This window comes from Centruroides vittatus, unplaced genomic scaffold (assembly GCF_030686945.1).
Source record: "Centruroides vittatus isolate TY-2023 unplaced genomic scaffold, ASM3068694v2 contig_955, whole genome shotgun sequence".
NCBI classification, from domain to species: domain Eukaryota; kingdom Metazoa; phylum Arthropoda; class Arachnida; order Scorpiones; family Buthidae; genus Centruroides; species Centruroides vittatus.
In genome coordinates, this window is record NW_027122634.1 from 1,583,697 (window position 1) to 1,655,785 (window position 72,089).

At 27.4% G+C, this 72,089-nt stretch overlaps 2 protein-coding genes across 3 annotated transcripts; one reads left to right on the plus strand and one right to left on the minus strand.

Annotated features, from left to right (window-relative positions):
• The first annotated feature begins 5,367 nt into the window (after positions 1-5,367).
• On the plus strand, positions 5,368-47,495 carry LOC136985201 (methylthioribose-1-phosphate isomerase). 2 transcript variants are annotated; one of them, XR_010882302.1, is made up of 6 exons: positions 5,368-5,509; positions 7,580-7,815; positions 18,326-18,495; positions 35,538-35,936; positions 47,159-47,356; positions 47,449-47,495. XR_010882302.1 is itself a non-coding variant. In XM_067282426.1 (5 exons), the coding sequence occupies exons 1-5, from the start codon at positions 5,381-5,383 to the stop codon at positions 39,796-39,798; spliced, it is 1,074 nt and encodes a 357-aa protein (XP_067138527.1). In that variant the 5' UTR covers positions 5,368-5,380; the 3' UTR covers positions 39,799-39,918. The 2 variants fall into 2 exon arrangements, 1 of the variants encoding a protein (XP_067138527.1); XM_067282426.1 differs by lacking the exons at positions 47,159-47,356; positions 47,449-47,495 and adding an exon at positions 39,659-39,918.
• A 2,462-nt stretch (positions 47,496-49,957) lies between these two features.
• Positions 49,958-70,843, minus strand: LOC136985200 (uncharacterized). The gene is made up of 9 exons (XM_067282425.1): positions 70,593-70,843; positions 52,225-52,326; positions 52,046-52,143; positions 51,816-51,967; positions 51,440-51,594; positions 51,292-51,370; positions 51,070-51,220; positions 50,800-50,950; positions 49,958-50,724 (listed from the first exon to the last, which is right to left on the minus strand). Exons 1-9 carry the CDS (start codon positions 70,660-70,662, stop codon positions 50,600-50,602), a joined length of 1,083 nt encoding a protein of 360 aa, XP_067138526.1. The 5' UTR covers positions 70,663-70,843; the 3' UTR covers positions 49,958-50,599.
• Between the last annotated feature and the right edge of the window lie 1,246 nt (positions 70,844-72,089).

Below are 72,089 nucleotides of genomic sequence, written 5' to 3' on the forward strand. Positions count from 1 at the left end.
TATTTCAGATAACTAATATATATATACAGTATTTCTGTTCTGTATATGTATATTTTTGTGGTAAAAGTTATTTTTTCCATAAAAATATACATATATAGAACAGAAATATAAATATAACATAAATAAATAAATTAATTATAGAATAATTGAATGTGATATATATTTTTTATATATATTCATCATTGAATTGATATGAAATAAAACAATAATAGATTTTTAAAATATTTGAATTATTTGTAGACTAGAAATTAATTAATTTGTAACTTATAGTCTGGAAGAAATTTAGCAATACAATGGGTGATACGGTTAACAAACGTAATTCGTTCCAAGACCATATTCACTATCCGAATTGGTCGTTAACCAATTATCGATTTACCATAGATTTTTGTGGGAATTTGATTAATTTGTCTGGAGACCCACAAAAATAAAAAAAAAATTATATACTTTCTTACTATGTTTATTTACACGTAATGACAAACTAAAAGCAATCGCTCCATTTTTTCATGGATGGCACAACTTTGTTTCTCAGATGCTATTTTCATTATTCCTTTATCAGCTTGAATCTTTTTGATTATATCTTAGCTAAAATTTATATACTGTAGACCTGCTGAAGTCATCTGCCCACTCTCTACCTTGGCTATTATCTCTTGCTTAGTTTCTATAGTTCTTGACACTCCACTCTTTTTAGGCCCCATAATAATAATAGTTTTTTAAATAAAAAGTTTAGAAAAGCACTTACAAAAATTCAGAGAAGAGAAAATAACTAGTGCAAAAAAAGGTTATGTATATATCTGTGAAAGACTCATTCCATAAACCACATATAGATGCCATTAAAATAGTTTTACAAATCTTAAATGCAGCGTTGCTTCTTGTTTGTTCTGTGAGGTGTTCATTGTCCGAAAATAAAAATCTTTCGCAAAAGTGTTCATTGTCTGATTTGTTTGCAGTCTGAACTGTTTGTTAACCAAATGCACTGGGTGATCGGTTATTTAATCTTGTTTACTTTACAACAAACATTTTCTAATTAGAAACTAAGATAACATTACATTGAATATAATTGTTTCATAAAATGAAACAATATTGCATCAAGTAATCAATCAATTTTAGCTGTACAGATTTAAGGTTTTGTCATCAGGCTTATTCTTCTTCAGAAGCTTATGAGAACAACATTTTAAATTGAATTATTTGAAAACATTAAAAAATTTTAAGAATAGCTTATTAACACTATATTAACTTTAAAAATAAATTATTAATTTTAAAAATAAAAAAAAAATTAAACAATTAAGAGAAAATTCAAACTTTTTTAAGAAGTCAGATCTTTTGTTTGAAACATTTTCAGAACATTCATTCCATCATTGACATCTTATAGTAAAGATGCTAGTAATTAAAATATGAATAATTTTTCACATAAAACAACTCCTTAATTAAATATTATAAACTAATGTTTTGCTTTGATTTTCAAGCAACATTCACAAAAAAAAAAAAAAAATGAAAAATAAATTTACTTAATGAATATATTTCTAGCTAAAGTATTTCATACAGCTGTAGCTTTTATAAATTTAACAGATTTTTCTTTTAAATTTAAGTTGTGATGCTTTCATATCAATTCCAAATTTATTTTCTCTTAAATTTTCTATGTATAAAAATAGGTTTATAATATCAAGGTTCAAAATCATTTAATAATGAATTATTTAAAACTTAGAATTATTATTTATTTTCAAGATACGTACAATTATTTAAATAGTTACATCTATAAGTTCTTATATAATTGCTTTTTTCCATAAGTTATAAAGTTCATAATATTACTATAGGTCACCGCTGTCCAACTTATCATAGCCCGCGGGCCATATTTTCTTCACCAAACGTTTCGGGGGCCAAGAAGGTTGATAAATGAAAAGTCAGTTTTATGTTAATTAAAAAAATATTTTATTTATACTAAAAAGAAAACTTTAAAATATTCGTAATATATTAATGAGAACATTGTGGCCGTAATTTTCACATAGTAAAATAATTTTAATATTAATAATAATAATTCAGTAACATAAATTTATTCATAGTAAAATGTACTCGCGGGCCGTAAAAATAATTTGGCGGGCCGTATACGGCTCGCGGGCCGCCAGTTGGACAGCCCTGCTATAGGTAATAATAACCTAGAATATAATGTAAAAAAATGTAATGTATATATTTTTTAAAATAAAATATGCACAATTTTTCTAAAAACTTGCAATTTTTATGTTAAATTTCTATATCAGATTGGATATGCATAAATGATAATTACACACCTTAAAAACCTTAAATAACAAGTAAAAAACTTTAATATACTTAATTTTTAGACCAGAAGATGATTTAAGTAGTAGATTGAAAACATTTGTCTAAATTGACAAATGTTTTCAATCTACTACTTAAATCATCTTCTGGTCTAAAAATTAAGTATATTAAAGTTTTTTACTTGTTATTTAAGGTTTTTAAGGTGTGTAATTATCATTTATGCATATCCAATCTGATATTTTAGTTACAAATTTATTGTTTTTCAGCTATATTGTATTAATTGCTCTTTAATAGTTTTGAATATAACATCATCATATGCTTTTAGAGCCTTTTATTTATTCAGTGTAAATTTTATTGATAAATTTTGATGAGTGGGTTATTTTTCTTGAAGTTCATTTCATGGATATCAATTTTGAATAGTTCTATCATTAGCTGAATAATTAAATTTTTATTACCAACAAAAAAAATTTGTTTTGTTTTGCCTGAAGAAGACATTCTATACATGTTGAAAGCACTTGTGAGATTTTTTTTTTTGTTTATTTTTGTTCTTTACTCATAAAAACTTTATTAACACCAAAAGACAGTGATCTTATCTTAAACTTCTATCTGATAGAAATATATTGTGACAAAATAATAATTTCTCATAATATATACAGTAATCTTTATATAATATATATGTATGTATACCTAATTTTATTGTCATTTCATATTTTTTTCTATATTGCTTATTTTGCATAAATTCAAAGCATCATATTTTCATGTGCATAACCTCTGGATTATCTGTTTTAAAAGACAGTTTGAAATGGTGTATGAGTTATATGTTGATTTAAAATTGCAATTATAAACTTGCACCTATGGTACAATTATAAACTTGCACCTATGGTCCTTTTAGTGTCATATATATGTTAGGCTCAAAGACTGAAAATGCTGAATGAGCAAAAAAAATGATTACAATGCATTGTGGTATTTTTAAATCATCCACAATGCAAAATTTGCATCATGGCTTTCATGATATTTGACCACTGTGCACTGTGGTGATTAAGAAAAGTAATAATGCATTCTGAATGTTAGCTGATACAACCACGATACAATGGACAGGTTGAAATTGGTTCAAATGTTTTAGTTAGGGTGCCTGATGTTGATAGGGGATGTGCAGCTCCATGAAATGTTTTAGCTGTTATGAGCATTAATCCATCAGGTCTCTATCAGTTAGGAAACAAGGAAAGTCTTCTTGATCAACTTTATGCTCATAATGAATTTACAATTTCTGAGAGTAACTTTATTAACATTCAGGACGTACTTTCAACTTCATTAACACTTCGCTAACAAAATTATTTTCCTTAAAATTCAGTTATTCCTTTCATCTTTTTCTTGTTTCTTCTAAGAACTGTGTCCCCTACAAACCATTATGCCCCAAATCCTTCAAAACCTTCCATGCTCCCCACAGTCAGAGACTGAGTCCATTGTTCTGTCCCTGACAACATCTCATAATACTTAGAATCATTTTTTATTAGCAAATAATTTCAAGTAATATTTTTACTAGGGAATATATTCTGAAATTATTTGGAAAAATAATTTCAGATTATATTCAATATTAATTAATAATTACCACACATAATTATACCAAATGATGATAAACATTTTTCTTTTACTTTCTATCAAATTATGGAAATATAAAATACAGGATAATATAACAAAATTCAAATACTTTTAGAAAATTATGGATAAGATAAAGTGAAATGAAAATTCAATACTTCTCTTTTCTTTTGAATAATAAATATTTTTATTTTGAATACATAAATTAGAAAAAATTTTAAAAACTATGTAAGCATTTTAAAAAATTTAGATATATATATGTTATCGCTAAAGCTCGAAAGCCGTTAATGTGTACATTATTTAGCTAATCTCCAGATTAACTAAGGTGATCTGTTAAAGTTTCGAAAATTGTTCCATTTCTCAAATTATGTAGGTAATGTGCAGATGATCTAGGTAATCTGCACATTACCTACTAGGCACTCGGTAAAGTGAAAATAAGATTTTTGCCGGAACAACAGCAACGTTTCTGTACGCTTAAATTAACATAATGTTATTTATTTAATTTTTGATATCTAAAGAATCAAGTTAATACAATCAAACAATCAACAAATTAGTTGATAGAATCAGTTATCAATTAATTAAAAAACTGTGATACAAAAAATCAAGCAGTTTAAAATATTATTACAATTAAAGAAATGAATTTGCAAAACATATGATAAAATTGTGCTTACTTATTAGTGCAATCTGAAGATTGGTGACACTTTGAGTTACATAGCAATTGGTTTTTGCGACAAGCACATTTATTTGTGGTACATTTAGATTTGCAGTCACATTTTATGAAACCCTATCCAGTACCAAGGTATTGTTTTATTGCTGTTTGACATAAAGATATTTCTACAGCAGGGACATCTTCTTTCATTAAAAATCTCTCTTTACAAGCACCGAATTCAGATTTTGCATACAATTGTTTTAAAATACTTGTTTTAGTACCAAGTTTATAAAAGCCATCCTCTGTTTTACTAAGAACCACAGCTAAAATTGAGCGTGCATCAGTTTTTGCTCTGTCTTCTTCGGGGAGTAGTAGGGAAGGAAATGAGAGAAACAAACTTTTGAACTTTAACAATACAGAAGCTGTTAATGTGTAGATTACCTAGGTAAAATGTAGAAACTCTTGATTCCGCACGTTAACAGATCAATCTAGTTAATCTGGAGATTAGCTAGGTAATGTACACATTAATGGCTTTTGAGCTTTAGCAGTAACATATACACAGTGTAATAATAATAATAAAAGGTAAATAGATAGAATTTTTAAAATTTTGGTCTGATTTTTAAAAAAATTATTAAATATTTACTTATTCAAAGATGTTAGCATGTTTATATAATATTACTCTAGTATTTTGGAATTAGGATACTATTACTAACAGAATCAATATTTTTATAATGCTTAAATAATGATAAACACTTTTACAAAATATATAATTTTTGTATTTTTATATTTGTGTATATAACAAATATGTAAAGAAAGTACAGTACATTCCTGTTATAATTTACTTAAAATTTTCTTTTAGTTTGGAAAATGTTGGAAGCTATTATATATGAAAAAGGTAAATTGAAGATTTTGGATCAGCTTCAACTTCCTCACCAAACATCATATATTCCTATTTCTAATGTCAAAGATGGATGGGATGCAATTCATTATATGAAGGTATGAAAAAAATGAAGGCTATTGTAAATGTTAATTTATAAACTTTAAAATATTGAATATATTATGCTGCTTAGAAAATAAAAATTTGATTTATATTTGAGTAAAAGTGGTATTTAGATTAATTATGAAATAACTGAAATATGTATACATCTATAAGCAAGCTTATAGGTATAAATTGATATATTTATTGGACTGTTTTGATAAAAATAATATAAAAAGAGAAATCAGTAATAAAAATTATGTATTCAATCACTTTCATTATTTTTAGAAAGTATATTCTGTAATTTTAGGGATTTAAAAAATTTTATAAATATATCTTTTCTTAAAGTGCAGGATGTTTAATAAAAAGTGGACATATTCAAAATAAATAGACATGAAACTATTGTTTCATTGAGAAAATTGAACTGTATTTATTATTCATTAATGCATGATGTCCCAGAATGCATTTGGCTTATACAACAGCCCTTTTGCAGTTATGAATGGAATAGTTTTTAAAAGTTTACTATATGCCCCATCAAGTGCATATATATCAAACTGTCATTTATCATGACAAATTATGATAATTGATAATATAGAGAGTCTACATATTACTAATCTAATTTGCTATCATGATAAATCACATTACACTGGAATTATATGCAAGTTTGCAAATTTGAAAATGTTATAAACATATATATGAACAAACTAGAAACATAGGACAAATTAATTCATTATCTTCTATATTTCAGCAAAAGCAAGATTTTATCAAAACAGAATTTTTTCAACTTTATTCAATAGGTCTTTTTCAGGTTACAATCATCTAGAGAGTGTTTTAAAGTTGACCATTTCTATTTAAAGCATTGATTTAAATGTTAGAGCTTGATTTTGCAATGTAAATCCAAGACAACCAATTAGAAGTTGAATAAAATGCAAATGTCAAAAACAAAGATAAAATAAAAGAAAACAAAATGAAACTCATAGACGTAACATGAAAGCACACATATAATGTGTGAACATATGAATATGTTACCAAGATGGAGTTACAATTGTTCATAATACAGAATTTGCAACATGTTAACCAAAAATGGAAGGAATGCCTTAACAGATGAATAAGGACAATTACAAAGAACATCCATGCTGTGGAGATGGATTCAGCATCTTTGTAGTTAATACAATGTCCTGTTTTGTTGCCTTAAATACTTCTAATAGTTCAAAACCTTTCAAATCTGCCATGCTTAGTGGAGTGTAATAGTCAAGTTTCATGTAGTTTAACCTCTACCACTGCACCTGGATCTGATGTGTAGGTAGCCAATGCTGTGATGCTTTCCTTTCTCAATGGTTGGTATATTTATGTTCTTGTAATCTACTGAGTGGTAGCTACATTCTAAGTCCCTATTGAGCCTGTTGTCCATGGCCAAGATTTTACGTACTCCTGGCACTTTCATTCTTGAAACCTCTTAAATTTATCCAATTTTTGTCAATATGAATCCAAAGTGTTTACAATCAGCAGATTCCATTGTATTTTCTGAAAATGTTTAAGGGAAAAATTTTGTAATACTAAAAACAAGTAATTTAGATAAACATAAGAGATATGTGTTCTTCTTTTAAATTTAATCGATTTGTGTTTATAATAATAATTTAATTTCTTATAAATAATAGTTTTTCTGCTTAGAAATAACACTATTCCACACTATTTCTTTAAATCTTTTAAAATAACCAGATTCAGATATTTAGAAGATAAAAATTTTTAGAACAATACACTAAACAGATTGTCTTTTGGTAATATCTTTTTTTAAAACAAAAGTACAAGCAATCTGTTTAGTGTGTTATTCTTGAAGAATTTGCTTGAAGTTTAAGTAAACATTTTATTAACACACAATTTTTATTAGAAATTTTTAAATATCTTATTTAGTTTATTTTCAGCTTATGATTTTAATTCTTTAAAAATTTAATATTTTCATTTAAAACAAGAACTATTCTATAACGTTAAAAATTATAAATTATTTGATTGTTTAATGATGTAAAGTTGACAACACAAAAAGCTTATAATTTATTAAAGTAGTTAATAACTTTTATTTTTTAAAATATTAGGTCAGAGGTGCACCAGCTATTGCACTTGTTGGAGCTTTAAGCTTAGCTGTTGAATTGCAAGAAAAATCTTTTGTAAATAAGGATCAACTCCATGAACTTATAACTAAACAACTTGAATATTTGGTTACGGCTAGACCAACTGCTGTTAATATGAAAAATGCAGCAAAATATTTATGTAATTTATCAGAAACATATCTTCAACAGAATACAATTGATATTGATACTATGAAGAATAAGTGAGTATTAATTTATTTTCTCCATGTTAATGTTTGCTTTTTGGTTGACAAATATAGTTGGTTACAGCTGTTTTGATTAACAGATTTGATATCTGTTATTTGTCTATTATAAGCATTTGAAAACTGAAAACATTGTTTTGTTTAAATCTTTAAATATTTTTATAGATATAATTCAGCTGCTTGGAAAAACATAAGGGTAAGCTCCATCACTGTCTATTACTATTGCCATTGCTCTGGTGTGATCTTTTGGTTCTTACTTCAATTATGTCATTATGAAACTAGATTGATTGCAAAACACTTTCATTAAAAGATTGATTTTAGAATAAATTTACTCAGATTTATGGTTCAATCACAATTTTATTTTTGCTGTATTTTAAAATTTCCATTTCAGCATTTACCATTGTGTTCCCCCGAGCAGCTCAATTCATAACATATAAAAAATATTTTTAAATATTTAACCTTTATCATCAACTATTTTTATATACTATATATATATATTTATCTTATATATAAAATTCTCGTGTCACAATGTTAGTTACCGTACTCCTCCGAAACGGCTTTACCGATTTTTACCAAATTTGATATGCATATTCAGTAGGTCTGAGAATCGGCTACTATCTATTTTTCATACCCCTACACCATCTCCCCCTTTCAAAAATATATTTATATATAAATTAAGGCTTTTATGTCCAACAGATGGCGCTACCTTCCGACGAACTAAGTTTGCTTTTCTGTCAGGCATTATGCTTTTCTGTGAGAATGGACTGAAGCAGATCATTTTCTATCTATCTATATAAATAATATATAACGTTCGTTTGTTCTTTTCTATGTTGTTTATATTAGTTTTAGTTTACGTTGTTTAGCATCGCGCGTGAGTTCTTTTGTATTTTATTTAAATTTGAAATTGGTTATTCGGAACAGTATTCGAATGTTGTTAGCCTGACGATGGCCATGGAATGGGCCGAAAACGTTTGTTTATGATTAAAGTTAAAGGTTCTCAGCATCAAGGTGTTGTTGTCTTACAGTGTAATAGAGTCTGAGTGAGGTTAGGAGAATAACTATTAATTATTCCTATTTTATTAAAATTATTACTTAATATAAATATTAATATAAATAAAATATAACGTTCGTTTGTTCCTACCGATTCCTTTGAAATTTTGACACAACGTTGCATTCGAATACGCACGTGTTTTTATATAATATACATGTCGAAATTCCCCCCAGTGGGGGGAGATGGACGGGATTAAGGCTTACCGTGAAGAACTCGGCTTCTATTATACTATTTTACATGCGTTTTTTGCGTTTTTAATTGCGTTTTAATAGGTTACGTCAACAGAATATACACTAAAAAGGGATTTTTCGATATTCCCCAGCGGGAAAAGTGACGGGATTAAGGCTTACTGTGAAGAACTCGGCTTTTATTATACTATTTTAGATGCGTTTTTGATTGCGTTTTAATAGGGTACGTCAAGAGAATATACACTAAGAAGGAATTTTTTGAAATTTCCCCCACGGGGGAAGTGTTACACATTTATAATAGATACATTTTGAGCCACAACAACGCGTGGCCGGGTCAGCTAGTATATATATAATAAATTAATGTTATCTGATATTCAGGGAATCTGTTAAGATAAATGCTTTCAAATATAAAGTAAGTTTCTCAAGTGAAAAAAATAACAATTAAATACAATAATATAAATGTAAATATAATGTTAAACAGTTAAAGTGTAAATTTTTAAATAGGAAATCTATATTACAGTATGAAATATTAGGATGTAAATTTCATTTTGTGTAAAGTTTTGTACTAAAAATACCTGAAACTTACATGTGAAATATTTTAACAAAGTAAATGGATTCATCATTAACTCATTGATGAATTGAAATCATTATTTTAAAGTTATTCATCCCTGTAATACTGCTTTAATGCACACACAATACTGCTATATAAACAGTTCAAGTTTTTTAGCATAATGTCAAGAAACATGACCATTAAACAGTATATCCAAAAAAACAAATTAAGAATTTCATTAAATTTAAAATTTAGAGTCATTATAAAATTTAGTGAATTCCAAAAATTCTCAAGTAGACTAACTCTGATTGTAAAGCCAGCACCATCTTATGGACTGTAAAGTACTTAATTTTAGTATCTTAGGAAACCGACTATAATTACGGTCGGTGAAACTTCCGTTAACCTAACGGGTACTTTACGCGGATTCGAGATTAGTTTGCCAGGCCTGGGCTTTTAAGTGTGCACCGAAAAATTAGTAATAATAACGATAAATATCAAGTCAGATCAAAAGTTCAAATATATTTAATTAGCAACTAGAACGTACTACGTACAAATATCAATAATTCCAAACAAAATTTATTAACGAAAATCAACAAGTCAACCCGACAATAAACTCCTCTTTAGCACCTTGGATCGTCCAATTATCAATCTGGACTTCTATCAGAAAATACTTCGCTTTCGAATCTACCTCGCTCTCACAGTCGCCTCGATTTGAAATTCACCTCTCCTTCTTCGGTTAACGTACGGGTTTTATACTGTGAGGTGACATCACACTTGAGCTGGGTTACTCCCCTTATTTACATACTTAGTTGCTAACATTAACTTTCTTTTCTGGCAGCTTTAAGTTTCCGACAAAGCTTATAAACCGTTTACAAAATATTTATCATAATTTTCTGGGATGTTTAAGACGGTTTATCAAGTATTTCTCTACTAGTGATTGTGGGGACTCCCCCCTCCATTTTTTTTTCTGCGGACTGTTACTTCCGCCGGGCAGCGCAAGTGCGCAAGATTTTTCCTACGGCGCTTATTTCTCCGTGAGTTGTTTTATCTTCATTTTTCATTACTAACAAGAGAGTGGTGGAGAACCTTTGTCCTAAATAAACATAAACCCCAAACAAAAGATAATAAAACAGAAATAATAATAAAATAAAAATAACGTTCGGACTCAGTTCCTTACACCACTGTTTCCATTCAAAACAAGAAAATCCTTCTTTTACAAATCAGAAAGTAAAAATTAAGAAACTACTCATTCAAAAACTTTCTAGTTCAATACTTTTGCAGTTCTTAATTCTTCCATTCTCCATTTTCATGCTACTAAAACAACACATCTCCATTTTTGATATTAACTATCTTGGAGTTCAAACTCTTCCTTAAAATTCATAACTTTTCAGTACTTGATATTTTTTTTGTGCTCTTTTAGTTCTAACACTTTTACTACTACTTAACCCCCACATTACTTATAAAGTAGTCTCTATTAGAAATTTTTTAAAAGTCTATTTGCCCTATAAGCATTGATGATCTTTTGTCTGAGTCTTCCATGGGTTGGACTGGCCGCCAGGTGATTATCCCCAAAAATTCCTTGAGTTTTTGACCCGTACAGATGAATTCTCAGGTCTCTAGAGTGAAGGGTTGACATCTTAATCACTCAGTCATCTGGCCATCAGTCTCTAGTAGATTTTGGAAATGGATTGTAAGAGTAAAGAATTACAAAACAAGTTTTGAAACAAATTTTTTTTAGATGAGAAGAAGGATTAGATTTTTAATTTTATAAAATAATTTTCTTGTTGAAGGAAAACTACAAAATATGGTGCTAATACTAAACCAAATGATTGTCATAATTAATTCAGCTATCTTTTGCTACTATTAATAATTAGAAATTAAGTAATTTGGTATCAGAGATAGTCATTAGGTGCCATCTCTTATTGAAATTTATAATTATAATAATTTAATATATTAACATCCCAATGTATTGATACTAATTCAAAGTTTCTAATTATTTATTATATAGTAATAATAGCCCAATTAATTACAACAGTCATTTGTTTAGTATTAATACATCAGGCTTTGGGATGTTTATATATAAATATGGTGCTAACATTAAGATCAGTATTCATCTGCTTGGAAATTTGGAATTCAGTAGAATTTTAGAGCAGTTTTAAATTTAGTAAAATTCTATGTTTGTTTTTTGAATATACCATTTATTTAATGGTCTTCTGATGAAGAACTGGAAGATCTGAAGTCTTGGAATACTGTGTAGTAGTTTTCTATGTAATTTCTCTATTATAGCAGTATTTTATGAATAGTTCTTAGAGATGCCATGCATTTGAATTCAGAATTATTAATGAATTTTTTACTTGTGAATATTTCTTAAAGAAAAATATAATTGATATCATTGAAAAAATATTTTCAAGATTTTACAGTTTCTTGAATAAATATGCAATCATTTACAATGATTGCATATTTATTAAAATGAAAGTGAATTATAAGTATTCTTCAGAAAATGATGATAATTCACTTTCATTGATAATATTGTTTTTTTAATTTAACTATCTTTATCTTGTATGAAAATTTTTGGCATCATCATTTTGCTTAACAAAAATTGTAAGAATAAAAATTATTGAAACTTTCTAAATAAATTAGCAATTGATGATATGGTTCCTCAAATATTAAGTACTATCCATATATGTTTGCTTAAATAATAATCAAAATTGGAAATCTGTTGTGAAGTAGAATGATCAAAATGCAAGATGGTAAGCAAGACTATGTTGGCTAATAAAACAAAATTTCAGCACCTTAAGTATTGCAGAAGTGTTGAAGTAAAAATTTTTTGAATGAGAAGTGAAAATAGTTGCTGTTAATTTTTTGCTTTCTGATTTATAAAAGAAGAGTTTTCTTGTTTTGAATGGAAACAGTCTGGAAAATAGTGGTCTTCATTTGAATTAAGAATTAAATATAATTTGTCATCAAGGCATTAAATACTAAACCAATTTTTTTATTTTAATAAATTTGATTGGTACAGAAAAATGGTTACCTATATCTGATAGCATTTTCTATTTCAGTAATTGGCATTTTTCTTTTAATAATGCGTAATAAACAGGGTGATAAAACAATAAAATCCATCTGTTTCAAGTAAGAAGTCAAAGATAAAAGCAATTAACATATGCTACCTAACAATATTTATTTAAAAACAAAATATTCTCTGTATTTTCATGTACAATACATACATACTCTGGCAACAAAGTTATTGTTTAACCTAAATGTGTCGATAGTTGCATCTTTGTTCATTAAAAAATGAAAAGATGGCTTTATATCTTGTGCTAACATCAATAGCATAGATATGTGTTCTACAGAAGAATCACTGCATGACAATATTATAAAATTTACACATTGTGAAAACATTGTTCAAAATCAAGGCCTAATTGCAGCTGAGGGTTCTTTGTCAATTTCAGAAGTTGCAAAGGCAGTAGAAAAAAAAAATTAAGCACTGATATTTTCCAGTGTGATACAGTACGAATGATTCTCCTCCAAATTAGTTGATGATAGGGGAGTGCTTTTAAACATTAATTTTGTTTTTCCAGTGGCATATGTAAATCATCTTCTTATTGTAAAAATCTACATTTATTCAATGCATATACTGCAGAAAAGTTTGTTTCACATGCTTCTATGACTATTATCATCCTCAAAATTGTGTTCCCAGAAAGCAAACAGATTGAATAATGTTATTAAAAATGTCTTTTTTATTAACAAAATTGGCCTTGAATAATAATAATTTTGTTTAAATCTAATTGTCTTCTCAAATAAATTTATAAATAAATGTTAGTATGAATCCCATATATACATGAATATTCAAAAATAATTTTTAAACAAATGTAATAAATTTAAAAATACAGTGGACCCCCGATATAATGTGCATGTTGGCCGGGAAACAACAGCTGCATTATAAGGTGAACCGCGTTATACTGAGCGGCGTGGTGTAACGTGGTTCACCTCTTTACTTTAGCAATAATGTCAAGCTTTTCTTTTACTCATCATGCATACAATAATTAAACACTATTCAAAATACATGCAGAAACTCAATACATACACAATTACTCAATATGCAGTAACAATAAAATGCACTACTCACTAATGTCGCACAGACCTGTATAAACGTGTTTGAGCTTATCGCGTCGTGAACATCGCTCGCTCTATAACTGAATGCATGGTAAAGTGAGCAGCGCTATATAGCGCTGCTCACTATACCGTGCATTCAGTAGATGTGCTATACCGATTCACTATACCGTGCATTCAAAGATCCACTGTACCAAGAATAAATTAAAAATTTATAGTTTTGCATTAAAAAAAATTACATTGATACCACTGATTCAAACCTCACAATTATAAAACAAGCATGCCCTCACTGAGCCACCAGCCACTATATAAATAATGAAGATTCTAAACATTTTAAATGATTTGCAATTTTCAATCTAGATTTTCTCCTTTAATTTTGAGTATTGCACCTTACTGCTTGGCACATATCATGCACTATAACCTCACAGTGTTTGATCAAAATCAGTGACTCCAATGTCACGCCGTCCTCATATTAGTTAAAATGATTTTTAAATAATTAACAAATTTACATAACCACTTTATGCTTGCCAAGAAATATTTATTTACACAAACACAAATATTTTTAACCTAATTCCATAGGTTGTCATCATGTTGAAAACATTTGTTTGTATAAATAAATATTTCTTAGTCAACATAAGGTGGTTACATAAATTTTATAAATTTCTTACTACTGTGTGTAATTTTGTTTAATTTTTCTTTTTAAATATTCAACAAAAAGTTACAAATGTATAAGATGAACAAATACGTTAGGTAATGGTCAAATGACAGTGTGAAAGTGCATCATGTTATATCAGAAAGATTTTGATAGGAATTTCATTCAAAGCAAATATATTTAATGCTCTTCAGGAAGAAAGTGATAGATAATAAGTAGTAAAAAAATTGTATAACAAACGAATGAAATTAAAATTTATAAATCAATGCCAATAAAAGATGTATTGAAATTTTAAGATTATAGCCTTTGTATTTAAATTTTTAATTATAAAATGCAAAGAACAAAATTCAGTTTAGTGTTTTATTATATTAAAATTATTTCACAAACTTATGTAATTTATAACATAATTATGAGCATTTGTGTTTAATATTATAAATTATGAGAGTTTTTTTATTTTAATCTTAAAAAGTTTTTAAAATAATTTTTATTTTCGTTCAATAATCTCTTTCATAGATTTTGTTTTGTATTTTAATTTAATAAAAAAATAAGAGAGATTTAAAGCACTGATATTCACAATCTACAAAAGAGATACTTTTACACAATGTTACTACATATATAAAATATTTTAATACGTCTGTATTTTAATGTTTGATGAATAGTCACTTATATTTCTAGTTGTTGAATGTTTCCTAATCATATCAATTATATCTGTCCACTGATGTAGATGCAAATTACATATTTCTTAAAATATATCACAATACAATTTTGTGTACTTATGAGTATTCTAACCAGAAGTTCTATAGTTATTTTTAACTATTTTTCACAAATTTTTGAATATCAACTAAAGTTTATAAAATAGATTTGTATAACAAATGCAGTTCCATTCCATTCAACAGGAATGATGTAACATAAATTTAAATTATTGAAATATAATTTTATGCATACATAATCCTCCATAGCTACCATTTCAGTTGAATAAAGAAAAGTTCTCTTATTAGGTTATATTTAGAAATTTCTGTTTGATATAAAATAACCATTGAATGAATAATTTTATTTACTTTTGAATACTTTTGAAAATTAACAATAAATTGAGATTTGATGCAGATTGATGATACTTTTATTATATCTAGTCTAATAATTAGATTAATTATATTGATTATTGTCATCATTAACTCATATGTAATAATGAAAACAGTAATGCAAATAACAATAAAAATGTACTAAATGACAGGAAAGCAGCATCAAAAAATCATTGATGGACTAGAAATTAAACATAGGATCTTCTTAAAAATGAAAATAATTAAATAAGAAACCAAATAAACTAGATAAATAACAATTCAAATAATTCAAAGCAAAGATTTTGTAATATTTGTTATTTTTTATTTGTTTTTAATTTTTAATACATGTTAAATATTTATCTTCATTTTATCCTGTGCTTATATTTTATAGTTTTGTGTTGTAAATAATTTGTTATAGGACCTGAAGATGACTGAAATGTTTGCTTGTTATAAAAAACAAATTACTGCTGAATTACAAAAGTTTTTTTATGAATTATTAGTCTCACTGAAAGAAATTATGTAAAAGTTTTGACAATGAAAGCAAACAAATTTATTTTCAATCTTTAGATTTAGACCACATAGCTTCAGTATAATTTCTAAAAGTGTTTAAAAATTGATGATAAATTAATCCATAAACATTAAATACTTAAATTAAGTTTTATAAATTAAATATTTAGAAAAAATGTTAAATTAATAGAATTTTTTTGTAAATTCCAAAGCAAATAATTTTTGAATTATTATGATTAAAATTAATATTAAATGACAGGTGAAACAACATTAAAAAATTATCGACGTACTGGAGCTCAAACATAGGATCTCATCAAAAATTAAAGTAATTAATGTAGTCTCAAATAAAAATATAAATAAACTAGATAAATAACAGTTTAAATAATTCAAAACAAAACTTTTGTAATTTTTATTATTTTTTGTCTGTTGTTTAATATTAAACATAAATGAAAAATTTATCTCTGCTGTACCCTATGCTTATATTCTGCAGATTTTGTGACTTTTAAATTGCAAAATTTTATTAGTTATGTTATTAGACAACATAATTTTATGATTTTGTTATTAATGGATAATTTTAACAACTAAAAGACAGTATACATTTTTATTGCTTTAAGCTACCATATGACCAAGTAATATTATTTAATAATTATAGAAAAAATCATTCTAGCATAGAATGTGGCTAGAATTTAAAATACAAATATTAAATCATTACAGTATATAGAATTTTTATGAATAGTATAAACACAGACTTGAATGAAATTTTGAGAAGAAACAATTTTTTTTTGTTTGATTACAAGATAAATAAAATCACAATAAAGATAATCTAATTTTATAAATGTATAGATTTTTTGCATAATTTTAAATTATATATACAGGACCACAAAACTCCATATTAGTATTTGAAGTGTAGATTCTACAGTAAAAAATAAGTTTAAAATTGTCTGTAAATGTTTTTATAATTCTGCTTAGTTTTTGAAATCTGACCTGCCAAAAAATCATATCAGAAACCAGTTTTAAACCTCTTGTCAAAAGGATATTGCTGTTTGTTTTTTACTTATGTGTTACCAACATTTACAAACTGAAAGTTTTATTTTAATTGTTGAAAATTGTATTTTTGAATACATGGAAATTGAATTGTTCCAAATATCCTTGTTCTTGTCAATTATTCTGTTCAATTTTGTAAAAAAGACAAAATGTTATTCTTGTAAGATAATTGAGATTGGAGAGTTGGATATCACACTTTTCTTTTGTTTAAGCAAGAAAGGAAGAAATTATCACAAAGGTGTTAATTACATGTAATTAAAGCCTTTGTGATAATTTCTTTCTTTCCTGCTTAAAAAAATGTTATTCAAAGTAAATTTACATTGAAAAACTTTTGTTTTCCAATTATTTTTCCATTGTAAAGTGGATGGATTTGTTGTATTTTTACTGCAAAATTTTAAAACATAAGACTTTGTTTAGATTTATTATGATAAGGCCTACTTGGGTAACATTTAATTACCTCAATCCATTAACTAGTTGCTACCTTTACAAAATCACTGACCCGACAGCAGGTTTGTTCGAACAGAAGTTCCTGACACATGTGCAATGTCATTTTACAATGCAAAGAATAACGTGCATGCTGCTTCTAAATCAGTTACAGTTAGAGACTAGGGACTTGCGTAGGAGTAGTAACATACAAGCAAAATAAAAAAAAAAGGTCGAGGCAGGTTGCGTGTCACACGTCAGCATAAACAGAGTAACGTTGCAGAATGGCAGATGAGTTTCAGTAGTGTGAGGTCTTTTGTTGTTCAAATGGTGTAAATTTATAACAATATTTGCAAGAACTTTGTTTCATCATAATTTCACAATTTCTACGAAATTCCTGGTCAAAATTAATAGTTCACCTGGACAGTGAGTCAATTCCCGGACTGTCCAGGTGAAAACCGGACAGGTGGTAACACTACCATTAACAAAAATATTAAAAAATACAAAATTACTTTAAAAAGTTGACAACTCTAGTGTTAGTACTTTGAAAGGAAATTTGAAAAGTCCCTTTTTTTTGTTAGGCCAGATCTTGAAAATGAAATGGATTTTTAAAAACGTTTATAAAGAATTTTAAGCTTATTTTTGACTTTAAAATTTATGCCTAAATTATTGGAGTTTTGTTGCATTCTGTATATAAAATTAATATAAATCAAATTTGTCTTTTTGTTGATTGGTATCTAGGATTGTTATTGAGAATTATAATATTAAATGATATTTGTATTTAGTAGATAATGTTTGTTTTTTCAATCTTATAAAATAACATAATGATTTATCTAAATAATATAGTTTTTCATAATTTTTAAAGCATTCATATTTTTAATTTTTATGTTATTTTAAGATTAAGATTTGTTTATTATTTTTTTTCAGAATAATTAATGAAATAGAAAATATGTTAAATGAAGATGTAAAAGTAAATAAATTAATTGGAGATAATGGAGCAAATCATATATTGAAGTATTGCTGTAGTGATCCATTATTTATTTTAACTCATTGCAATACAGGAAGTTTAGCAACTGCAGGTTATGGTACAGCTTTAGGTAAATATAAAAACTGTGCATAGTGATGTTACATTGTATGTCACAAAAATACATAAATTTTAATACTAATAATTTTCATTTAAATTTGACTGTCTAATTTTTTAAATTAACTAAATAAAATTCTTTGTTCTGTTATGAAACATTACTATTCTACAATAATAAACAACAATCCATCACTATCTATATGTATAAAGTTGAATTTACATCTATTTGTTGTCTGTTTTTCTGTTCTAGTATCATGTGAGAACAGCTGAACTGACTTCTATGAAACATTCACGATATTCCTAGGAATTATATAGGCTACTTTTCATTTAAAAAATCATTCAATTTTATAAGCTTTGATAGAATTATGACATTGTTTGCAAGAGTAAATAGTTTATATCTGGTTCTTATCAGATCTTCTATATGAATAGGAAGTTTTACCCAGAGGCAGTGGGTATGAAGTGAACCATGAAATTCAAATAGTAAATAGGCTAATGTTGTGAACATTAATGGGCAAAAGTGGACAGTAGTGAAAGCTGATCAACCTGTTATTTTAGCAAAATGTATGCAGTACTGAATGTTATTGACAATCTAACTCAGATAAAAATAAGTCCCTAGAATTTCTTTCAATTTAAAATTATTTTTGGTCTGATCTATTATAGTAGGACCTCACTAAATGCATATAATATATTTCAAGACCTCCCCTCCTCATATAAGCAGGAAGTCACATAAAATAGCAAATCCCATTATTATTTTCTGTAGTAACATGTCTATCACACATTTTTTAAAAATAAAATAAGGTAAGTAAACACTACATTAATAATAATTGTTTTTATGATTTACAGCATTATACCAACTTCAAAACATTTTTGGAAACAGACTTTTTCTTTTCTCACTAAATCTAACTTTCAATTTTACCTCTAGAATCAAGCACTTTACAGCTTTTTAATCTGGCTTATCAGAGCTATCGGCATCACTGTCCATGTGTTTTGGAGTCATGCCTGCAAAGTAATTAGCATAAATGAAACTAAGAGACTCACTGATATCACATGAATATAATATGTTGTTACAGACTGTCGATCCAAATTCTGATGTGATAGGTTGTGCGTCTCTGAGCTCTGTGATTTTTCTTCAATTGTGGACAATTTTGTGGATACTGTCTTGTTCAGTCCAGATAGCAGTTAGTTTGGTCTATTAGATCTTAATTAGATGGAAGTAATTAATTTTAATTTTCTATATTTTGATTGGGCCTAGTGGATGGGGGGATTAATTTCTTGGGGGTGGCAATATCAATAGTATTGAAAGAATAATCGAACTATATGAAAATATGGCTGTCCTCTAATGTCTCGATGAAATGACAGAGAAGGTTGAAAGAATATTATCAGGGGAGCACAATCAAAAGCTAATTGATAAGCAAAATGAGATTCTTTCAAAAATGGGAGGTATGGGGATTGTGGGGATTAACAACAAACTTAAGAAAATCTTAGCCAAAGATGTCAATTAAGACATTGCAGAGAAACAGAAGGTCATTCTGGAAGAAATTGATCAATTAGATCACAATAAAAGTCCTGTTATTCGCCAACTCCCTTCCTAAAGTAGTGTTCTTCAGTCTGGGAAGACAGACAGCAATATTAAGACACCAAAAAGCTCAATTAACATCCTTCTGGTTTATGACCAAAAGGAACAGGACAGCGATTGCACCTATAGGCTTGTACAACAGAGCATTCGACTGTCCGATATGAAAATTGGAATAGAAAGAAGTAGAAAAATCGGTGAAGGGGGAGTAGCAATAGAAATTGAAAAGGAGGAGGATCTAGTTCCTCTCCAAAAATGCATTGAAAGAAAACTACTCGATATCCTGACAAAACTCCCAAAGAAAAGAAGGTCCCACGTTATCATTTACTTGGTCCTGAAAAAGGAGAAGCACGACAACATAATAAAAAACATATACTCACAAAACAGTCTTCTTAATGAAGAATTCTCCAAGGAACAATTCTCAGATGAGACACAAATAAGATTTACTATGGGGGAAAAAAAAGACAGTCGCTATTGCAACCCGGTGGTAGAAGTCTCTCCTCAGGTACATAAGTACTTCTTAATGCTAAACAAATTAAACATTGCCATGCAAGAATGGAAACAATCAGACTTTTGCCTGGTGCTTCAATGTTTCAGGTGCTGTTGCTTTGGCCACAGTTCAAAAAACTGTCAACAGGAGTCCAACACATGTAGCTAATGCACACATTTGGGTGCCTTATCCTTATTGGGACATTCTTTTAAGGAATGCCTGCCCCAATAAGGATAAAGCACCAAAATGTGTTAACTGCTTACACGACAAAACAGGTAAAAGTAATCATAATGCCAGAGACAGCTCCTGTGTACTTATCTCAAAGTTAAAACAAACCTAATCACTTGCACAGACTATGACTCAAACTAACAATAAAAAACTTTGTTTACTGCAAATCAACTTGGGCAGAGGCATTGCAGTCTCATCCCTCTTATGTTCTGAAATGCATAAATTTGACATTATTCTTATATAGGAACTGTAGTGTCTCAACTCACCAGCCTCCTTACCCACCTATTGCTCAATCATCAAGGGTACAAAAGACTATCCTTGGTCTATAATGGTGGTGGTACAGAAAAATATCAGTTCTTCACCACCCAGACCTTAGTAATGACTGTACTGTCTGCATTGAGCTTAATATCTTTAAATTTCTAAATTTATCATTGTGAACATTTACTGACCCTGGCCATAAAACCCAATCTGCATTTTAGGTTAGGTAACCACCTTCAGCATATTATTCATGAGTTCCCTAATGAGAAACTTATTATTGCATTATTGCAGGAGATATCAACACCCATTCTCCAGCGTGGGGAGGTGAAAGGCTGAATGGAAGAGGAGAGATGTTTGAGGAGTTCCTACTACAGAACAGGATACTCTTAAACAATGACCAAACTTGCCACCCACCTACTGCAACAGCAGGAATCATAGCCAGATCAACATTACAGTATGTTTGGAAAACTGTTTTAATCAAATCTCTGGATGGAGAGTTTGAGGAGGACTTGCTCAGCGACCACAAGTATATCTCTTTTAACATCTGCTGCCTTTCTGGCACTGATCAAATCATTAGCTGTGAGTCTCGCTATAACATTGCATGTGTGGACTGGGAAGAAATAGCAGAAACTGACTCAATCAACACTAGGCAAGAGGTCCTCCTTTATATCAATAATAGTATCAAGACCCTCAGTCAGGCCTGTGAGCTATTAATATTAATCCTGCAATCTGCATACTGTAGAAAGACCATCTCATGGTGGAACTGGACGCTTTTAGACATGCACAAAATAAATAACAATCTCTGAAGAATATTTCAAAAAAGCCATGGCACACAAAGGGAGCTCAAGCACAGGTATCTTGAATACCAATAGCTTTATAAAACTGAAATACTTAACTTGAAGAAACAATCCTGGAGGGATTTTTGTATGCAGGCTTCATGGAAGCCATGGGAATATATAACTAAAATGTGCTGTAAAAAGCTGTGTACTAACTCTATTCTTAATGTCATAAACAAAGGTAACACTTCCTCCTGATTGGCCAGCACAGTAAAGGCGCACCTTGACACTTTCTGTCCTGCAGAACCAGAAGACGACAACTGCAGCTGGCACACTGAGCTTAGGCATGACTGTTTTCTTCCAATTCAGACACCTGATGTCCCTCCTTTTTCAAGCAGAGATATTGATATGCCTTCATGGAGCTGAAGAGGGGTAAGGCCTCAAGTGTGGACAGAATTACCTCTGAAATTGCTCAGAAAATATGGAGTCTGATTCCTGAGCATCTCATCAGTATGTATAATTACTGTTTGACCTTTGGCATTTTTTCCAAACCTATGGAAAATAGCAAGAATCGTTCCCATACCAAAAGGCAACAACAGCAATGAAGTCTATCTGATTTCAGGTCCCCTACCCTCATACAAAAGATCCTAGCTCTCCTATCCCACATCTTGACATCATCCCTGGCAGCCAGGGCATCACAATTTACACTGACAGGTCTGGAATTGACAGCCAAACTGGCTGTAGTTTTGTTGTTTACGAGAACTGAAACAGTGAACAGGATATATAGGCTTGATGATTATATTAATCATAAACAAAACAATTATTTTTTTATTATGCAAGTTTATTATATTTTGTTTTAATTTGGTACACATTAATATAACAATATCAATTATTGATAATTATTGTACAATATCTTGAAGTGCAAATCTGTAATAAAAATCAATATTTAATCCATTTCTATTTTGCTTGCATAACAATGTAGCAAGTAAAAACTCAGAATACAGAAATCACCCAGTCTTTTATCCTGTAAATATTTAAAAAAATACTCCTTAAAATCTAAGTTTAGCTCATATCCAAATGCAATTTTGACTTATACTTCAATCTAACATTTTTCAATTTTGTGTTAAATTCTATTGTTTTTATGGAGCAATAGAAATCAGGAGAATTAAAAGTGAATGTAAAATTTGGGACGATGTTAAATTGAGAAACATTAAAATGGGATTTTATTGTATTTAATTCTTTCTTAGAATGTTAGTTTGTTAATTTTAAAATTCTACATAATCTGTTTATAAAAAGAGAATTATTTTATTTTTACTCAGTTTTCCATCTCAATTTTATTCACTATAAGTTAAGTATTCCCAATAAATCTAAGATATTCTTAAAATCATTATATTATAACATAATTAATATCAAATGAAATGGGATAAAAATATTGAAGTCAAAATGTAAATTTACACTTACACTTTCTTCATTTGTTTAAAGAACATCATTTCATAAGGATTTTTATAAAATCGTTAGAATTATTTCAACTAAATTGTAAATGATAGAACACTTTGAAGTGCCTGTAATACAATAATAATAGAATTTTTGTCTGTGAAAATTGAGTAAAAAGAAAGGTGATTTTCTTAAAAAAATCTCAATAGACATCATATAAATGTTTAAAAATTAATATTAACTTCTTTTGACCTAAATAAAATGAAAGTTGGTTAATGAAATAGACAATTAGTAGGTGTTTTTGAGATAGATGAGGACATGCACCTGCAAGAGAGTAAGGGAAATTCAATGTTAAGAATAATAAAAGTTTTTTTAGGTTATAGGAGGGAAATTGAATTAACATTAATTGATTTTCAATTGAAATTTTATTCCAAATATATTTTATTGAGAAATGTAATAAATAATGAAAATTCTTTCAAGGAGAATCTTCATTATCAGACATTTCTTGAGTCTCAACATTTAAAGTATCAATAAGAGAATTATTGGAAGTGTTAAAAATTTTAAAAAATGCTCAACATAAAAAATTCCAAATTATCTAGGACATTTTAGAACTTTCCAAAAATTCTCAAACTCCAAATTTTTACTTTCCTCTTGCAGTGCATTTTCTCACCTATTTCAAAAACATACACTAATTATCTTTATTTTTATTTTATTATCTAGGTTAGGAGTTCAAATAAATGTTTGAAAACTAAAAAGTTCTCCATAGACATAATGTTAGAGAGTCACTCAATTTTCAGAGTCAAAATTTTATTTTTGTACTATAGGCACTTCAAAGTGTTCTATAATTTATCACGCTTGAGTTGAAATCATTCTTATGTTATAAAAATCCTTATAAAATGATATGCTTTAAAAGATAAAATGTTTTTTGTGTTATAGAGATTAACAGCTGTCATATATTCTTTAATATTAGTGAATCTTGAGTAAAAATATAAAAAATAATAATCCTAAGTGTGCACAAAAAGCATTTTTATATTCAAATTAAATTTTAAAAACATAATGAGAATATAAATTTGGTATATGCTATTTTTAATTGAAGATCGGCCATAGTGAAAAAATTTGAAATTACTAATAAATTTAACTAATAAATCTTAAACATTATTAAAAGTTTAAAAACAAAAATATTCTTTAATTGAAAAGAATTTTTTCAAAAGATTTATAAATTATTTCTATCAATAAAAATATATAAATTGTTAATGTTTTGATGTATGTAGGCAGTTTTTTTTTCAACTTCCAATGAACCATAAAACAAAGACAAATATAAATAACAAAATGAATTTATTACCATAAGTTAGGTACAAACATGGTTACTGTTTGACGTAATCACTGTGAAGATTGAGGCATTTGTCTATCTGTGAATCTTTTCAATCCTCTCTTCATAGAATGTTGAGGCCAGTGATTGAGATGGGCCTTAATGTTGTTTTGAAGATTGTCATTAGTCTCAAACCTCTGCCCTCCTAGCCATGTTTTCAGTTGAGGAAAGAGGTGGAAGTCTTCACACATTAAAGGTGTGAAGACTTTCACCTTTCAGACTTCCACTTAGCTTGGAACTTTTTAAACACTCTGTGTACAGCCCCGATTTAGCACCAAGTGACTTCCACCTCTCTCCTGAACTAAAAACATGGCTAAGGAGGGCAGAGGTTCGAGACTAATGACGATTTTCAAAACAATGTTAAGGCCCATCTCAAGTCACTGATGGCAACATTCTATGATGATGGGATTGCAAAGCTCATCCACAGATATGACAAATGCCTCAATCTTCACGGTGATTATGTCGAAAAGTAATCATGTTTGTACCTAACTTTTAGTAATAAATTCATTTTGTTATTTACACATCTTTGTTATATGGACCATCAGAGGTTGAAAAAAATGTCCTCGTATAATACTTTTCATATTTGCTCATCATATTCTTACAAATTATTTTATATATAATACAATTTTTATTTTATGGTTTCTGATTCTAGGCAAACATTATAGTAGAATATTATTTGTATGTGTTGAAACCGTCCATGTCTTCTTTTTCTTGTTTGGTTCAATGTCACGACCGGATGCATTCATAGACACTTGGCAATTTTCATCATCAACTTTTTATTTCAGAACTTTATTTGTCGAGACGCGTTTCAGGCTTCAGCCCCTCTTTGGTCGGCTACACGATAAAACATAAATATAAATTTCTTATATTACATGATATTCTATTATGATAATTAAAGACATACCATTACATCCTGGAATGACATATATATGACAACCAAAAATACATCTAGTTCATTGTTGAATACAATCAATTATTAAAACTTTGGTAATTAAAAACATGTTACAAAAGGATTTTTTACAAATAAAACCATCCTTACATTTACGTGTTTTTGCAGGTAGACTATATCTTATTCTTACACCAGATATCTCTTAGGCACACTTTAAAAAGTTGATGATGAAAATTGCCAAGTGTCTATGAATACACCCAGTCGTGACATTGAGCCAAACAAGAATATTATTTGTTTTTAACTTGCCTATATTTCACAATGTTCTTGTTATCATTTCATAAAAGTAAATTTTAAGACATGAATAACAACTTTGTCAATATCTGTCTATATTAACATTACTTTATTGTCAGAATTGTTCTTTAATTAAAAAGTTATATATGATCTGATAATCAAAAAGATAAATTATTTTTACTCAGTTTTTATTGATAATGAAGTAACTTGGATTTTGCTAAGTCAACTTTTATCAAGATAAAGCAACACATACTTAAATTTGTCTATGTAATTTATCATCATTACAGATTTTCTTAATTTAGTGATTAACTAATGTTTAAATATTTCTAAAATCATTCATCAGAATCAGATTATTCTAATTAAATTATATTTTTTGTCTTTTACTTTTTAATATTGCTAAGATTAATATTTTCTGAATTTGTATTTGTTATGGGATAACTGATATTCAATGATAACAGAAAAATGAGCTTTGTTTATGTAAAAATTTAACAAATTTTTATATAAACAAATCTCAATAATTATTCTCAGGATATTGAGATTTGTTTGTGCAAAGATAAAGCAAAAAATTTATTTTTAATAAATTATTTTTGGATTACTACAGGTATCTAAAATCACCACTAAACACATCTTGCTGCTGAAACACATTTATTTTCTATACACTAACATTTTCAGTCTAATGCATAGGCTATTCTCAGGTGCCATACTTTTGGAATGTCAGTTACAAACTGTTCCAAAATAGAATACAATAAATATAAAATATATCTTTAACAAACTCTTTTGTTGCATCTTCAGTTTCAACCCATCCTTGTTATTATATGAACTGGTGTTAAGAAAACCAGAGAAAAGTATTCTTAGTGATTTCAAGGTTGATATTGTGATGGTTGCTATTGAGAGATTATAAGGTCCACGAACAAATATTACAAACGAAGGAATGAGTGATCAGATATAATACAAAGTATCCTTTATTTCTCTCCAACCAGGTTCTTACAGTATGGACCCCAACTATACAATATTTACAAATGGAGGACATCTCTTTGTCCTCGTACAGTTGGGAATAACCAGCGTGCACAACAACCAATGTTTGACCGATTGACTTATAACTAATACTATATCTAGCTTAAACTAAGGAAGGAAAAGGATGTAGGAAAGTAAGAAAGATGAATAGATGTAGACTGAAAATACCCGGGTTGTACTTGTATAAAAATGCTCCTTGTGTACATTTTATGTCCATTCTGTCCTTGTCAGGGATCCCTTGTCTCTCTCTGAGGAAAATTTGGTATACTCCTTTCTCTAGTTGATGTTCTCACGACTCTCTTGCTTTAGTTCTCTAGACCTCTACAGTTTCTCTGACTTCGCAGCCTTCTCTCTAAGTATCGAGTGCTGCTTCGTTCTTCTCTTGAGTCGCTCTCGAACCAAAAAAGGGTCTCCCTTCTGGACTGTTTTCCCTCAGCGCCCCTATCCTCTTTTGTTCTCCTTAAAATTCAGGAAAGAGATAATCCCTCCCCAAGGGCAAGAAGGGTTAACCTCTTAACAGTGAGGGACGATTATAATCGTCCAAGGCAATCATGTGGCAGTGGTGAGGGACGACTATACTCGCTAAATTCTTTTGGGGTTATCGCCAAAAACTAGCCAAAAACTACCACAAAAAAGAAATTCACATAAAAAATGAATTATGTAACAATAAAAAAAGACTTTTCTTTACTAGACAGAACTGTTTACAAAATCTTTTTCCAAAATGGTAATGAGAAAAAAACGCTTGAAAATATACTTTAAAAATTTCCCACATTTCTTCTCCACAACTAAGTGGGAGCCCCACACCTGACTGTTCCACTGTTAAAAGGTTAAGAAGGAAATTTTTAGAAGAAACTTAGAACAAAAGAAAGGATAGACTATACAATAAACTTAGAATGTAAGTAAAAATATGTATGACAATATGGCTGATGGCCACAATATTGTGTATTTTAAAAGATGTGTACAACTTTGGAAAATTAACAAAAGAATTAGAGTGACTTTCTTGATAAGGTTAATAACAACAAGGATGGACTGAAACTGAAGATGAAACAAAAGAGTTTGTTAAAGATATATTTTTTAGACATAAAGAACTGAAGGAACTTAGTAGAATTCAGGAAATGACCAAAGCCCTGGGATACAAAACTAGCACAATAACAGGACTGATTAGAAGTTATGAAGGAAGCAGGCCAAAGACTCAAAACAGCAGACTCAATACAATCACAAAGTTTACTCTTAACAGGAACATGAAGTACATTATGAAAGAAATGGCAGACAACAAAGACTTTAAGCTAATTTTCAAGGGAGTGCCAAATATTTACAATATATTGAGGTATGACAAAGTTAAGTTCAAGAAAGAGGAAAAAGCAGATGTGTACAAGATATGGTATGAAAACATGCAATTAGGAATAAAGAAGAATTATACTGAAGTTATTAAAAAAAAAAAAAAATTGGGAGTTAGCCTTAAAAAGCATCAATATAGTGTGAAAAAGGGCCTTTGTAGTATAGTACTATCCAGATGTTGCAAGATGAAGGCTTTCTGGTAAAATGAGATGAGGCAGAAATAGTTAAGGCTTTACGCTCTCTGACATTAGTGCTGAACACAGAAAATTGAAATATATAAGAACAGGTTGAAGGATTAAATGCATTAATGCAAGAGATGTAGATAGCTTATCATCAGCATGGAAGTTCATTGTAAAAAAAAAAAAAACTCCTTTGAAAACATTACAGTCATAATAATAATTAAAATATGAAAAAGTTAGCTGTTTCACATTTTAATTAAATATGTAAATATTATTAAATAAATATTTATTTAATATTTATAAAATAAATATGTAAAAATCAGAAAAGAAATATAAAGGAGAATATTTATGGACAAATTTTACTGTGATGAATATATTAAGTTTTAATTTTATAGAAATTAATTATTTGAGACTAACTCAAATAAATTAATTGTCTTAGATATATAATTTTTATGTTATTTGATTAAAATGTCAATAAATCAAGAAATTACATTAACATAACATTAAATTTAACAACATTAATATTATTGAGATATATGTGGCTTTCAGTTATTATTATTCAAATTTATGTTCTAACTGACACTAACTGATTCAGTGAGTGTCAGTTACGATAAGTGTGTAGCCACTTGTAATAATATGAGGTTATATCAATATTTATGTTTAATGTTTTATAGATATCTAATAACAAATAAAGCTTAATTTGATTTAATTTGAAAGACATTTTTGATTTGTCAGAATAACCATTACTGGTTATTCTGACAAATCAAGATTATTACAGAGGATTTCTGGATATGAGTTCCACTGAAAATACATCCTAATATAGTTGTATGTACTGAAAGACCAATTTGATAAAGTTTAACATTTTAATTTATTATAAATTGTTGTATATAATGATATACAATTAAAATAGTACATAATTAAAATGTATTAGAGTATAAGCAATTTCTTTTTGGTATCCATTTTTGTGTGTCAAAAATTAAGCTTGACAAATATTTTTAATTTGTCAAAATTGTTAGACAGAATATTTCTCATACCTGATCAATAAATATTTAAATATCAAAAATATTTTTTATGAATATTTGTTTGGTTTGATTTTGTAACACAAATAATGGTTTTCAAGAAGTCTGTTAATGAATAACAAAGATTTTTGTTTTTTACATCTCATGAAAAATTAGGAATTTACTTAGTACAGTGTTTCAGTTAAATTCAAATCAATATTCATTCTTTTATTACCATATATAGAAGCTACATTTAGAGAATTATAAGAATACTAGTCGTCATTAAAAGTTAAAAAACTGACGTAAAGTATATTTGTTTTCCTAATTTTATATTATTTCAGTTTAGCATAAAATTATTTAACTTCCTAAAATTATAGAGAGAAAAAATTTGTGTCTGTTTTTTCAAAGAAATGTATTTTCAAAATACAAAATACATTTCTTTAAAAACACTCATTTTCTATCGATACTATGGAGGATGTTTACACATTTTTAGAATGATATTTTTGCAATATAATTAATTTTTTAAATAAACATTTATTTTTTTTTACAAACAAGAGACAAGTCGCTCCAAAATTTGTTAGACGATCACCATTTACTCTGATGTTCCAGAACAATTTTATAGACAGCTGGACCTTCCTTTTTAGGCTACTCAACTGCCTACTCTTTAAAAAGTTCCTTTAAAAAACACAGAAAAATCAATAAAGTTAAAAAATCTTTAAAATTGGTATGGTAATCTTATGACATCTTCTTTAAGTCATCCTTATCCTGTCAGGATCTCGGCTCCTTTTATCCACTGAGAATTAGCGCTGTTTAATGTAGATTACGCCGATATATCCCTCTGGTGACGAATTTAAATTTAAATTTTTGTTTAATTTTTGTTTAATTTTTGAGTAGGCAGTTGAGTAGCCTAAAAAGGAAGGTCCAGCTGTCTATAAAATTGTTCTGGAACATCAGAGTAAATGGTGATCGTCTAACAAATTTTGGAGCGACTTGTCTCTTGTTTGTAAAAAATATATTTATCCATCCGACGGAAATTAAACAAAGATTTATTTATTAAATGTTTCTTTCCACAGTCCAGCTATGATAGGTCTATGTTTAGAAAGAGCTCTTTTTAACAATTTGAATACACAGAGTCCATTGAAGACACATCAGGAGACAAAGTAATCTTCTAATCACAAGGAAAAAAGCGATAATAAACACACCAATCTTAAATTGGCCTGCAGATAAGTGAGCTTTCCAGTATGCCTGAAGAAAGTCTTAGAAGTAGACCAAAAATGTTCAGAATGGAAAGCTCGCTTATCTGCAAAGCCAATTTAAAATTGTTGGGCTGCTTAATCTTTCCTTAATCTCAAGAATGGAGTTAGATAGAATGAAGATGAGTCCAGATATGGAAACCTTAGGAGCAAAAGGCCCTGATTAACTATATAAAACCTTCTGGTGCAAACCAGAAGTCACATTATTTCAATTCAAAAATTTTTCCTTGAAAGATGTTATCTAGATAACCAGCACAACTCTATTGTTAAAGAAAAAGTATGATGTACAGGGGCAAGCCACTACTAATTTGAGGTGGCAAGCATGTATTTTAAAATTAAATAAATTAAAAAATATGATTAAAAATTGCAGCCCAACATTGTGACCATGTTACAATAAATAATTGCTCATTGTGTTTATTTTCATATCAGGAGATTTTGAAAGAATATGGCAAAAAGGTATAGTCTTGATACATGTCTCTATTTTGTCATTTTTTCAAGATATTTAGTGGTTGAGTTGTATGCATGACTGATAATTATCATCATGATAGAGTTCAATTTTTTGAAAGCTTTGTGGTTAACAATATTTCTTCTTTAAATATAGGTGTTAAAGAAACATTATTTTTGTAATATGTAGAATTGATTTTAACATTCATCTCAACTTTGAGGAACCACGAAAACTTAATCATGAATCTTGTATGAAACTTTTTCAAACTTGGTTCCAAGCATCCAAAGTCTTTTCTCTCCTTTTGTGATTGTAACAAAAAAAGATGAATTTAGTATTATTTAAGTAGATCTATGCTTCATTAATAGTCACAACATATTTCTATCTCTCTCCAGCTAAATGATTTTCATAAAACAATCTACATCAGGGGTTTCCAAAGCGGGCACTACTGCTTCCTGGGGGATGATGAGTAAATCAAGAGGGACAAAAATAAGCACAGGAGCACTGGTGGCAGAGTTCCTGACCAAACTGTGACCAGTAGGCAAGGGTTCGGGTCACTGACAATGTTCCCCTTTCCTCTGTTAAAAGGGGTAAGAGAAAATGTGTTTAATGGTTTCCAGATATGGAGAACAATGTACTATAAAGACACAAAGTGTGAGGTTTATAGTAAAGCTTATCTAAGAATATTTCCAAGACTTTCTCATACAAAGGAAAACAGGCTGGGGGCATTGGGTATAAGTTTATAGAACCAAGGGGATGGTGGCTTGAAAAAGTTTTGGAATATGATCTACATCATGTTCTGCACTTAACAACATGCCTAGACAAAAAGCAATAAACATTGTTTCTTGGTTTTTTAAGGTTTAAATTGTTTATTATCTTGTTTACAGTTGATACAGTGGTATTTACATATTGCAATTGTTCTTTGAGTCAATGGAATATCTTTTAAGACCAGATATCTCTTTTGAAATTTTTGAAGTAGTATATACCTTGTTTGGATTTTTATTTGGTATTCTCTCAATGCTTTTTAATTACAGATATTTCTGTTCAGAAAGAGGAAAAACATAACCCTCAATCCAAAATTTACATACTCTATTTTGAAAACAGACAATAAACTACAGCAGACAATTATTTGTTTCATATTATAACATGTTGGCAGATATATTTCCTTGAATTATCTTATTGCTTTATTATTATTTTTTCAAAATTATTCTAAAAATATGTAGGCATTCTTTGTATTTTAACCACTCAAAAAAGTTTCAAATTTCAAATTTCTTAATAATAAAATAATTCATCTTATTTATTTTATTTAATGTTTGCTTTGTTAGAAAGAAATATTGTATGAAATCAATTATTAAATTTTTGAATTTTTTGTAAAATAAGTATCCACAATAATATTCAGAAAATTTAAACATTAAATGTAACCTTTATTTGTTTAATAATTTCATAAAGAATGAAAAAATTCCAAATTTCTAAAATGAGTTCTTATAAAATACCAGTAGATTTTTATGCATGGACAGCTCTAGTAAACTTGAATGTCAAGTTCATTTGTACCATAAATAACACCAATATCACAATAAACCAGCAAAGAACAAGATTTTTATGAAAAAAACAAACATTTTCTACCATTTTTAACAATTACTGTCAGGCTAAACTTTTGAAAATGGAACATATATAGAAACCTGTGTAAACTGGACTGGCACAGTACCGAATATTTTTTTTTGTTTGGTAGGTTTCCATTTTGAACAGGTTTTACTATAATAAATTTTTTAAATTAAAATACAGATATCCCTTGATTAACACATTTAATCAAATACATTATCTATGCTAAGTAAAGACAGCTGATAAAGCCACATTAATTAAAACTTCTGCCACATATATAAAAGGATTGCTGTGATTAATTTTGAATGTTAATCAAATCCCATGCTAAGCAAAACTGCATTAAGCAAGGGATACCTGTATTCTATATATACATAGAATGTTCTAACTAAAATAGTTTAAAATATTTATTATATGCTCCATTTTTTTATGTTTAGTCCGATGATGATCTTTAAAAACAGTAGAAAATGTTTGTTTTTTTTATCAAAATCTTGTTCTTTGCTGGTTTATTGGTGTTATTCATAGTACTTTCATCCAGTTTATCTTACAAATGTTGGTGTTTAGTGTACTCATTTTATATCCCCTTGGTAGGATTTGGTTGCCAAAAAAGTACTCAAACAATTGATTCTTGATGTAAGTTAGTGAATGCCAATAAAGTAAATTTATAAATGTATTTAAATTTAGTAATTCTTTCAGTTTGGTTCTTTAAGATATTAATTTGTGTTTAATGAAAATATTTGAATGATTAAAGATCTTATTTTAAACTTTCATATTTTTAGTTATTTAATAATAAAAATTTTTTATATTATATAATACTATAATGTATATTTAAAATAGTGGTTCTCCAAATTGATGGTCTTTTGAAATAAATTGAATAAATTGGAATTATTACAGGATTAAATAAATTGTATTTTACTATTTAATGTTTTAATTAATGTTGTTATATCAAAATTCATTAGAGAATTACTTTAGATTAATCCATATTTTATTGAAAAATTTAAATAGACCTGAGCAAGGGCTATTAAAAATATATCTGCTAGAATATTAACATTACTACTTATTAACTTTTTAATTATGTAATTAGTCATATTATATTAAATTTATATTAGTGTTCCATATCATAATCTTTGCATTAGATATATTACAAGGGTAATCCCAAAAGTAAGGTTTCCTATTTTTTTTTTAAGAATACAAAGAAATGTTTATTTTCAATAATGTTCATATCATTTTAAAGCTTGAACATTCATCTGTTTTTCTACATAATCACCATTTCAGTCGATGTATTTTTGTATGCCCATGTCATGTTAAACTGATTGAAATTCATTGCCAATTGACGGAAGTGTATGGCGAGTCATGCATAGATGTCAAAAACATCCTCAAGTGGTATAGGGACTTTGCAGCTGATCGTGCTGAAATTCACGACAAAGAAAGAAGCGGGAGACTGTCAATTTCCAACGAGGCAATTGTGAAGGTTGAGCAAACCGTGCGTGAAGATTGGCTAATCACTCTGGATGATCTCTGCAGTTTGGTTCTTGGGGTTTCCCAATGCACCAATCATAGGAGTTTAACAGAAAAGCTGCAATATCAAAAGGTGTGCGCAAGATGGGTCCCACGAGGTGGCGGCAAGCTGGTGTGACACGGGCATACAAAAATTGCCACAGCGCCTACAAAAATGCATTGACCGAAATGGCGATTATGTAGAAAAATAGATAAATGTTCAAGCTTTAAAATGATATAACATTACTGAAAATAAACATTTCTTTGTATTTTTAAAAAAATAGGAGACCTCACATTTGGGGTTACCCTCGTATTTACCTTTGACATTTTTCTATTATTTTTATATTTAGAAATCATTGATTAATGTATGGATTTATAAGCAGTATAATAGGACTATTTTATAAATTAAAATTAAACTGTATTGAATAATCAGGAATTACCCTTTATCTTAGGGATACAAAATAATTACAACTTACTATAACATAAAAATATTTTTTTGATAAAGTTAACAAAGCCATGCTATAACAATAGCAAAAAATCTGCTTTATTGGAGTTCACTTTAATAACAGTTTTTCAGTGAAGTCCAATAAAGCAGATTCTTTGTTGTATTTTTGAAGAACTTGGAGTTGTTTATTATTATTTAAAATCATACTATTAAATAAATTGCAAGATTTTATATTAAACATGCTTAATAAAGTGATTATTTTATTTTTATAGTAAAAAGTTTTTAAGTTGTTTTGAATTTATTTAAGAAATAATTTATATTTTAATGAACTGTAACTTCAACAAAAGTCAATAGAAATGTAATATGACAGCAAATCATGAAAATTTTCTATTCAGTTTTTGAATAAATATGCAATAGTTTTTGACAGTTTGATTAACTATTTGATTTTTTTTTTATTCAAATAAAAATGAAAGTTGATGATTTCAGTTCTTATTTTTACGATTTTGTCAAATCAAACTTGTCAAATTGTTATTGGCATGATGTGATTTATAAATATAAATTTGAACAGATATGACTTTTCAATGAAATTTATTGACTTAATATGTGACTTTCCTTTTGTCTATCAAGTAAAAATTTCTTTTCATAGTATATTTGAATAGAGGAAAAAAATTATTTTTTTTACAAACTAGTTTATGAAAACATAATAAATGTTAATGAATTCAATGCCTTTTAATTAATTATGTATATTTAAGTAATCAACTAAAAATATTCATATTAAAATAATACAACTTTTTAAAACTAATTGTTTATATATAAACTGTTTTTAAATTACAAAAAAGATACTTTAATGGAGCCTGGAGCATGGAAAATATATCAGATATTTAGTTCCATTAAGAACATTTTTGTATTTAAAATGTAGACTTTCTTTTTATTTTGAAGTTATTTAAAGAAATATGTATATTAAATCGTGTGTAATTTTTTTTTATAGGCGTTGTTCGTTCATTGGCTCATTGCAAAGACTTGCATGTATTTTTTACTGAAACTAGACCATATAATCAAGGAGCTCGTTTAACTGCCTATGAATTGATACATGATTCAATATCATCAACTCTGATTTGTGATAATATGGTTGCAGCATTAATGAAATCAAAAAAATTATCTGCTGTAATAGTTGGTGCAGATAGAGTTGTGGCAAATGGTGATACTGCCAATAAAATTGGAACATACCAAATAGCTGTCTGTGCCAAACACCACAATGTACCATTTTTTGTAGCTGCCCCCATTAGTACGATAGATATGACAATAAAAGATGGCTCAAATATTCCAATTGAGGAGAGACCACAGAAAGAAGTTACTCATATTCAAGGTCTTCAAATTGCTGCTCCAGGTAAATAAATAAATAAACAATGAAAATATAATATTTCATTTAATATAGAATAATTTGATTTATTTTATAAAACAGTAATAGTGCTTAAAAGTGAATATCTTATAACATAATAAGAGTATAAAACTTAAATTTAAATAATTATTAAGATTTATAATTTTATAATTACAGGATACATTAATTTTGTATATAGTATACAAGTTCACACATATATATCCATAATGTTTACATACATAAGCCTTAGCAAATCATTAAGCATTTTTATAGTTTACAATTATGTTTAATGAAGAATATACATAATCTTTAGTCTAATTATAAAAATTTATTTTTTAATCATTTTGAAATCGTTAAAATAGGAATTTTTGAAGCAGTTTTTATTAAATATATCTGTAGACAGAAATGTGATATCTTTGCATCTTTATGTGCAAAATATTTTCTATTTTTATTTGTAATCATTAAGCTAGGTCATCCAGGCACAAATATTACATAATTTATAATTTTTATAACTATTTTTATGATTTTTAGTGCCTAGATGTCCTAGCCTTATTAATTATGTATTTTTTTCTGTAATCATGATCCCAAAAACTTCATTTATCATTTATTATTTGAGTTTAAATTTAAATCTGTCCAGTTCCAATATGATGCTAAATTTTATAGTTAAATCCTCATTTATTCAATACTATAATCATTATCACATAAAGAAGTACAGTTTTATATGATATTTATCATCTTTTTCACAATTAAATAAATCTAAAATAATAAATTAGAAGTATAAAAGCAATGAATTTATTGAAGTAATTTTTATATTTATAAATACCTGTGAAAAGAAAAATCTCTCTCTAGCCTGTAAAATATTGATAGATACAGTATATTGTAAATTAATATACAGTAATATTAATAATTGAGTTTGACTGTGTTTGATCAATAACTGAAATTCTAACACAAATTGATTGTGTATTTTCAATTTTTATTTTGATAGTTTCAAAGGAAAAATTAAAGTTTAAAAATAATTAACCAGAAAAACACAGTTACTTTTTAATTAAATTTAAATGTTTAATTATATTGAACTCTGATTTCTTCTATTATTAGATATTTAAATGGAATAATTAATTCTTAGTGTTTACTTGCTTTCATTTCTTTTTTATCTATTGATTTATATTCTATTAAAGCTAATGGATCTGGATTTAGGGATTATGGATGGATTTATTTATAAGTCTGACATTTGACAGAATTATGTTACTGATGATAATAAGTAGAAAAGAAAAAAAATGAAGAAATAAAATCTTAAATCAAATTTATAATTATAAAATCAGAAAATAAATTTAAAAGCTTCACTAAAATATAACATGTAACAAAATTAAATTAGAAAAAATTAAGTAAAAGGAACTGAGTAAAAAACTTGCTATCACATTAATATAAATGAATACACTTGAGATTGTATTTGCAATATGTTTTTGCATGTATTAAACTTTATTAATAAAACAAACTAAACAATTCTTGTTGGAAGTACAAAAGATGAATATGATAAAAACAAAGAGATAAAAGATTCTGCTTAAAAATCAATTGCTGTCTGAAAGATTAATTGATAATTCTCACTCTACATTTCTTTTTAAGTGATATACAAAACGTGTATGTTAAAAGAATATGAATTTATCAATCAATCTTTTACTCAGAAAAAAACAGTAGCTCAACATAAATTTTTTTTAAACAGCTTTTTTGTGTTTTTGTGTGATTTTATAGAATTTTTAGAATTCTGTTCCAAAAATAAAGTTTGCACCATTTTTCAACAGATATCTGTAAATAAAGATAAATAAATAAAATTAAATTTTTCAAATATCCATAACATTTTATAAACATAAGATGAAAAAAAAAGCATCCTTATTAAATAAAATAACATTGCAAAGAAAAAATAAAGATGCTAGCTTTTCCTTAATTTAAAAAATTTTATTGAATGACTTTACTAAAGTTAATTAATAAAATGTTTTCTAAGAAGACTCCCATTGGTGTTTTGAACTAATTCCTTCAAATTTTATAATTTTATATTTAACAGAATTTTTAGTAGACATGGATTTAATAGCAACAGAATTATTCAAATTTCTTTCATAAGATGATTTATTCTTCAGAAATGACTAACAGAAAAGTTATTTAAGATATTGACATTATAATTCATATTTACTTGCTCAAATTATAAAAGAAAAAGAAAGAGAACAAGGATGGATATAATTAAAAAAGTTTGAATCACTTTTTTTGACATATGAAAATTAATTGCTATTTCGTAAGCATAAAATTAACATGATAATATTTAATATGCATGCAAAAATTCAGATATGCATTTTAATTTAGAACGTTAGTAATTAATGAATAAAAAAACTACAGAATTAACACTGAATTATAGTAGATGATGATGCAATTACAATTTTAAAATTAATTTAAATGCTTAAATATTTTTGTTGTATTTTTTTTCCCCTCCTGTCACTTATTATATTTAATTATTTAGTCAGAGTTAAATTGTCATTTACAGTTATTTTCCTAAATAAAGCATGATTTATAAAAAAAAAATCAGCAATTAATTATTATACTAAATCAGAAATATTATTTATTACTGATTCTATAAATTCAATTATGGAAAATAATTTATTATTTTCAACAGAGATTTATGTTCATTTACATTTTCTCAGTAGTAATTACCGTAGATAATATTTCAAAATAGAAAATGCAGTATAATTTCCTCAAAGAAGAATAATCTTGTTTACAAGTAAAACATAGTTCAAGTGCTAATCCAGTATTAACAAAATTATAAACTTTAATTACATCATGCTTATTACTCTGATTAACAGCTTAAAGTTATATAATTACTAGTTAAAATAGCCATTGCAGTTTTATTCTTATTACTTTTAAATAGTAGATAATGCTAAATTGAATGTACTGTACTAAATTTACTTATATGATATTGTTTAAAATGTGGTCGATGGAAAATTTTCAGTCAATTTTGAGTTTATCTATTTGAATTATACATAAATTATGAAGGATTCATTTTATTATTATTATTTTTGTAAGATGCTATAATTCGAATTAGATAAAACAAAAAATAAAAATGTATTTTTCAGTATTATGTAATCACAAAAAAGAATTAATCTACATCTTTAAAAGCATATATTATTTTTATCTAAATTGTTCGATAATTTATAAATACTAAAATCAAATTAAAAATTTAGTATTGAAGATATTTCTAAGTAAAGATAAAGGCTTCTTAAAAGCAATTTTTAGAATTTATAAAAAAATATTGATTAATAACATAATAATTTTAATAATTTTAAATTAGCAAATATTAAATTTACTTATTTTCAAGAAATTTTACATAAATAAGAGTTAATATTTTTTTTGCCAACTACACAGCCATCTGATATCATTTATAGCTCAACTACAATATTAATATTGCTTCAGATCCAGCATTAACATCATCGTAGGACGTAAGATATTCAGAAAATTGCCTTAAATGAAATTTATGGTTAGTAATACATAAAGATAAAATTTAATCATCACAAAAATTCAAAAAGGAAATTCCATTTAAAATATTTCTTGAAGTTTCAGAATAATGTAGGATCAAATTTTGAATTAATGAAGATATTGAATCAATTTTTTATATTTGATTATTATATTTTCATGTTTTTATATAACTAATAAAAAAATATTATTAATAATTCACATTATAAATATATTTAAAGGTGTTAATTGTTGGAATCCTTCATTTGATATTACACCAGCAAATCTTATCACCGGAGGAATCATCACAGAAGTTGGAGTGTTTGCTTCTGATAAGTTAAAAGAGAACATTAACTTAATTAAGAAAAATAATTTAAAATAGAATTGCTGAAATACATATTATTTATTATAATTTTTAATAATTGACTTATGTAAAAGAAAATATAATAAATATATATTTTCACAATAATTTTTTGAATTCTGAAATGTAATTTTTATATGTTAATTCACTTTAATATATATATATATGTATATATATTTGCATAGTTTAAATAATCAGGAGATTTTTGACTAAATTTTATATACATAAATGATATTTATTAGCAATGATTAGATTCCTTAAAAGACTTTAATGTCTTGCAGCATAAGGTTTATAAAATCTATTAATAAATATGGTTTGTACTTATGACATGAATACATGAATATTGGATAAACTGTTATAGTTTATATTATTATACTTTATTGTTTAAAAATAATATTTTTTAAGAGCATTATAGCAGCTCAAATTTATGGATTTTTAATGCTTTACTATTTATTAAATAATATCTTTATATATAATTTTGTCAAAATACATCTGCAGCTGTTTATATTTGATAGTTTTGTACAATTGATTTATATTTGATGTAATGATGATCAAATTTTATATGAGCATCTGGTTTGTATCGTGTAGATATAATTGTAAAATGTTTTGTCAATAAATAAAAATTGATTGATGTGTAAATTCTTAATTTTCTGTAATAACCATATTTTACTTTTGTTATCAATAAATATCTTAAATGTTAAAATTATGTAGTAATTTGTAGATAAGAAAATATCATCATTGTTTATCATATAATATGTCAGTTTGGAGAGATACTAAAGAAATCTTGTCTGAATAAAGAATTTTAATTTCTGTTATTTTTAAGATTTAAAAAATTTTTTTTTCTGTTTTAATTAATTTTTTAACATAGAATGAAAATGATTAATTATTTATTTAATTCGGTTTATAGAAACAAAAAAGTGATTAAGACATATTTAAATTTTTTATATTCAGATTACAATTATCTGAAGTTAGAATGTGTCTTTTAATTGAGATACATTAAATAATCATTTCTCTGTAATGAGTAAAATAATCTTAATTTCTAAAGTAATCTAATACTATAATATGCAATTACATTTAAATTCTACAGAAAGCCAGAAACATAATATCAGATATTTATATATGCTGTATCCATTTATATCTGTAATTTGTTAATTATTTTTTATATGCAGTTTTTGTTAGATTTTTGAAATTAAAAAATTATGTATTTATGACTTGAAGAAGAAAAATATGCTAATACTTTAAAATCTTAAATCTCAAAACTACTTAAGAAATACGTAAGAAAAAATAATGTATTTACTTAAATGTAAAAAAGGAAAAGGAATTAGTTTAGAAAGGATTTGCCTATGCTGATAGAAAACAGTTGACAGATATTATTGATTGTTTTAAAAAAACTGCTTTGAAGTATTTGCTTTAGAACTTTTCTTAAAAATAAGAAAAATTCAATTAAATAAATTGCTTTTAATCTTGAAATATTTATTTAATCAAATTTATATGAAATAAAAATTATAAGTTGATATTTTTCTCATTTGTTGATATCAAAAAATAGATATTTGACGAGACTAATTTTTTAAATCCTATTTTTTACAACTGTTCAATTTATATTTGCTATCTAATTTCAAATTTATCAAGAGATGAAATTATATAAAAAAGTTTATTTCAAATTAAACTGTGACATAGTAATCAGAATTTTTAAAATTAAGTAAATCTCAATTTTGATTTCCAGTTTTATTCTACAAATATTATTTATTGAATGAGAAGTGAGTAGGTGTAATCTATTTTATAATAAAATTATCTCTAAATGAATCTGATATTTGGTAAATGTCTGGTTTATCAAAATTGATCAAATTCTTTCTGTCAATATTTATTTTCTGATTACACTTTTGTTAATTATTATTGTTTAAGAATAAAATACATTTAATTAATTATTTTTGTCCTCTGTTAAATCAATAAATTTATTCAATTGTATTTTAATTTGAAAGAAACTTTTCAGCCATGAAGCTTATATTAAAGTAAGTGAAGGTGTTGCTATATAGTAAATATGGTAGCCTACTGTCTATAGCTTATACAGTATTCTTGATGTTATAAATATCATTATTATTAAAAGTGTTGACAGCTGAAAGAAAGTAATATTAACACACTTTATATATATATATATATATATAAATGAGGGTGTTTGTTTGTTTGTTTGCTTGCTATACACTCCTAGGCCGTTTGATCAATTGCTACGAAACTTGGCAGTTACGTTTACATACTTATAACTTAGATAATGTCGTACATCCCACTCCAAAATATATATTAGAAATTAATTAATTTACAGAAATCCATCTACATTATATTTTCTGATTTACACGTAGCGTCATCTAGTGGAAAAAGTTTAACAAGAAAATTAATTTAATATAATTCTTACCAAAAATAATATAATACTGTAATATATATGTTTTATTAACTTAATTACTGCGCCAATGATATAGCGCGGAATAGACGCGCTATATTATTACTGAAACAGGTAGCTCATAGCACTTGCCTGCGTGAAATTAAAAGTGTTACCCTGTGAAAAGTCTAAGTATTTAATTTTCCACATCTAACAACTTAGGGTTTTTTCATTTCTGAACTGTATTTTCTTAATTCTAATAAGCGCCCCCCAGTAGAGTGTATAAAATCACCGAACTCTGTAGTTAGTCGGATTCGGGCTGGCCACGTGAAGTTTTTCGTGTTTTCTTCACGTTAGTAACACTTAAAAAGGATCCAGCTTTACATAAGTCTTCCTGGAATGCATTCCCCTCGGCAGATCGCTCACGTATCACGTTGCCGGCCGTAACCAAATAAACTAAACTAATTCTCACCAGCGATTATTTATTGCGAAATGGTAGCATGCCAGGCTGCAATTTTTAGTCACAATGTTCTCAATTCTTTTAGTGGTAGTTTTCTTGTTAGCAATAGAGTCGTGTCGATCATCTATCTAACGACTTTCGGGGGGGGATTTTGAATCGAAGTAACGTGATTTCCGTTCCAAACCGGAAGTTCCTATATAGTTAATCTGGACCTCTTGCCCCTAAGCTTTCCACATCTGGTCTCCACAAATTTTTCAAATTGCATTCTAATAATTTTTCTATAAACGCAGTATTTACGAGAACATACTTAGTTTATACAATCTGTTGCCAAATTTAAACACTATTATCACGTGAAAGCAATTATTCTAGCATTTTTACAAGATTTTTTTTATTTAAAGAAGTTTTATATGAAGTCTTTCGGACGTTAAGGTTAGCAACTTCGATCACATGCGGGGCCATCACAACCTGTCTAATACGGATCACTTTTCAAATATTAATAGTATATCCAGTATTAATGAGTAGTGGTTGACCATCCTCTCTTCCAGGAGCCTACTTTGGTCGAATTACTTCGACCCGCTTTTCCGCAACACTCCTTTCTATCGGACTAGCGGTATAGTGGCATTCGAATAGGAAAGTAACATAGTACAAGATTGTCAGCCAGCACAGAATGCAATTTAAGTGGTTTTCGAGGGTTCCGAGTTTAAATATTTGGTCCATTTTTCTCAAAATTTAATTCGCTGGCAGATTACCATTTGATATTCGACTGTGAATGGAACAGTTTGTTAGCATTTTTTATAATGTTAGCTCTATCTATTTGACCAATGAAATTGTGCCATTGCGTATCATCCGAGTATCGCGATAAACGTAACAATGGTAGGCTGAAATAACCAATTATGGTTTTCTTATTGATGTTTATTATATTATAAAATTTGATTTATATAATAACAAAGGTTATCTTATGTAAGGGTTTATCTAACACATTTTAAAAATTCTTTAAACTGTATGTAGTAGAGGGATATAGAATTTTAAAAATGTGTTAGATTGGTCACTCGGTATGATAAACCTTACGTAAGATAACCTTTGTAGTTATATAAACCAAATACAATACTGTAATATAATATAATAGAAGGGTTAGAAGTACGAAAAAATCTAATAATCTTAATGTTTGTTCTCGTTTTTTGCCCGGGCAACACCGGGTTTAGCTGCTAGTAATATAATAAAATTATAAAAAGACAGCTTTAAAAGAACAATATAGATTACAGAAGGGAGTTGAAACCTTTTGCTCCATTAAATCATTTTTACTTAAAATTTAATTGTAAATTCCTGTCTTCATAAAAGTGTTTCAAAGTATAAGAATTTATTAAATGTATATTTTAAAACAAATGCGTACGATTAACAATAAGTACAGACCCTTATAACACGGTAATCAAGTTTCGAAAAAGTGGTGTGTTATGCTATACCAAACAAAAGACTAATACAGAACATAGGGTTATGTTCCAAAAGTTAACAAAAGTATACTATTTTTTTTTTAAATTAAGAGAAATACGTTTATTAAAGCAGTCAGTAATTAACTAACAATTACAATCAAAAGTATTGCACATTAATATTAATTTTTTCTTCACCGCTAAATACCATTGAACCAGGTCGTTTTCTTTTTGGCAAAATGTCGTCATCCAGCTTTCCTGTTGACCTTAATCTCAATTATCAGCAACATCTTGATTTCTCTCTACAATTTTGCATAAAATCTGATATTTTCATTTGCTTGTGTTTTCCTATCTTTAAAAATTTAATCTTTTAATGTAGTTTACCTTTGATTTAATCTATAAAAACAAAGCGCAGCGACAGTCTTTAGGGGCAATGTTTTTCAATCTTTTTCTGATTGCGTGGACCAAGTAATTATATGCTACTATGAATTATGCTTATTTATTAAGCTTATATACGCTTAATTGGAGTTAGATTAATATTTAAATGTCACCCATAATCACTGCGCCAGCTTCAGTACGATAAAATATTTTTCGGCTGTTGAAAAGCACTGCACCATCGACAGCTATAGGAAAGCTGGAATAGGAAGCTAGGAACATGAAGAAGAAATATTGTACAATCGGTTCTCATTCAAGAAAAAGCTAGCGAAAGGCACGAAACAACATTGCCCATGGATTTTAAATGTTGAAATTTTCAAATATGAAACCACTCATGCTTGCTTCAATAAAAGGAATTATATATATGTGGTGCCCGTCCCCCGCGCTAGCGACATGGTCAAGCCGAATGTCGTGCGCACCCATTCTGGCGCACGCGGGAAAAGACGAAGACGAAGCTTAAGCGCATTCTTCTCCCCCGAGGCGAAAAGAAGACGACGGTAAGAGTAGGAAAGGAAGAAGCTACGACGTGTCCGCCTCAAGACGATTTGTTAGTGTTCTTTGTGTTGTAACGTCCTCTGTATTATATTAAAGTGTACGTCCTTATATGTTATAAGAAGTTCTTCGTGTTTTCTTAAACTGAGTCCTACATGCGTCTCTTAACGCTCAGCTCAGCCATCCACAGACACCACATATATATATATCGAATGGTGATGTTTGCACTTAAAAATTGCGACAATTTATACGAAGATGTCTCCCTGTTAGAACGAAACCCTATTGTAGGAATATTGTGTTTTACGAGGGATGCTTGTATTTAATATTTATTTTAAAATGAAAATATTTTAAATGTTCAAATTGTTTTGGTTTAGAAACAAACAGATTAATCTTCTCTTAAAAAAATTCTATTTAAACTATGCATTAATTGACGATATTAGAGTGATCTGATGTTTATATATTATTATTAAAATCCATTACAGTAATTATTATTTCAAAATATACGATATCATTATAAAGCAGTTAAACATCTATAAATATTTTATTATTAAATTTTATATAATTACAATATTATATTCTACATACTAATATTTTAAAGCAGAGTAATTTGATACCATGCATTTATGTAATTGAATCTATTTTGCTGTTAAAAGCAAGTTCTAGAAAATATTAATCATCCATTTGTATTTTTAGAGTTCTAAGAAATTCAATATTTAATTAAATTTAATGTTTATATTATATTGTTAGTCAACAAATATTTCTTATGACTATTAATGTTATATCAACTAAAAACTAAATATTTAAATATAATTTTAGTACAATTTAAAATACTATGTATAATTTTAGTCATTAAACATAAGTTTATTTTGAAATGTTTACTTGATAAATTAAACTATAGTTTTCTCTTAAGAATTCAGATAATTAAGAGAATTTGAATATTCTAAGTGGATGAATTCCAATATTTTTATCTGTTTTTACTTCCATTCCATTCATTAATCAATTCCATTAAAGTTTGTCTTGCAAATTATTAGTAAACATGGATCTATCATAGTATAATTCATTGTTAAATATTTAAATTATGCATTCATCCTTATATAAGTTTAGAAAAATAAAGAAAAAAAGATTTTAAATTATAGCTAATGTTTGTATATTGTGAACTTTAAAGACATTAAAATTTAAACTTTGAATATTTAAATTCTAAATCTTTTGTATTATTTTCAAATGTATAGATATAAAGGTTGATGTCAGGATAATTCAAATAGAATATTTCTTCAGTTTTCTAATCATCTTGTATCCAGTCTCTATATTTATCAACTTCTTAGATCCATTTTAAAATTTCTTGTGTAATTTTTTTAAAACAAAATTTTAATAAAAAATACAGGGTCCACATAAATTCTTTTAATTTAAATTTTAAACACTTTAACTCAACATTTTAAGTTAAAAGAATGGATAACGTTAAAAAACAGTATTTAGATTTTCTTCTTACTTTGAGAAAATATTATTTATTCTTATAAATATTTTTCTATCTATCATAAAGATCAATAAAATTTATTTTGCATCTACTCTAATATTCAACTAACTTTATAATTTATTTAAGATATATGTTTAATATTAAATATGTATAAAAATATTTTAAAATTTAGAAAATTTATCTTCTAAATTATATAAAAAATTACATCTTAATACATAATTCACTTAGTATACATAATATAAATAAATTTTGTTTATCAGACATATTTTTTTAATGTAATGCTTATATAATATTATATAACTTGGTATGCTTTTTGTATATATCAATGATTGATATTTATAATATCCTGAAGAAAAATTAAAAATAGACACGCTTAATTTTTTGCAGCATGAGTTGTATATATATATAAAATATATTTTGAAATAGTTTTTAATAAATTTTAACTACTTGTTTCATTCTTTGACATTTTATAAATTGATATTCTTTTAGCAGTATTTAATTAGAAAGCTTTATCATTTTTAATAAATATTTAATTACATGTTTTTACTGGAATTTAATTGTTAAATATATTTAAAATATGTAAAAATTTGTTATTATTTAAAAGAATTATAGGATCTCTTTAGTATAATGTAATAAAATTTAAAGGATAAAAGAAATTTATATATATATACAGTATTTCTTTTAAGTTGTATGAATAGAATACGTTTCATAAAATATAAAAATTCCAGGAAGAAGACTAATTTAAAGAACAAGAAACATTTGCAGCCAATACCAAAGAGGATTTGTCATTCCCAGCAGGTTGATATCCTGACTAGACTGAAGGATAATAGAAAAGATAAAAGTCTGTTTCTGGTTTATGAAGTAGACAACAAGACTGGAACTGAATCCCAGAAAGGAAAATTTCCAACGATTTATTGTTAAGAAACGTAAGCTCTATATTAGATGTTTTAAAAAATGAAGTTCATATTATTATTATTATTATTATTACTATACGAATTTTACTTTGTTTCCATATCAGAAAGAGAGTAAACTTTATTTTCACTTTAGTAAAAGATGATTAGATACCATCCATCTTTTATGAACAGGATTTTTTTTTAATATTCTTTTATAACTAATTGCTGATAAACTTTTAAGGCAAGAAGAAAAAAAATTTGACTTATTAATCGATTTTAATATTTCTTTTAAAAGAACTTTCAAGCTGTCAACGTTGATTAGAAGATTACAAGTTATTGATTTTGTTAGATATACAGTATAATTATAATAATTAAGTTTTAAAAAATGAGTCGAAATTTGTCAAGAATGATAAATGAGTTAATATTCTCTAAGATATTGTTATTAGTTTAGACCTTTAATTAAAATGGTTTCTGCAACTTGAACACAAACTATATGGTGTATTTTCTCGGACACATGGCAAATTTCATCACTAAGTTTTCTTCAGTCAACTGAAGAAAACTTAGTGATGAAATTTGCCATGTGTCCGAGAAAATACACCATATAGTTTGTGTTCAAGTTGCAGAATAAGCACCGGCACGGTTTAGTTTAGACCTTTAATTAAAATGGTTTCGTTCTTTTACTAGTTTATTTCTTTTGGTTATTAAGATTGACCATTTAAGAAGTGTCATAATTAGTTTAGTTTTACTAATAAAAAAATATATTTTTTCCATTTCTAAGAAAGTTTTCCTATTTAAAAATGCATTTGGGATGAGGTTAAAAATAAAAAAAAGGAATAAGATCGAGCAATTTTCCGCTCTTCTTTCGCACGACTGAGTTGTCATGTCCTTCTGATGTCATTCAAAGAAAAGAAGATAAAACGTCAGAAGGACAGTCGGACTAAAGAAGACGGCTTTATCAACACTGTATATTATTGGAAACAAGCCAAATATTTTATAAAGTGTAGACATCATCCGCTACATTTTCAACTTTTAAAGGTTTACATTCTTTACAAAGTAGAAGTTGGAGAAAAGGCAAGAGTTGTTTGCCATCTATAAAAATGTCAACGATAAGTCTCTGTTATTAAGAAAGTGACTCTAAAATGTCCTTGGGAAATTTTGTTAAGAGAACGGCAATTGTTAAATCTATCAAGAATCATAATAGACACGAAAATTACTACGTGGATGTAACTTACGTGATTGTTTATTGTTAAGTCAGTGAAAAAGATTCAAAGTCAAGTTTATAAGAATAAATAATACAGTAATTATAAAAAATCTCTTACAAATTTGTCTTTTTGACAGTTTTCCTTTAAAATGTTTATATATATTATAATGATAATTCTGATATTAACGATTAGATCTGAAGATGAAAATATCTTCAGACAATAAAAAAATCAATATATATTTATTTATTTATTTAAGCGTCTATAAAATTATATTTAAAAGAGTTAAGTATTTTTTAATATTCTTGGCAAAATTTCGATATTTCTCTAATTCTACCATTATATTTAATATAAATTTATGCATTAGTACAGCCGCATTCCTTAATTAAATTGCTCTAATGTTTATATTATAAACATAACTTTTGTATAAAAAAAATTAACTTTTTCTGGTTGATTAGAACTTAATAAAATTCTGTAAAAATTATAAGATTATTTAGGGGAAAAAATATATTTTATTAAGAGTACTTCACAATGGGAATAATAACGTAAAATTTGATAACAAGTTCTCTTGTTTTAACTTATTAAAAATTATATATTTTAAGTCGATTAAAAGTAATCGAGTTGGAGAAATTTCTCTTTTCCAAATTCAATCAGTAAAAAGATATTCCAAGTAATGGTTTAGGGGAGAAAATGACGTGGATATAGCATTACATCAGTTATAGCGATTTGTCCTGTCCGCATTCACTGGATGGCAATGACATGTCATTTGCTATAACCATTCTCTATCTTATACATTAGCTTTTAAAATCAATGACTCGTGTATATATACGAGAGCATTTTTTATTTTTTTTAGATGTTCCTATGCATCTTTATTTTTTTTTTTACATTAGAGAAAATGTGGAATATGATTCTACATTAGTCTGAAAAAATTGATTGAAAAGATATTGTTAATTTATTAGAAGAGTTTCTCTTTGTATGAATCTGTTATCTTTGTGATATATTCTTTGTATATCTTATGATGTTCTTTCCGATAGACTATAAAATCCACCATAAAAATACCAATTTGACAACTGTCCGAAAACGACTTTTGTAGCAATTTCCGAGTAAAAGATATTGAGAGAAGTTGTGTAAGTCATCTTAGCGTTGACAGTTTTCTATTTTCGATAAAAATAACCCTAGAAAAGTGCTTATTTTCTGTTGTTTTACACTTCCATTTTTTCGATAAATTTCAAAATTATACGAAGATAACGACTCCATTTCAATACTTTCTGGCAAAATTTTTTTACATGATAATTCATAAATTCTCTTCGGCATTCTAGAAAAATAGTCGTATATATTCCCTATCTATAACGTTTAATTTTTTCAAAAATTTCAGTCGATTTATTAAGTAAAAATATTAGAAACGAAGTTTAAATAATGAGATTTTTACCCCGTTTTCTCAACCTCTTTTCAACTTTATTCTGTTAGTTTCGTAAAGTAGAAGAAGTTCAGCAATAACGCTGATCAAAATCCAGTCATAAAACTTTAACGATTTCATCATGAAAATGAAGTCTTTTAAGATTTTTTTTTTTAATGGATAAAATAGAAATGACTTTTGAAATGTGTATCAAAAGAAAAGAACCGTTTCACATCCATAAACGTAACCGGTTAATAGAAGAAAATGGCAATAATTTGAGTGAAACTGTTGATACTTTCAAATACAGGTCTTGCTGAAGATGAAATTCAATTAAATATTCATTCTATTAAACAAATTATATTAACGAAAATAATTTAATATGAGCAAATTATTTTTCTGTACAACATGTAAGTTAAATATGATTTTTTTGTATGAAACCACTCAATAATCAATATGAGAAGATAAAAAGTCTTTTATATATATATATATGTATGTATATATATGAAAGCTGCCCTTGGAGCGATGACTTTTTTTCCTTCCATTTTTTTAATAGCAGATTTATCACTTCTTTCCCACTTTTATCGAAATGTACTATGTGGTGTGGATGATTGCATACACTTTTGGTCGGATCGGCGAAAAGTTCGATATATTTTTGTGAGTTATTTTCGCCGATAAATTACGTTAGTAATTGAAAAACACCATTGTCGTCATCAGAAAGAGTAATGTGGGCGATAAAAGTCCTGCTGAATTTAGAGATTGAGTTAAATGATTGGACAGCGTGTCTTCGTATTCTCCCGACATGGAGTCTAAAAAAACCAACAAAAATTCTAAATTATTAATAATTTAGAAATTTTTTTTATTAGATTAAATATATCTCTAACCTTTTTTTAAAGTGAAATGATCTTGGTAATGTTCAACCCTTAGAAAAGCAGTCATTTCCACTTCAAACACACGATTTGGATCTTGAGGGAGTTCTGCTGGTATTTCTCTCTTTTTTCTTCCATAACCGTATTGGTTATTTCCGCAAGGCACCTAAAATAGTAGGAAGAATATCTAAACGTTATCTAAAATAGCATTTTATGTAGACATATCTAAATTTAAAATTTGTTTTCCTCTTCTTTTATATTACATATACTGTATATACGTCTAACCTCTTTGCATTTCTGCAAACACACATTGACGGTTCCTACAAAAAGTACATAATTGGAATCTGGAAACTTGAATGCTCGGAATTTTGCGAAAAGAGTGTTTCCATTATCGTTTGTTTGAAAATTTCCGAATATATAAGGATCTATCGAACATCTGCGAGAAAACATCTAGTGAATAATAATGCCGAGTAGAAGAGATGAAAAGTAAAAGAATTTTTAAGTTACCCATTCATTATAATGATTTCTTCCTGCTGAGGCGTACTATCCGTTACCTTTAAATAAGTTGTTAGCAAGCCATATATATCTGCAAACAAGATTTTTTAAATGTAAAAATATAATTAAAAAAAAAAACAATAAAAATGTATCTAATTACCTGAACTTTTCTTGTCTAAATATACAAGCATTTCTAAAGATGTTCCAGGTTGAACGTGTAGAGTCGTGTCCAGAAACTTTCCATTTTGTCTTAATGCCAAATTTAAATAAGGTACAGCAGCATACGCTTCTATGTAATCGGTTATGTTGATGTTTCTGATATAAATTTACGCACATAGTTAATAAATATAGAAAATATCAATAGTTCGTTCGTGATGCGTTATTAATAAGCCATTTTATTATTTATTTAATAAATATTTTAAATATTAAATATCTTATTTTAATTCCAAACCTCACGAACCAATGAATTACTAAGAATAAATGTAAAATATATAAAATTAAAGTGTAAAATTAATTTTATATAGCGCATCACTTACGCAGGTTCCGAGAAGTCTTCAGGCAAAGTGTTCCTTTCATTTCTTATCCTTCTCTTATTTTGATCACCAGGAATGACACATCTAACCAGAATTACTTCTTTATCTTCGTTCGAATGCTCTAAAATAATTCTATGATAATATATCTTTTGCCCCTATAAAAAAAAAGGGGAAAAATTGAAAGAAATTCGAGCGTGGAAGAATTATTTTTATAATAATTAAATTAAACTTACTGTAACTTTATTTAAAATTTTAGTCGTACCGCAACTATAAATATCGTCCAGAGAAAGAGTAAAAGTGGCACGATCGTTTTGAATTTCCGGTTTGCAACCTGAAGATATAAATTCAGTTAATAAATTATTTAACAAGTTCCAGAAGAGAAAATAAACTGCAAGAATTAATAGTTACATACCGTAATAACCTTTTAACCTTTCTAGATATATTGTCGTTTCTGTAACGTTGATGTAAATGGTGATTTTCATTACTTTGGAGGAACATGTAACATCGTAGACCGCTGGAGAATAACATAGAAAAAGAATTATTTTATGCTAGAATATTATACATTTTTATTCTTTTTATATTCTTCTACTGGTCTTTTATTTTATTTTTTTCGTTTTTAGTTTTATGTGCCAACTTAATATTTATGGAAAGGTCAGAGTTGGCCATTTGGCTCGATCGTAAACGCTTTTACAGGGTTTCAAACATAGTTCAGTTCCTTACTGAATAGAGGCTTTTGGATCTATTGGATTTACCAAAAGGCCATTTTCTCTGTATTTATTTCGAAAACATAGAAAGTGATATTGTAGCTGGAAAGTTTTTTTCAAGTTAGAAGTAAAAAAAAATGTATCTGGCAAACATTTATATTCTCGAATATCTGCACTTAGTGATATTAAGGTGAAGGAATCGATAACTGTTCAATACTTTACAACTAAGTTTCTAAGAACTTCGGCGTGTTGTTCCCTTAAGATTTAAATTTGTAATGAACTAAAATGGGCGTAAAATGTTTTGGTTAGGAATTGAAACTCATTAAATTTTCAATATTTAAATTTTTATATGAAAATTCCATATTGAAAGGTGGAAAGGTACAGTAATTTTTTGTTGTCGGTTGTATTTATAATTTCATTACTTATTATCTATTAACGTCAATTGTAAGAAGTACAGCAATAACAGCTAAGTGTATGCAGAAATTTCTTGTTTTTGAAAATTTTATGATCCTAATTCAGTATAAATTTTATATACTTTAAGAATAATATTTTCGAATTTAATATATTTGTTCTCCCTGGTATTTAAAAAATCTTGAGAAAGAAAGAAAAATTTAAAAATTTCGAGTACAGGGGTAATCAAAAATCGCCATCTATTGGTATTATTTTAAACTGATTTACACGTCGCTTTAAATACATTAATATTAAATTTATTTACGTAACTATCCAAACAATTAAATTATTATTAAAATTTACATTTATTCAGTAATAAAAACATATAATAAAATGAACAAAAACATAAATACTGTTTTAATTATAAATAATTAAAATTTTGATAAATACACAATCAACTATTAAGAGATAAACCGAATAGTTATATTAACAACTTTTTTAATACTAGAAAATTTTCTTATCCGCATCATTACGATAAAGTAATTATACAGTTTTAATAAAGAAGCTTGTTAACAAATCACTAGAGGTCCTACTAATTAGAAGGGCTTTTGTTTGACGTGTTTATTCTGATGATATTCGAGAAGCCACCATAATAACAAAGCATTTGTTGAGTGTCTTTATTATGTTCACTCTCGAGTGCCAAAGATTCTCTTAGGAGAATTCTGGAAATTAGTGAATGAGGTAAGTAAAGAAGATCCTTTCCACTGCGTTGCATTCTACTTTGATATCTCGTATAATAATACTCGATTTATAAAGATGATAATTATCTAATAATAAAAGAATTTTTGGTTAATAAAAGTTTATTTGAAGTGTCACTTAATTGAAAATTCTATTTAGCTTTTCTGATGACATTGAATTTCATTAATTATCTATTCTTCCTGTTTTATCAAGTGGAAGATATAAATTGGTTAAGCTTTAAAGTTAATAATAATAATCCAAATATAGATTATCATTATTATATTATTATTATTATTTGGGTTAAGTGAGATATACTCGGTTAACACCGGTGGCTGTGTACTATGCCGGACCAAAGTCAAGGCATAGTAACCAAAACAGAAATTAAAGAAGTGTATCAGTGTCTGTGTCTGTATTCAGGAATTTTCTCACAATATGACATGTATTCAATATAGTGGCCTTCTGTAGTGTGATGTATGTGTTTCTATTCAATTCTAATGTGCCCAGGCTTTTGTGTAGTGTGTGTGGTATGACACCTGTAGAGGAGAGAACAACAGGTACAATAAGCACCCTATCCATCCTCCACAGATGCCTTATTTCCTGGGCGAGTTCTGTGTACTTGCTAATTTTTTCAGTGCATGCGTTTTGTATATTGTGAGTGTTTGGAATGGATATGTCTATAATGTATGTGATTTTATTGTGTTTGTCAATGAGTGTGATGTCTGGTCTGTTGTGGTAAATTGTTTTATCTGTGATTATGGCTCTGTCGTAGTACATTTTGTGCGTGTTGTTTTCCAATACTGTCTGTGGAATGTATTTGTAGTATGGTTCGTGGATGTCTACTAATTTGTGTTTCTTTGCAAGCTCTTGGTGTATTATATTTGCTACTTGATTATGTCTGTGTAAATAATCTGTCTGTGCCAAGAGCTTGCAACCAGAGGTGATGTGTTGTATAGTTTCTGGCATGACGTGACATTTTCTGCATGTGTCATTTGTGAGTGTTGCATCTTTGAGTATGTGTTTTCTGTAGTTTTTAGTATTTATGACCTGATCCTGTATGGCAATCATGAATCCTTCCGTCTCCCCAAAGAGGCATCCCCGAGCTAACCAGCTGTTTGACGCAGTTTTGTCAACAAAACCCTGGGCCAGATCGTAAGGATGCCTGCCATGGAGTGCCTTTCGAGCCCACGATTGCTTAATGGTGTCTATGCTTTTTATATGTTGTGTTGTGTCCATATTATGAGAGTGTAAGTTTAATGGTGTGTTATTCGAGTCTGCTAGAGTTACTGCTTTATGTAATTGTGATGTTTCTTGTTTTTTGTAGAAAAACTCTCGCAGTGACTGTATTTGTTTGTAGTGAAGGTTAACTATGTCAATCAGGCCACGTCCGCCATCTTTACGTGGAAGGATTAATCTTTCTGTGGCGGATTTAGGATGATGTTGTTTATGCTTAGTAAGTGTAGTTCTTGTTTTCCTTTGGAGTTGCTCAAGATCAGTGTGAGTCCAATGTATAACTCCAAAAGAATATGTGAGTACTGGGATGACATATGTGTTTATTGCTTTAACTGTGTGTTTTGCATTTAATTGTGTTCTGAGAATAGCATTTAACCTACTTTGGTATTCTTTAATTAATCTTTGCTTTATTTGTGTATGTTCTGTTAGTTTGGCCTGTTGGAATCCTAAATACTTGTAGAACTCGCCCTCTTCCATGGATTCAATAATGTCTCCATTTCCAAGTGCAAAATCTTCTTTCTTCAGGATTCCTTTTTCTATGTGAACTGTTTTGCATTTATCTAGGCCAAATTCCATTTGTATGTCCTTGGTGTATGAATGTGTGATTTGTAGGAGTTGATGAAGTTGTTTTTGTGTGGATGCATAAAGTTTTATGTCATCCATGTACATGAGATGTGACAGTGTATACTGTGTTGTTTTTTCATGCCTGATATTGTAGCCATATTGTGTGTTGTTTAACATGTTGGATAATGGATTCAAGGCTAGGCAGAACCAGAGAGGACTCAAGGAATCTCCTTGAAAAATTCCTCGCCTAATAAAGATTTGGTTTGTTTGTATGGAAGTGTTATGAACCCTGAGATGTAGTGTTGTTCTCCAGTGCTGCATAGTGTTTTGGAAGAATGTAATGAGTGATGGATGTATTTTGTACATGTGTAGAATATGTAGCAGCCAACTGTGTGGAACACTGTCGAATGCTTTTCTGTAGTCTATATATGCCATGTGTATGTTTCTGTGTTGTTGCTTCCGTAGAATGAGAACTATGTACTGTTCTTGTTATTATTATTATTATTATTATTATAAGGGAATAACTTTTTATTCTCTTTATAAAGCAAAAGTTAGAATTGAAATAAATTTTAATACAGTACAGTACACTCATATATATATATATGTATAATTTATTTATATCTTACGCTAAAAATGGTTGTTTTTTTAAATCATCACCAGCAGAAAGCCTTAACATACCATATTATACTTGAGATGGTCTACTAGAAAATAGAAATAAAAAAATTTACAAATAGGCCTTTCGGAGGTGGAAAGAGGGCCTTGGCTACTTAGCCTTTTGCGATTTCAGTATATTAAAAAATATATTAAAAAATCAATCAAATTTATTATGTAAAAGATATATAAAGTTTTCAAATTAATTCAATCGAGTGAATCATTTGTGACAAATACCTTTGAGGACCTCTACGTGGCCCTGCTTTTCTTTTTGATGGGGCTTTTTACAAGTAATTCGTAAAATAAATTACTGTATGTACTTTTTAGAAATAAAAAAAATTAATAATTGATATTTTATATATTCAAATACTACTTTCTAGACATTAAAATTAAAAATAAGATGTTATTTTTCATAATTAATTATAAAAGTAATTTATATATATATATGGTACAAGCATGTATAAAAGAGCAGAATACATAAAAATTACGCGGGTGATATTTTACTTAAAAAATTAATTAAATTCTCTAATATATAATAATTTATTCCTTATATAATATATAATAAGTAGAATGAAAGTTTGATAACGAGAAATCTTAGATATGTATACTCCAATTTTTATCATCATTATTTGAGATATATCTTTCATGAATACGGAATGAGGATATTTGGATATTCGCCAAGAAAAATCTAAAATTATATTCGCGTGTTTTTATCCCCTGACATAAAAAATATCTTTTGTTTGTGGCAAACATAGTCCCTTATTTACTTTTCATGGATTTTTCAATTTATGGAGATGAAAGTTATTTTTATATTCACGAATCGAAAAGCATTTGTTATCAAGAGGAAAGAGGTGACCCGCATATACTGCATATATATATATATATATATGTTTATGTATATGTAGATAAATTCCATATACATTTTCTCTCATAGAATCTCGTCATTTAGTGATTATTTGAAGAGTAGTAAAGACAGAAACCACAATTCCAAATTTTCAATCAGTTTGGATGTAGTAGTTATAGTCAATTTAGATGAATAACGACTACAAGAGTTCATATTAAAATTTACAGTTATAATCGAGTAAACCAAGACTAAACGACCGTAATAAAAGCTACAGCCGTGTTTCCTATCTTCTAAATATCCTAAAATTGAAGGCTTAAAAACAAATTTACAGATATGACATTAAAAATTTATGCATTAGATTACAACGATCTGACCCATTAAATGTGCAACGCATGTTTTAGTTTACTGTATAAGGTAATAATAACTGTCTAGGTTTAGTTTGCGAGCTTTCGCTAGTTTATCAATTAATTCGCTCATCTTGAATGTATGTACGTAACTGTGGTAGAGATAGTCAATGGGATGTTGCAGATGTTTAAACCTGGCTTAATTGCGCTGACAATATAATAACCGGTTTTATCCGTAGTATTATAACCGAGCAGAAACACTTTGCGAGATTATAATGGGAATTAAATGATTGTAGACGTTAGAAGAATTTTAAAAGTTGTTGTTGTTTTAATTATTCATGCGGAAGAGATGGTTTTTGACACTTCAGTAGGTGTGTGTGCTCTGCAATATAGCTGAGCGATAAAGAAAACATTGTATATTCCTTGCGATTCCTTATCTTCAGCAAAGTATTTGTTGTTAAAAACATAAAACGATGAATTCGTTTCCATTCAATATTTTCTTTAATTTACGCCAAATCGGTTTACTATTTTATAAGGTAATTACAAATCTTTAAGTATTAATTTAAAGTATTTTTAATTATCACACGTATAAATACTTATTATAATGTAAGAATTTATTGAAATATATTAATTACGAATCCATGAAATAATTTTAGACGAGTCTATACGCCATTGTTGTTGTGTCCCTAATAGAAACTGTTAAATCTGAAGAAAGGATTCTCTTGTTGAATAAAGAATAGAATTCTTTGTATTTTATTTACATGCGCATCAAAAAACAACAAGTGGTGATACATTTCGAACCCGTTCTTTATGTTGATAAAGTAAAAGCAAGTAGCCACCTGCGTCCATTCCCAAATCTTGTATCTGTCAATAGTAAACACCTTATAGAAGGGTTCATGAAAGTATAACGACTATTTCTTTTCACATCAATCACTATCTTTGGCAACTTTTTGAATTTTTCTACTAAAATATATATAGAATAAAAATATATAAGTTATTTAGACTTTAAAAAAAATGTTCGTGTGTATATATATATATATAAGAAAATATTTTTTAGAGTTAAGACAGATGCAACAGGAAGAAGCAATAAATAAATATTATTTTAAGGTATTGTACGAAAGCGAAATTAAAATTGAATAATTTTTATTTTATTTTATTTTATTTATTTAGTTTTATTATTTAGATTAGAATCTAAGTAATAAAACTCAATAATTTTTTAAAAAATTTATTCTAGAATAATATAAAAAAATAATTAAAATGAATATTTTCTAAACATATATTTTAGTAGTAAAATTTTTCCATTTTGTGCTACGAATGTTTATGCTCCAAATCTCTAGCATCGTATTTATCACGTTCTATCATTTATCATCGTTCAAATCTGTTTATATACGGCAGGATTTTTAATATTTTTCTTGATACAGTATACAGTAAAGTTTAAAGAAGATTTATGTTTAATATTATAAAAAAGAACAAGAAACACACCATTATAATTTTGTTATTTAACACGTACAAACGATACTAACTTTTGTCACTTTGTGAAATTAATAATGCAGTAATATTGAATTTACTCGAATCATTTAAACATTATCAGATGACTAAAATATTCTTCGCTTGTGTGACAGAAAGGAATAAAGAGGAGAAGGGGGTTATGAGAAACAAGAGAAAAATCGACCCATTTGACAGTAGATAAATGGACATTGCCGACTTTATACATCCGAACAACATCCAAGATAGTGTAAAATCCGGATCTCAAGGCGCTATTGGTAAATTTTGTTTTTAAAGAATGGGAATTCTACTTATTCACTTTTATTTTTGACGTTTCTTCCCCCCTTTTTGTGTGTAGTAATGCCTGTTATTTACATGATGTAAATAAGAGTTGTAAGTTACAGCTCATATCTGTAGCACAGAGAAAGAAAGGGAGGGAGAGCAGAGAGAGAGAGAGAGAGTCGAATGTTGCCAAAAAACCTATAAATATAAAAAATATATGAAATAAAAAATCACAGATTGCTCCAATTTAGTGTAACAGGAATGGAGAGTATTTTATCTTCAATTGAAATATGGTAATAATTTTTTTCCTAAAGGAAATAGAGGAAATTTTTGTGATTTTTCCTCCCATTTGAAGAAATTTTAATTAATGGGAGTGTTTTTTAAAATTTATTAGAAAAATATTGAATATTTAATTAACATATAAGACTTCTTGGAAGAACTTTTTAGACATTATTTTCCAAATATTAAAGACTTAAAGCACTAGAAGTCGTTCTTTGTAGGGATTCTTAATAAGGGAAAGTAAATGGTTTATAATTGTATGATATTTTAATAATATATTTTCTTTAAAAACTTTTGCGTGCGGTGTAATCGATAATGCAATCATTATTATTTATTAAATTTCTAGATTATATTTCAACTCAGATTAATATGAAAATAGTGTATAATTAATTTTAGCTAAACAATTGCTTAGGAAATTTAATTTATCTGTAATTAGTTTTTGAAACTCTCTCAAGATGTGGAAATTTATTAAAATATTGATATATAATGTTAAATCGAATCTTTTCTGTGATTTTACGAAATAGAAAAATACATTTTTATGAATTTACGTTTTGAAAGCTTGATGAAATTAATTTGAAAAAAGTTTAACTTAATAAAGCCTAAACCATTCAAATAATCAACAATTGTATGCACTGGAATGACTTAACTTTAACCAAAGAAAGCAAATATATTGCATATAACTTTTAAAAATGATCTTCAATGTCTTTAATCAATAGTTTTACATATGTTTAGCTGTAAAAATAATCTCGAAAGTATGGATTTACTATAATTGATCCATAAAAGTATGGATCAGAACAGCTAATGATCATAGCTCAATAAATGTAGCATATATTTAATGATGTAGTACAAATTCAAATTGATGAAAATGAAGCTGAATAAAAGTAATAGCGTAGTTAAAATTTATAAAATACTCAATAAAATTGCTTAAATGCGGCTTTTAAGGTTAATTTTATAGTCTTTTTTTCCATCTTACGTTATCATTTGTAATCTTCATCACTTAATCCTTTTATAGCTTAACAGCTTTCTGCACGCATCAAAAATAATAGTAGTACAGTACTGTAAGTGAAAAAAAGACCGACCATTAATTAATTAATTGCTTAATTATTCAAGACAAACCAAACGAGTTGAAAATAGTGAAATATCCCTGTAATCGGTAATGATTCGCCAGGATCTATCTTTAGAGGCTAATCGACTTTACCCACCAAAGTGATTAGATAACATCAACATCTGATCGATGTAGGAAGTAAAACGTCAATCAAGATAAACCACCCGCTTCTTCTTAATCTCGGTTCACATTAACTGCCACATCGAAAATTTTCTAAAGTAAATTTAAATACTAAAACCATTCGTTTTTTAAGCACACAACATGGATTTAAGTTAAACACTTTGGCTATAACTAACAGTTAGGATGTGTTGTTATTAACCCCGTTAAATCCTTTGCCATTTTAATATTCTGGTTGCAAAGCAAACAATTTAATATAGCAAACTCAATAAATTCTTTCATTCTACATCAATTAATGTAAACGTTTTAGCTCTCGGTTACGATTTTCGATAGTAACAAATGCGTGAATGATTGCATCTTTCCATGTGATATATGGAGACATTTAAGCTACCACGTTTGATAGACGAGGTAAAGTACAGTCTTAAACGCATGTAACTTATCATAATTTGCATCCAAATCGTTTATCTTTTTAGTTATGATGCGCTAAAAGTGTTAAAAATTCGCTTATCAGACCTCTAAAACCGAATAACGTAAACAGAAATCCTCAGAAATGACGTATCTCAATTGTGCCACGTCATTTATCGAGAGTGGTAACTCACCGACCACTTTTATTTCGTGTATAAACTATCATCCATTAATTAATTAATGTAAGAATTAAGAGCTTAATTTAATTTTATCGATACGGCCAATGGTGCATACAAGATTATCTGATAAATTATCGATTCTGATGAATGACATAGTATGCAATTTCGTGGCACTAAACGTAATGGATCATGTGGCCACCACGTCAACCTATTACGTTAATTAACGCATGACTGTCGTGTCGATTCACCAAAAATATGCTGGTAAACCTTGTCATTTATAGGAAACGTAAGCTTACCATTCAATGAATTTTTTACGCATTTACTCAGCTTTAAAGAAATGCATAAAACATACATGTACTCCTTTTGTGCATTTCTTTACAGCATTTGGCTTTGCAGAGTTGACAAGAAATATTTTTACGTGAAAAGAGCATTGTACCGGAACTAGTTTTATATATGTGGGTGTTACTATTTATCAGCTGTACATTTCTTCCAATAAAAATGGGAATTTTGCCAAAATTCGTAGTTGTAACCAGTAGTAAAACGTTGAATCAATTATTAGACATGGAAATCAGTTAAATCTCGTTTGTTTCCAGTGGACAACTTGTAAAATAAAAGGAGATAAATTAGGCTCTATCGCGGCCTTACGATGGGGTCAAACATCGCACATTTATGGTGATTTCAAAATATTTTTTTTTTTTTTTTTTTTGCATTTCTTGTATATAAAGAATAAAATCTTTAATTTTTTAATCCAATTTTATTATTTAATATAATTTTTCTTTTTAATGTATTGGAAGCCTCAAAAAAAGGTAAGTGATCTGGACCCCTCTTGACCTCTCAGAGGACCTGGATACAATCAACTTTTAACACTAAAATATAACATATTTATATCGCGTGTAAAATTCTTCGATATTCATTTATTATTTAAAATTTTCCAAAAATTTATAACCTGATTCTAAAGAAGATTTATGACTCTGAGAAAAGAGTTTTTCTAAGTTACAAGATTATTATGTTCTACTGGCAAATGTACAATAAATCTAGGAAATTTTATCAAATGTTTTTTCCTTACAAAAAAAAACAAAATTCTATCAATGAAATATTCTAACATTAACGCCGAAAAAAAAGAAATAATGAAATATTGCTTTTTATTATAAAAAGAAGAAGAAATCATTTATATCAATAAATTAAATTTTCAACACATTAAAAGTTTTCTCTTCAATATAATATTTTTAGATGGACCTAAACTAAAAAGAATTGTTAGGATTAGAAGAACAAACATTTAATTCCATCAAATACTTTTATATTTTCCAGTCTGGTTTCTCTCTTCCTTTCGAGTGATCTGAAGATCGATAAGGTAGGTTTCAAGAAGATTAGGTGACTGTGCAAATGCATAGAGTGAAAGCAAAATTCGATTATGTAGTCACACGTGATTCCATTTATATATATAAGTATTTATATATATAAGTATACATATCATTAATATATTGGTTTTTATTTACTTAATTAAAGTAATGGAATCAATCATTCATATTTTCTCTAAACCAATTTATCATTATTAATGATCAAATGCAAGAATTTCATCTTATGTAATGTATCTCAGGTCAAAACAGTCTCGAGTTCATATAATTGTACGTCGTTTCTGTTGACCTCAATCAGTCTCGCATGTTGAATACACTAATTCATGGATTTTAATTTTCTGCTTGTTTAATGATCATACAACCAGGAAGTATTCAGAAAATGTATATATATATATATATATATATTACCGGTTTAAATCATTCTTCAAATTTTCATATTCCATGAATTACAAGACCACATTTTTTTTTTTTTTTTTTTTTTTGGAAGGGGTGAATGTTAACAACCGAAGCATTAACAGGTTAAAAACCGCAGTGGTTGCTTTCTAACTTAAAATTAAATTAGTTTAAAAGTTAAATTTACATTTACAAAATCTATCAATAGAGTTCAAAAACTGCAAAACATTCGGTTGTTTAATCAAAGAGAAAGAAGTCGATGCAGATTATTTGCATCAATAACCATCATTACCATATTCAAATCTCGAAAGACAGGGTCGGTCTTTATAGTCGATCCACCAGCGAAAGTAAACCCATTTGATGAGAATCTACAACACTGGGATTGATGAATAAGTTTATTTTGGTCCCCTTCCAAAAAAATAATAAAAAAATAGTTGAATAGGAGAATGGAAGGGAAAAAACGATAAAGGATTCATGAATTATAAACATACGTTTGTTTTCTTTTCATTTCCTAAATCCCCAAGTTAATCAAGAAAGGAAAAAAAATCTTCTCCGGATTTTGCTCTGCTTTATTGAATCGTATTATTTTCATCTGTCACTGCTCTACAAAATCGTATATAGATATACACACACACTTCTTTATGTACATATATTTATATATAATATCTATATTATCAAGGGATAAATGAAATATTCTAACTTTTATTATTATGCTATTATTTTATATATCAAATAATAAAACTCGATATTAAATTGATTAAATTGCACTTCTTATTCTTTCTTCCTCATAAATACAAATTTAAATATGCAGCAATAATATGTGCGTATATATATATATGCACTCTAAGTATTTTTCCTCATTACTAAGAATTTAAAATAAATTAAATGTTATTTCGTTCGTTCTACTATAGGAAAAAAAAAAAATTAAAAGAGAATTGAAGTGAAAGAGAATTCCGTTAAAGGAAAAAATAGAAGTGAAGTGACCTTCCATAGAGCTTGGAAATGATCGGTGAAGGACCTAGAAGATAGAGACTATGGGTGGTGACTTTGCTGCACGCACGCTTTATGGACCCTGATTTATTACTAAGAATATTGCAGTGCAGCTTATATACCGAGAAGATTTATGAAATATATTCTTCCTGTTTTTTTTTTTTTTCTTTCTTATACTTAAAATTGATCATGGAAAAGAAAGTTGAATTTCTTGATTTCTTTAAAGTAAATACTGTTTTATTATCATATTGCTTAGATAAGCTCAATTTACGGTTATAAAAATCCTTAAATGTTTTGTTTTTCTACTCTTTTACTTCTGAATTTTTGTATATTTTTTAAAAATAATGAATGACCAATTTAAAATTCAGCTGTAGAAAAACTGCAAAGAAATATTTTAAGTGACGAATAATGATCAATTATATTTAATTTTTTCGGCGATAAACTGAAATAAATGATTATTTTTTGATTCATAGTAGAAAATAATCCGTTTTTAGCTCATTGTTGAAGATAATTACTTCATGAAATGAACTAAAATTTGAAGATTTTCCTTCAACAATGAATTAAATGGTTATTTCATCAAAGGCTATATCAATACTATTATTTTTTTTTAGCAAAGAATACAGGGATTCTCTAAAATAAAGTTTTTAAAATGATTTCTAACAATAAGACTTCAATTACGAACAAAAAGATGAATTATATAGTAGAATAATTTTTTTTAAATGAACATTTTAAACAAAGAACGAAAGCATAGATAGAGCTTTTCTGATTCCCTCTATGATAAAACCAGTGAGGCCTCACATTTACGGAGCTTCATTCTGCTATATTTCTTATATATTAAGCAATAAAGCTTTCATAATTTTTATATTAACAAAATTTACTAAAAAATAATATATATTTTAATATACTGAGACGTCGAAAAGATCGGATTTAGGCTCATTGCGGCCCTAAGATGTAACCTATAAGTGACATTTTTTCTTTTATCAAATAACAAATTTCAATTTAGTTTTAAATTTATTTATAATAATAGGCTTGGACCGCTTTTGAAATCTGAAAAGGCCCTGGGCATAAATATAAAGTATACTTGTTTATATGCTAATATTTAAATGTGTTCACTCACACGATTCTAATAAAATTTTCTTAATTTCGTTACTAAACGGAAATTTAATTAACAAAAACTTTATTTTAACTTAGAAAGTTTTAATCTTAAATAATTATTTTAAAGAAAAAGAAAATAAAAACTAAATGCCTGTTAATCATCTAGATCACTAGTTCATAACCTTATATATCGATTGTACTCATTTTAATGGTTCGTTAATGTTAGAAATTCGTCTTTCAAGACCTTAATTAATTAACTTTTTCTTAAATCTCTTCAAATTCTACAATTTAAAACGAAAAATTTCAGCTATTATTTTTCATTGTTTACAACTTTTCCATTGGAATTTTTACTCTTCAATTGAATAAATATAACCTTTGAAAGTTTAACAACGTAAAAATCAATTAATATTTAAAAAATAAACGAACGAATAATTAAATAAGATGAAGGATATAATTAATTAATTATTTTTTCTAAAAATTCTTTAAAAAATATATTATGCTCGATTTAAATTCATAAAATTCTATTGAAAAGAAGAAGGGGAAAAATAAGATATTATCGAGAAAATAGAAATTATTAATAAAATTAAAAACTGAATATCTTATATATCAATAATTTTTTTAAACAGTAATGAATTCTAAAGAGATATTATCGAAACCTTAATGCGATGTAAATGGTTATTCCATAATCACTTTACATCATATTAAAAGTAATAGCATCGGATCTCATCCAGAAAAAGCTGTCTACGTCGTAAATTTAATTACAAGTAAAACAAGAAAATGATAAAGAACAGTATAAGATAGGAAAAATGTCTTTGTAAAGAGAGTAACACTAGTATTATCCGCAGTTTATAATTTAATTCTGGTAAACGAAAAAAAAAAATGCAGCTGCTTATCATCTGGAAGAAACAGGAGTATTGACGTTTCTGTGGCAGCTTAGAAAGATGTAGTAATAGGCTGGAAGTTTTTGCTTTCGTTTTCGTATTGTACACACGGTATGTTGCAGAGGTGTATGGACATGGAATATTTTATCTGGTTCCTGTTGACGTGACATGTAAGAGAAATGCCATCAGCATGTCCTTGTCAGCTATGTTACTGACGTTTTTCTCATCTCTTCTGTTCCAGCTGGGAATCAATTTGGCATTTGTATGATAAAAATTCCAGAAACTCGATAGAATCCAGACTGATTAATCATCTGGGAGACATTATTTTTAATGATCGATTTTTTTTATAAACCTATTAACACGTAGACTATGAATATAAATTTATAAGATTAATTTAATTAATGTTTTTGAACTACAGAATTAAATTCAGAGTTAATATTTAGCTCTAAATTTAAGGTTTTAAGATAGTATTAATTCTATTTTATGCCTTTTCATTACAGTATAATTTATTTTAGTTCATAATTAATGCTATAGTCATCATTTCAAACGAATACTAAATACGTATTTTCGGGTTTTTACTAATTTATAAATTAGAATGTTGAACATTTTCGCTCAGTACAAATGTTAAATAACAACAAAAGTAAATGGTTAAATAGTTAGAGTCATTATGAGATCGTTAAAACGTCCTCCTTGTGTTATTGACAATCTTCTGAAGTTCCTGAATGGCAGGGGGAGAGAAAAATAACTAGGAATACTGGATAAACATAATTGAATGACCAGATAATAAAATCTAATGTTCAATCGGCATTGACAATGCCATTATCTTTTATCTTAAATACTTTATTTACAATATATATACGTATATTCATGTATAAAACTAAAAATATATTCTCTATTTCTTAACCAAAAGACATGGAAGTAGAAAGTAAAATTTAAAAAGATATTCTAATAACTGAAATTGATTCTGAGAAGCAGCAACGTGTTGCATCTATACTAATATAACTGTCATTAATTGGAATTTAAACGAAAAAACAGTGTAAATTCTGAACTCTTTATTAAAATTAATATTTATGCTTTAAAACAGAATATTTTGAGCGTATTTTTAAAGAAATTTGCGTTTAATATGATACATGAAAAGTGCTTTGAATTATGGAATTGAAACTATACACTTGTAACCGAAATTATGAGCATTATAACGATCGTGTAAATCATTATAAATAATAAAAAATCATTGTAAATTATCTGAAATTTTCCATGTATTCTGTAAGGAATCAATATACCAGTAAATTAAAAGACTATCATCGAGATTAAAGTGGAAATAAATTTAAATTAACATATAAAACGTGTTACGATCAAGAACATTTACGACATTGAAAGTTTAATTTTCCTAAATTAAATTAAGTATAATAATAATTATTTGATTTGAAGTGGCATTATTTACATATGAGATCTATAATTATACCGTATATCTTTCTATACCTTGAAATATAACATATTAAAAATTATAATAATAGTCACAATATAATGCAATTTAAGTATATACAATTAAATGAATTTAATGCTATAAATCTAATACTAAATTCAACTTCTAAACTAAATCGAATTTTATAACCTAATTAGTAATTTTAACGGTTTAGGAAACCGGAACTCAGACCAATTTATATATAACACTTTAAAACTAACTCCAATCTTAAATGTAACATTTTCAACCCCATAAACCCGGTTTATATAATTTAAATCTATGGAAGTTTTAATAAATTTTCAATTCTATAAACGAATATTTGCTAAATAAAGCCTGATATATTAAAATTCAGCATTAAAAGTCGAATTCTTACGCCATAAATGCATGAAACAGACTCGAAACAAAGCTAAATCTATGCATTAAAAATATAAATCATCCTTTAAAACTTCCATATAACTTTAATACTGTGCATAAAAAATTAAATTAAAATTTATAAATGTAGATAAAAACAGTCGTCATTTTTCATTTCCATGAAAATGCATTTTACTTTCATAGCCAGGTATTTTAATTTTACATATAAATCGCGTATTAAGAAGACCCTTCATTAAAAATTCCACTCCAAATTAAGAAAGAAAATCGGGTTTAGAAAATAATAAATTCGCTTATTGCTTTAGGAGTTATCAATGTGAAGTAATTTAATTAGATGCGATAAATCACGTTTTGATATTTAATGTAATAAATTAGAATTTGTAGCGAATTCGGTCTGTTTTATGAATTTTAATGTTTATATAAAGTAACGAAAAGAAGAAAGGAAAAGTGAATAAACAAAAAGAAATTTTTTAATTTAATTTGTTTCTGATATGAATGAATCAATAAACAAGATAAAAATTACCATTATTTGAATTCATGAAAAAATTTTCATATGTATGGTATTTTTTTTTTTTTTTTTTTGTATTTTTTCCTATGATTTAAGCTAGAATTCATTCATTCAATTCACATTTTTCCGAAGTAAAAGCTTGGAAAATGTGTTAAAAATATATATATTTATAACTCTGTGTTCGGTTAAAGATACTAAAGTTTCATAAAATTATTATTTTCCTTTTATAAAATCGAATGTAGCGTTTATTTCAAATTCGTATAATTAATTTTATAAAAATAGAGAGACGATAATTTACATTCGATTTTATAAAGACGAAAAAGAAGAAGAAGGGAAAAAAATCAAATTATCTTTATTCTTATTCATCTTTGGTTTTCGCTCTGAGGCATGTTCAATGAAATTTTTCGTATTTTCTGTTATCAATATTCCTTTGTAGTTTTGTTAGCATTCCTATCTTTTTGGTTATCCACAATGATATTTCGCAAGGTTTCTTCTTCCAATATTTCTAATACATATCTCATTACACCTTCTTTCTTTTCTCTAGTCTTATTAACTAAACTAAGTCATTTCTTTTCACTTTCTTCTTATCAATTTCTTCTTTTCTTCTCCATTACTCATTTCATTTTGATTTGTTTGTCAGTTTATCGTTTCCATCTTTTGCATTTAAGAATTCCGAAAATTTATATTAATTGTCTTCGATGTAACGTACAGATTTCATTATCGTCTTTCTAACAATAGCGAAAGTTTTTCTGTATTTTATTTGTTCGCCATTTTTTCTCTACTTTTTTAAAAATTGATTACAAGAATTCCTGTTTCGATTCGTGTACTTTATTTAATTTTTTTTCCCCTCTTCTTCTTCTTCGATCTTTCTTTATAAACTATCTTAGGTATTTAAATTTACTAACTCAAACACATTTCTACTTAATTTGATGTATCTTTTTTCCCTCTATTTTCGGGATATTTGTCTACCTTATTTTCTTTTCTATCACGTTATTTGTCTTTCAACATCTGTTTTATCCGAAGATTCAATAGTAATTTTCCGAAATTCTTACATCAAATACCCTATAAGTACTCGGTTTTTCTTTCAGATTGCTGCCTTTTATCATGAATAATGTACAGTACGTCATTTTTATATTGTAACTATATGTACATAATAAATGCGATTTTTCTCACGTCCTTTCTACTTTCTGAGGTCAGGATCAAGCAAACAAGAAACTAACCTTGGGAACGTAACATTTGCTAATAACAATAACATTTTGCCCCATATAAAGTTACACAATTAGTCTCCTATTATTGTGATCCGTTCCTATTTCATCTATCATCTAAATCGTTATTTTTATCTCAATACATCAGGGGGTTTAATATATTAAAGAGCAGCACATATTCACATTTCTCTATATAAAATGTCATTGACCTTCATCCTCTTTTCTTTTTTAATAATATAAAATTTTAAAATATTCTTATAAACTACTATGGCAGCAAAATTACTTAAAATAAACTTTAAAAAATCTATATATATTTTGTGTTCTGGGATGTTTTCCAAATATTTATCACATTAATTTTTGTTTGTAGTTCGGGTATGGTTGATGTTGGTGGCTTTAAACACTATACTTTGTTGGCTCCAACTCGGTTGAAACAAGAGTAAACAATTTATATATATATTTTTATTGTTTTAAATTAAAATATATTTAATCTTAATGTTATAATGGAGTTTAAAACTTACAACACGCTTTGCGAGATTCGCTTTCACTTAATGCAAATCATTTAGAGTCAATTAATCAATTGTAAATGAATCATTGCATGTTTCCAAATGGGATTAGTTCGATTCCTAAACCAAGAATCCTTTTCAAAATTTAATTAAATTCATTCTATGATACTAATTTAAATTTTGCGCTTTTGACATTCTCTTCGGACCTGAATATAAAGCCGAAAGTTAATGTTAAAAAAAGACATACAAAATATAATTTTCATATGTTATCCTTGGTTATTTTGTCACGTATCTTTCGCATTACATCTAACTCAGCTTCTTACTTCGATAAGATGATTATCATATAAATAACAAAGGGCCCTACTAGATATGTTACTAGGATCGAAGAATTCGTTATCTTTCTACGATATTCATTTGGTTAGAAACCATTTAAGTTTCAAGTAAATTACACTAATTTCTACGTAATTAATTAATTTTTTGCAAATTATTTACAAAGGAAAACAATTACATTAAATATAAACATCCTCTATCAGCGAAGTCGAACGTTCCAGTTACGTTTAAAAGATTTTTTTTAATGAATAATAGACGAAAATAGAGGGTTAAAAAACTCTAAAAACCACATGTTGAAAACTTAATTAAATGTTAAAATCTCGATATATTTCTAAAATTTACAAGAGAAAGTTATATATATAAAAGATTTACCTTCAGCAGCGCATCCGCTCATGTGAATTACAACAAACAAGCTGAACTGTAACAACAAATTTAATTCCATTTTATTTTTCTTTTTTCTCTCGTTTGGAGCCTTCGAACCTTCTTTACCTGAACGATCGTGAAATTTGAAAGTATCTCATAATAATTGATCTTAATTACGAATTTATTAACTTCAGTCTATGAATGAGTTTAAGTGCACAGAGCCAGCAGTTTCAACGTCTAGACGAGGACTGTTTGACGGATACTGGTGAGTGAGTATTTGCCAAGAGGCACTTTTACAGCGCATACTCTATCGAATTTGACGTCACTAGTAAGGCAAGCAGGATAATAAAAATCGTTATGGTGAACGATTCCGTCACAGCTATCTTATTCTGTTGGTTATATATTAAAATATCATTACTGTATGAGATTCCTGGCTTTGAGAAGGTCCCCATTCGATAAAAATAAAAATAAACTACAATATGTTTAATGTATCGAAAAAAATTGTTTCTGTTACGTTACCTTTTTAAACTGCAGATACTACGATACACATTTTTTTTCTCTCTTTAAATCTACTTTTTAAAGTTGTAGTAGAGGATATACAAAAATCTATTGAAGTAATCACGTCTATAGATTTTTCTATAACTCTGTTAAAACCGGCTTAGTTGGATATTTCTAGAGATTTTTCTGGAGAATTTCTTCGCAAATAATTGTTATAAACTTGTTATAAGTTATTCGTTCCGCTTGTTTATTTGTTTGTCTGTCTGTCTGGCTTTTTGTATTTATATTTTCTTAAAAGGATTTCAATTGTTTATTTATAAGACAAATATTTATAAAGTGAATTTTAAAAAATGAATAAATATATTTATTTACTTACAATAAAAATATTTTATATGATTTTTTTTTTCTGAATAAAATTTTATGAACTTCATTAAAACGGAATGTAATTTAATATACATGAAGATGACTTTTATATTAATTTCATGTTAATATTATGCGCATTGTATAGTCATTTAGGAAAACAGAACAAAATTTTATTACAGTAATATATAATTATATTAATGGTTAATGTAATTAAATCCTTGATCTAAAATGAACTAATATAGAATAATGGATGCAAGTGATTTACAGTTGTGTGACATTCCAAACATTATTCATAATATAACATTAATGATTCATTTAAGTTTGGTTTACTGAACTGAATTTTATCAAGTGTTTCATGTTAAGCAAAATATATTCTGATGTTAATTTTACAGTATAATCAACAATTTAATATATCTTTATATGGCATAAATAATATATATATTTGCAAAAAATTATTTATATCGTATAACTTATATAATATTTTACAAATAATGGTGAAGCACTTGCGTGTAAGTACGATTTTTTATATGAAAAAAAACAATGTTACATGCAGGAACCTGATTATTATTTGTAAAACGCCGTGAACACGTGTACGAAATAGACATTTTTTTAACACTGTGTATATAAAAATGTTAATTTCATATA

Coding starts and splice junctions, on each gene's coding strand:
- LOC136985201 (XM_067282426.1), top strand. CDS start 5,381: ATGTTGGAAGCTATTATATATGAAAAAGGTAAATTGAAGATTTTGGAT. Junction 5,510..7,579: donor ATGCAATTCATTATATGAAG/GTATGAAAAAAA, acceptor TTAAAATATTAG/GTCAGAGGTGCACCAGCTAT. Junction 35,937..39,658: donor TCTTCAAATTGCTGCTCCAG/GTAAATAAATAA, acceptor ATATATTTAAAG/GTGTTAATTGTTGGAATCCT.
- LOC136985200 (XM_067282425.1), bottom strand. CDS start 70,662: ATGGAATTAAATTTGTTGTTACAGTTCAGCTTGTTTGTTGTAATTCAC. Junction 51,595..51,815: donor GAAGACTTCTCGGAACCTGC/GTAAGTGATGCG, acceptor AATTTATATCAG/AAACATCAACATAACCGATT. Junction 50,951..51,069: donor GTTTGCAGAAATGCAAAGAG/GTTAGACGTATA, acceptor CTACTATTTTAG/GTGCCTTGCGGAAATAACCA.